Source organism: Myxocyprinus asiaticus, chromosome 7, assembly GCF_019703515.2.
Source record: "Myxocyprinus asiaticus isolate MX2 ecotype Aquarium Trade chromosome 7, UBuf_Myxa_2, whole genome shotgun sequence".
Lineage (NCBI taxonomy): Eukaryota > Metazoa > Chordata > Actinopteri > Cypriniformes > Catostomidae > Myxocyprinus > Myxocyprinus asiaticus.
The window spans coordinates 25,211,562-25,283,650 of NC_059350.1; the positions used below are offsets into that span (position 1 = coordinate 25,211,562).

Sequence of the window (72,089 nt, forward strand, 5' to 3'; positions counted from 1 at the left end):
TAAACAAAAAAGAAAGGGGATCTGGATGGAGCATAGCCCCTTAACAGAAAAATATCAGATTGCAGAGACTGAGTGTAATATGTCACCTGTATGGGGAGAGGTACCGACATGGACTTTTCCTGAGGTGTTAGAAAAGATAAGGGATTGGGAGGAAATGGGCATGATAACATCTAATGTAAAAAAGCATGTTCAGGGAAAATGTTATGAAAGTCTACAAATATATACAGATGGATCAAAAGATCCAACCACAGGAATTACAGGAATAGGAGTGTATATTCCAGTAGTAAGTGTAGAAATGTCAAAAAGATTAACAGCTAATTTATCTATATATTCTGTAGAGATAACTGCCATCATAATAGGTTTAACATGGGTAAAGGAAATAAGACCTGACAGAGTAGTTATATGTTCTGATTCAGCATCAGTATTAACATCATTATCTAAACGAAGATCATCCAGAGAAGATTTGATAAATGAAATATTCATGCTCTTGTATCGTATTCAAAGGAAAGGAGGGTCAGTCGGATTCTGTTGGGTACCAGCACATAAAGGGATTAATGGAAATGAAGCTGCTGATGATTTAGCGAAGAAGGCTTTAAAAAGAAATGAAGAGGATATTAGAGTACCACTAGGTAAGGGGGAAATAAAATCTATTATTAAGAAACAATATTAAGAAAGAGTGGCAAGAAATATGGGATAAGGACAAGAAGGGAAGACATTTATATAAAATAAAAAAACAGGTAGAAATGAATAGAAATATATGTGGCAGAAACAGAAAGGAAGAGGTTATAATAACTAGATTAAGGCTTGGTCATACAGGATTGAAATCTTCATTGGCTTTAATAGGAATCCAAGGAAATGAATTATGCGAATATTGTAGAGAAAAAGAAACTGTAGAGCATGTCATATTTGGTTGTAGAAGGTATATACAGGAGAGAAGGGAAATAATACAATATTTAAACAATAATGGATATAAAGATAGGGAGTTGGAGTATCTATTAGGAATAGAGGTTAATAGAGATAGGTTAGGATACAGGGTTTTAATACAATACATGTACAGTACAGGTTTGAGTGATAGAATTTAAATATATCAAAGAACAGATTTGTGTTGTAATGCGTCAGTCTGGATCCAGAGGGACTCAGGGTGGAAGCTGGAGGAGCTGAACACGCAGTGCCAGCTGACACCTGGGTCCCGATGGATCTAAACTTGAGGTAAACGAGTTTTTATTTTTATTTTATTTTAAGGGATTAAGAGAAAGGCATGGAATACGATGCATTAAACTGAAAAGTAGGTGACGGCATGTGCTCATAACACCAGTCCGCCATTAAAATAGAAGAAGAAGATACGTGCCTGGTGCTCTGTTTTGTTCATTGTTTTCCATATCCTCGTTACATAACAAGTGGCGACGAGGATGCCAGGATGGCTCTGCTCTCTCTACAACCTCCAGTAGCATTCCTGGAATGCTCAGGTGAACCAAAAATTTCCTTTGATGCGTGGGAAAAACTATTTCAAAACTACTTGCTTGCTATCGGTGGTGATGAGTTTTCTGCCGAGAGAAAGAGAGCTTTGCTAATACACTGCTTGGGAACAGAAGGGCAACATGTCTACAATACATTGCCTCGTACTGCTAATACATACGATGGATCATTACAAGCATTGAAACAGTTCTTCTCCCCTAAATTGAACGTGGTCTCAGAGAGATATCGCTTCTATCAGACAAGAAAATTAAAGTCAAGGTTGGGGAGGAAGTGTCTAAGGACACTGAAATTGATAATGGTATCCAGGGTAGTGTAATCAGTCCTACACTGTTCAATGTCATGATAAATTACATTTTCTCAGATCATGAAGGATGTATCAAATCTGAATTATATGCAGATGATGGAGCTATATGGATAAGGGGAAGAAATGTGAAATACGTAATAGGAAAATTAAGAGAAGCAATAAAGAAAGTGGGAAATTGGTCATATAAATGCGGGTTTAAGCTGTCAATGAGTAAGTCCTGCTATATGATATTTACAAATAAGCAAAAGAATGATGTTGAGAAGCTGACACTATATGGGAAGCCAGTGGAGAGGGTGTCTGAGTTTAAGTACTTAGGACTATGACTAGATGAGAAATAAACCTGAAAATTGCATATTAAACATATAGAATCAAAATGCAAGAAAGTAATACATTTACTAAGAGCAGTGGCTGGATATGATTGGGGGGCTGATAAGCAGTCACTAATTGATATATACAGAGCTATTATGAGATCGACAATTGATTATGGATGTATAGTCTATGGAGCAGCAGCTAAAACAATACTACTAAATATAGACAGATTACAGTATAGAGCTCTACGGCTATGTATAGGAGCTATAAAGTCAACCCCCATTAATGCTGTCCTAATAGAAGCAGGTGAAATACCATTGGAGTTATCACTTACATACTGGATTAGGTTAAAAGGAAGTGGAGAGGAAAACCCCACAAAAATAACAATTCAGAACTGCTGGGAATATGACAAATTTAAGAGAAGTGGATTTGGATGGACATCGAAAGGAAGAGCTAGGGAATATGGCTATAGAGTTCACTAGGACTTCCCCAATTAGTAATATTCCACCATGGCTTTATCCAGCAACATAAGTAGATATTAATATATTAGAGAAGAAAATTGAATGGCAAATGAATGAAGTGGGTAACAAAGCAAGTTTATATGTAAGAAATAAGTATTTCAACTACCTTAAAATTTACACAGATGGGTCAAAGAATAAGCAAGGGAGTGTGGGAATCGGTGTATACGTTCCTGAGTTTAAAATATCCATAGCTAAAAGACTTTCTGATTATTTATCAGTGTACACAGCAGAATTAGTGGCAGTTATAACAGGATTACAATGGGTTGAAGAGACTAACCGGACAGGGTGGTAATATGCTTTGATTCAGTCTCTATTTTGGGAAGCATCCAATCAAGGAAAAGTGATAGAGAAGATCTTATTATAGAACTATTTCAAAATGAGTTTAGGATCCATAGAGATGGTATTGATGTGCAGTTTTGTTGGGTGCCAGCTCATGAGGGTCTGAAAGGAAATGAGGGTGCTGACTTGCTTGCAAAAAAAGCCTTACAGAAGGAAATTGCAATATCAATTACATTAGGAAAAGGAGAAGGAAAAGCCCTGATTAAGAATAAAGGTATGGAGATTTGGCAGGAAAAGTGGGATGAAGATCTGAAAGGAAGGAGATATTATAAAATTAAAAAATCAGTTAAAATAAAGATCTATAAAGAAAAGAACAGAAGAGAGGAAATAATAATAACAAGACTCAGACTAGATCACTCAGGATTAAATAGTACACTGGCTGTTCTAGGGAAAAGAAAAAGTAATAAATGTGCTAACTGTGGAGATAAAGAAAATGTAGATCACGTCATCATGCATTGTTCCATATATGAACCTGACAGAAGAAACTTACATGACAAAGTAAGAGAAACAGGACAGGCGAGGGGTCTAAAAGGGGTATTGGGAACAGAAGGGGAGGAAGAAGGGGTAAGAAAGATCAGGAGGGCACTTTTTACCTTTTTAAAATGCACTAGATTGAATAATAGACTATGAGCTAAGTGACATGGTGATACACACTCTTGTACAGTAGGTGGTGGTATTCACCTTTAAAAGTTGTTTGCAATCCACCAAAAAAGGAAGAGAAGAAGAAGAGATATCTCTTCAGGCAATGTGCTCAGGCCGTGGGTGAGTCTACTGACCATTATGTCTCAGCTTTTCGTGAACTGGTTATAATGTGCTTTTGGGGATATTGAGCATGAGATGATCTGTGATCAGATTGTTGGAAAAACATGCATGCCTGGAATTTGCAAGAGACTGTTACTAGAGCCTGATTTAACCCTTGAAAAGACGCCCGCTATTGCAAGACAAATTGAAGCGGCAGTAGCAGATGCTAAAGTCATTGCGGAAGGAGAAATAAAACAAGTAGCAGCAATTCAAAAGCAAGATAAGATGCAGATGCCAAGAAATAAACAAAAGTTTAAGCTGAAGGAGGAAAAACAAAGGAAAGGACAACCGATGTGTTACCGCTGTGGCTCTGCAAACCACATGGCGAATGACAAGTGCTGCCCTGCTAAAGAATGTAAATGTAGAACTTGTGGAAAACTCTGGCATTTCTCAAAGGTGTGCAAGTCAGCATCAAAATCAATGAATGAAGTATGTTTACCGGCTGTGACGTTCCTCTGTGTGAATAACTGCAGCACAGATGATGGAGCTCTTACAGCCACTTTCACTTTAATTACATCTACGGCTCCTATACAGACATTCACCTTTATGATGAAGACCATCCTGCAGCAGGTTGGCCGCAGTCCGGAGCAGCATCGCCAGCTCTTACGGTCAATGGAGTTGGAGATGACCGGCCGCCCGTTTGCCTTCACCCAACGGCTCTAAGACACCTGCCGGAGATGGCTGCTGGCGGGGGATCACGACGTCGAGGAAATAATCGATCAGGTGGTATTGGAGCAGCTCGTCCATCGGCTACCGCAAGGAACAGCGGAATGGGTCCAGTGCCACCGCCCGGCATCGCTGGAGGAGGCTGTTCGATTGGCGGTGGACCATATGGCAGCGTACTAGAGGGAAGAAGAGCTCTCCCACTCTCTCTCCCCTCCCCCTGTGTTTTCCCCGTTCTCTTCCCCCTCCCCTCTTCTCTCTCACTCTGCTCTCTCCCCAGAGCCTGTTCCTGCACCAGGGAGGTGCGGAGTCCTGCCACTGAAGCCAGTTCCCCGCGCCCGGGGTGTTGCATCGCCCACAACAGCAACAGTGCCCCGCCGCTCTCCCCCTCAGGTGGAAGTGTCCACCGACGCAGGTATTGGTATGGTGCCTGGGCTGGATTGCTGGAGTTGTGGGGATCCGGGACACTTCCGGGATCAATGCCTTGTGATGGAGCTGGGAACGGTGGTTCGGATCCCTGACACTCCGCAGGCTGCCCCCGATCGGGCCAGAGCATACCAGATACCGGTAAGTGTCAAGGGGGGTACTCACCAAGCATTGTGTATACGGGTTATAATCAAACCACTATCCACCAATGCATGGTTCAACATGAGGCTTTGGGCACAGCTAAAATGGTGAGGGTGAAGTGTGTGCATGGGGATATTCACAACTACCCTGTGGTAACCCTTGTGATCAAATTTCGGGGAACAAAACATAGAGTGGAGGCCGCGGTTAGTTCCCGCCTCACCCATCTACTGATTTTGGGGACTAACTGGCCTGAATTTAGAAATGTATTAAAGGGTACATGCACGGATGGGTCCTGCACTAAAGCAATGAGATGTGAAATGTGCGATGCTCTGGCAGGGGAGGCGGAGCCAGGGCCGTCTTCGTCTGCTCCACATCAGGATGACGCGAGGGGGGGAGAGGCTGCAGCCCCTCCCATCCTCAGGGAATTTCCCGAAGAGGATTTCCCTTTGGAGCAGTTGCAAGACGAAACCCTCAAGCACGCCTTTGACCAAGTGAGAATGATCGATGGTCAACAACTCTAGCTGAATGTCACCCTTTCATATCCTTATTTTGTAATTAGTGATGCAGGATGCTCAGACAAAGGAAGATACAACCCAGCTCTTAATACCGTGGAGCCGTCGGGAAATGGTGTTCCAGGCGGCTCATTATAATCCCATGGTGGGTCTTCTAGGGGAAAGAAAAACACTAAACCACCTAATAGCCCGTTTTTATTGGCCGGGCATTGTCGACAATGTCCGCAGGTGGTGTGCGGCATGCCGCGAATGCCAGCTGGTGAATCCACCGGCCACGCGAAAAGCGCCATTGTGCCCTCTTCCACTGATCGAGGTCCCCTTCGAGAAAATTGGAAAGGACCTCGTCAGGCCATTAGAGCGGTCAGCACGTGGACATCGCTTTGTATTGGTCCTAGTGGACTATGCAACGCAATATCCGGAAGCAGTGCCTCTGCGCAGCATCTCAGCACGTAGTGTTGCAGAGGCACTCTTCAAAATAATCTCCCGGGTGGGGATTCCGAAAGAAATCCTCACTGATCAGGGCACAACTTTTATTTTACGGACACTATGCGAGCTTATGAATTATTGGGCATTAAATCAATCCACACCAGCGTTTACCATCCACAAACAGATGGCCTGGTGAAGCAATTTAATAAAACCCTTAAAAACATGATTCGTTTGTGGTCACGTGATGCGATGCAAGAAGCAGACATGTGAGCGACAAGCTCTGCGCACTTTGCAAATTTTTTAATTATTTTCATGTTATAATCTGGTGAAATTTGATACACCCAGTTACGCATTTGCTCTTTAAGGCAAAACATGGCAAATAAGTCAAAATCCTCGGGCTCTTGAGTCATTAAAAGACACTTACATGTTCAGGATGAAAGCCCCGACAGGCCTACAGACCGGGGATTTGATTTGGATAGCGTGGCGGGAGAGGTGATCCAGCGTCAGCTGACCAACATGTCGGTGATGTTGATGAAGTTTCTTGCTGACTTTAATACGTCGATCGATTATGGCGATGGAAATAAAATTCTCTGAGTTAGTTACAAGAGTGACTGATGTTGAGAGATGATTTTCTGGAGTCTTCAGAGAGGGAATTAACCGCTAATCCGCCCACGACCAAAGTTGATTTGGAACATCTCCTTGAAAAGCTTGAAGATCTTGAGAATAGAAGCCGCAGGAATAACGTTAGAATTGTTGGAATTCCTGAGCATGAGGAGGGCAAAGATATGGTGAAATTCCTAGACGAGCTTTTCCCGAGTCTGCTCGACATAACAGGCCATAAACTGGAAATCGAGCGAGCTCACAGAGTCCCAGCTCACAGATTTGCTGAGGGAGATGGGCCCCGATCAATCCTGGCCAGATTTCTGAGATCATCCGATAAAGATCTTGTGTTGCACCAGGCGAGGAGCAAAGGGAAGCTTTCTTGGAAGAACCATAATATTTTCTTGTTCCCGGACTTTGCGAGTTCGACGAGAGAAACGTGATTGGTTCAAGGAATATAAGAAACTCTTACATCAGCGAAAGATCACTTTTGCTCTGATGTTTCCGGCCAAACTGAGAATAGAAACGAAGGACGGTCGCAAAGTATTTACATGTCCCAATCATTCAATGTCTTTTATTGAATCAATGGGTGTGTAAACAATTGGGTGTTTCTCATGTGAGTGGGTCGACTCGCTGTACTTACTCTGGCTTTTGAGGAAGCTGGGCGTCATTTTGGTTTCTTTTTTCTTTTTGTGTTGGCTCCGCCGAGCGGCTGGAGTTTGTTTTGTGAATAACACTTTTCCTTAAAGAAACTTTTGCATTGACAAAAGATTACTTTTGCATTGAAGTTCCCGGCCAGTTTGAGAGTGGACACTACGGATAACTGCAAAATATCTACATGCTCACACAAAGGATGTCTTTTATAAAGTTGACGGATTGTGTAAGTCATGGTATATACTTTTATGCGGCCTCCGAGTGAATTGACTCGACCATCCGGGGAACCGGGATGCCGGTTTTGTTTCTATTTGTATTGGTTCCGTCTAGCGGCTGGAGCTTGTTCTATTGAATAACTCTCCTTTAGAACAGCTGTGGATTAATCTGTTCGTTCATCGTGCTTATTCCTCCTGCTGGCTGGAGTTTGTTTTGTTGAGTATTTTTACGGGACATTAAAATGATTACGTCATCCGCTGAACTCATAACAGCCGGCTCACTGAACATTCGTTTATCTGTCCGAGGAATCTGAACAGTTTTATATAAGATGGAATTTGTTTTGTGGAAGATCACACCTTTGACAGTTCTGTGAATGAATCTACACATTCTTTGAGTTCATTCTTCTTATTGGCTGGGGTTTATTTTACAAAGTATTTTCTGTTATGTAATTTTGCGTCACAAATTTGTGAGGCAAAATTGAGCAATCCGATGGCAAAGTTGTCGTGGGGGCTCGTGGGCGTTCATGGACCTTTAGAGTTTAGAGGGTTGTCGCCGGTTGGCGCTTTCGTGCACGGGGTTAATGCACACGTTTTTCTTTTTTCTGTTTGTTTTGGTCGGGGGAAAGTTCGGGGTTTGATTGTTTCACTAATGGGGAATGTGGTCTGTATAATTTTGTTTTTGACACACAATTTATTTTTTCTTCTATATCAAAATGTAAAAGGTTAATATGAGTGTACTATCTCTCTCCACATGGAATGTGAATGGGTTGGGGCACCCCCATAAAAAGAAGGAAGGTTATTACTTTTCTTAAATGTAAGAAATATGATATAGTGTTTCTTCAAGAAACGCATCTTTCCCTGCAGGAAGCTGAAAAATTTGGGAAGATATGGGGTGGACATGTTTTTTTAGTGCTGGCTCAAGTAAGAGCAAGGGAGTCATTATATTGATGAATAAACATCTACAATTCAAATGTCTCAAACAGGCTAAAGATAAATTAGGGAGAGTCATTATTGTTTTAGCTGAAATTCAAGGGCAAAGGTTGAATTTGGCTAATATTTACGCACCTAACGCTGATGATCAGAGCTTTTTTATAGATCTTGAAGGGATGCTGCAAACCTCTGGCTCCCCTCATGATATAATATTGGGAGGAGACTTTAATCTTTTGATGGACTCAGTCCTTGATCATAGTGAAGCAAATGTGTGTAAACCCCCTAGAGCAACATTGACGCTTCACAGGATGTGTAAAAATCTTGGTCTTACAGATATTTGGAGACTTTTGAACCTATCTGGTAGGGACTATATATTTTTTTCATTAGTCCATAAGATTTATTCTAGAATAGATTTTTTTTTATATCCAAATATATTTATTTTATTTATTTAATCCCTCATTTCATCTGTTGTTGATTGCTCAGTTGGAAACATTTTAGTCTTGGATCACGCCCTGGTGAGTTTAGAGGTGTTGCCATATACAGAGAAAAAGAAATCATATAGTTGCCGCCTTAATGTGTCCCTTTTGCAAAATCCTGATTTCCGACAAATGTTAAAGACTGAAATCAATGTTTATATAGAGACCAACTGGTCCTCATTATCCTCTGTGGGCGTGGCTTGGGAGGCACTTAAGGCAGTTCTTAGGGGTCGGATCATACAGTATGCCTCATTCACCAAAAAATCCAAAGCACAAGAACTCGTGGAGTTGGAAGGAAATAGTGCCGAGGCAGAGCCGAAGCGCCGTATGTCATCTGATGGCCTCAGAGAATTGACCTGATTGAAATATAGATATAATACTCTTTTGTTGCGGAAAGTGGAGTTTTGGTTGTTCAGGGCAAGACAGTCATACTTTGAGTCGGGGGACAAAGCAGGAAAACTTTTGGCTAGATATATAAAGCAGAGAGTGTCTTTTTCTACCATTCCCTCTGTGAAATCTGCAGGTGGTGAAATATTTACCACGGCCATTGATATTAATAATGCTTTTAAAGAATTCTACTTTGATCTCTATAGTTCCACGTCTTCATCTACTGATGAAGATATTAGGAACTTTGTGGAACCATTAGATCTTCCTAAACTGACGACTAAGCAAATAAATTCTCTTGATTCTGAGATAAACTTGGAGGAGCTTGATGAGGTAATTAAGGCCTTGCCTACAGGCAAGGCTCCGGGGCCTGACGGCTTTTCCTCTGAGTATTTCAAATCTTATGCTACAGAACTGGCTCCACTTTTGTTAGAAGTTTATACGGAATCATTAAAGAATGGAAAGCTTCCTCCAACCATGACGCAAGCCCGGATCAGTCTGATTCTTAAAAAGGACAAAGATCCAAGCGAGTGTAAAAGTTACCGCCCAATTTCCCTGATCCAGTTAGATGTAAAAATTTTGTCAAAAATTCTGGCTAATCGATTAAGTAAAGTTATGATAACACTTATACATATAGATCAGGTGGGGTTTATTCGAGGCTGTAGCTCTTCTGATAATATTAGGCCCTCCTTCCCCATTATTGTTCTGTCTTGCCCTGGAACCATTAGCAGCCGCGATAAGAAAGGAGGATGATTTTCCAGGGGTGATTGTGGGAAGTGTGGTGCAAAAGCTTCTGCTTTACCCAGATGATATTTTATTATTCGTCTCCGACCCTACTAGATCTATGCCTTGCCTCCACAGAATTATTAACTCCTTTTCCAAGTTCTCAGGATACAAAGTCAGTTGGTCTAAATCCGAAGCTTTGGCTTTGACAGCGTACTGTCCAGTAACGGCCTTCCAGCCGGGTGCCTTCCAGTGGCCCAAACAGGGAATTAAGTTTTTGGGAATTTTATTTTTTTCCCTATTAGTCATTGACATTGAGAATTGGCACATAAAGAGTTGGGTCCTAACGAGTATCATGATCGCCAGACAGGTTATTTTAAGGGGTTGGAGGTCGGTTGGAGCACCCTCATTTCATGAGTGGTGGTCAGAGATGGGGAGGGTGGCGGCCTTTGAGGAAGGGATGTATAGAAGGCTGGGAAATATGGGGTTATTTGATAGGAAATGGGGCAGATATTTGGCCTTTTTGGAAGGCTTTCGGGGAGGGGTAGTGGAGAGGGATCTTTAGTTTTAAATATGTGTGTGCAATTTGATTGTTTTTTGAAAATATGCTTTTTTTTTTTCTTTTTTTGTATGTGCGTGTTTATTTTTTAATTTTTTTATTTTTTATTTTTTATTTATGACCACTGGGATGTGTTTGTGTCAGGTGGGGGTGTTCGGGGGGAAGGGTTTAATTGTACATAATTTGATTCCGCATTTTCTGTGATGTTTATTTATTTTGTTGAATGGTATCAATAAAAATTGTTAATAACAAAAACAAAGATACAAATACACGGTGCTTTCGGAAATGATTACCATGAAACTACTTGGCATTGCACTTATTCAGTCATATTGTAGTGTCAGCTACAGAAATGTATTAATGAAAACATTATGTTCAAATTATTTTATTGCTGTTATGTGAAAATGTACAGTTTGGCTCTACTGATTATCCAAAGAAATATAAAAAATATATATATTATACAAAAAATATATATAATATAAAAAATAATAATAATACAAAATAAAAAAAATCTGTCCAAATTTCAGATTCATAAATGCAAATTTACAGTTAAAAACCCATTGACAGTAGCCTGTTAGAGACTCAAAATAAAAAAGCTATCAAGACTTAATTATTAAGGCTTTATAAAGTTTTTATTTTAATTTTATTCTAAATGTACTTTATATTTTGTGTTTATAGGTACTGTTTATATGTAGTTTTATACATAACTCATTTGTAATGCCAATGTTTATAATCATACAAATTGTATAATTTTGAGTTTATTGAATAAAAAATAAATAAATGAGGAAGTATTATTTTGAGTATTGCGAATCACCCCATAAAGTCCAATCATAGAAGTTTTAAAAACATCCCCCTCCCCTTTTTAACTTCCTGGCTGCATGCTTTCCAGTAAAGAGTTGGCTGCATTTCCTCTTGTGCTACGCAAATTCTCATAAGGGAAGTCAGTTGTTACATCGGCCATACTACCATCAAAATATTGGCTAAAGGTAATGCAAAATTAAATATTATTGATATGAATTCTAAAAAACAATGTTTCCACACTTTTAAAACATGCGGACAAATAACACTCTAGGCCTACACATGTTACACATTCAACACATGTTGAGTGAATGTGTGTTTTGTTTTTATGACATTTGTTGAAGTGTAACAAGGTGTTTCTGTTCTGTGTGTCTTGTATCCACAGACTTCTGATCATTTCTTCATAAAACATGATTTGTGAAGCACATTTGCCAAGGGTTATTCGCCTAAGATTCATTTTGACATTTGGACTCATTTTAATTCTGTCATTTACCAAGCCGGATACTGGTCAGTGTGTTTTTGGTTTAATTATAGACTATTAGATACAGTATTAATGTATTGCCTTTAAAGAGTTTGTAAAGTACACCTACATTTTTCTTTTCATATTATGCACTGGTAACACTTTACAATAAGTTTTCATTTGTTAACAGTAGTTAACAACATTAGTTAACAGGAACTAACAATGAACAATACTTTTACAGCATTTATAAATAATTTCAACATATAGTTATAAAGTTTTAAAATCAAATGTTGTATATGTTAACATTAGTAAATGCACTATGAACTACAATGAACAATTATATTTGTATTAACTATTATTAACAAAGATGAATAAATGCTGTAAAAAATATTAGTTCATTGTTAGTTCATGATACCTAATGCATTAAATCATGTTAATGAATGAAACCTTATTGTAAAGTTTTACCTATTTATTTATTGTCATTAGCCTTCATAATAATCCTGTCAGCAATTATAATATATAAATTGCTTGAACTTTCTAAGCTGTAAGTAAATTTCTTTTTCCCAGTAGAGTTATCAGATGAAGGGAATGACATTTGTGTTGGCTATGAGGTAATGAGTACTACACAAGACAACTGTAGTACATTTATGTTTAATAGTTACTGAATTGGTTTAATTGAATTTTTCCTCCAGGACATGCATTGTGCAGACATTTATATTAGGAAGTCTGATGGGAGTATGGATTTTCACTTTAAACACTCATTCAAAGACGTGGACAATCAGACGAACCTTTACTTAAAACTTCCTCCCAGTAAGGCATTTATTTTTTGCACTGCTTTCCCCCCCTCCATTGGTTAAATGCTCTTTGTATTCGTTTCATGTGAATCCTGTTTTTTTTAATCTCACGTCTTTCTCCTCTACCCTCTAAAGCCCTCCATTATTTCAACTTTGACAACATCACCTGTATCCTGGACATGAAAGATCAACTCAACTGTTCTTGGAATATAACTGGTCTCCCTAAAAATGCACAGTACTCGGCTTAGTAAGTATGGATTTATTTTATCATGATCATAATTATGTTAAAGCTATCTTAATTAAACAATTCCACTCAACCTTCTTTCTACTTCAAATTGTATAGCTTTCTGAAAATCAATAATATCCTTCTTTGTCTTCATTTATCAGTGTAGTCCAAGAAAATTCAAACCATCAGTTGAATTGTTCTCATAATGTGGCAAATGAGGCTGTTGAATGCCATGGCCATAATGCTTTTAAACATTTAGAACATGTGGTTGTTAAAGTAAATGTTTCAATACCAAAGCACTGGTATGTTGTTGGAAAAGAGATACATAAAGGAAATATAGGTAAGAAATTCTCTTTGCATATATGAAGTTCCTACTTAATGTATGAATAGGTATTGTAACAATGCAAATATACACTCACTGAGCACTTTATGAGGAACACTATGGTCCTAATAAAGTGCCCGATGTGGTCCTCTGCAGTTGTAGCCCATTCACCTCAAGGTTCGATGTGTTGTGCATTCTGAGATGCTATTCTGCTCACTACAATTGTACAGAGTGGTTATCTGAGTTACCGTAACCTTTCTGTCAGATCAAAACCAGTCTGGCCATTCTCCTTTGACCTTTCTCATCAACAAGCAGGGTTGGGAGGGTTACTTTTGAAATGTATTCCACTACAGATTACAGAATACATGCTGTAAAATGTAATTTGTAACGTATTCTGTTAGATTACTCAAGGTCAGTAACATATTCTAAATAATTTGGATTACTTCTTCAGCACTGGTAGATTTTTTCACTTGTTTTGACTATAAAAACTCTGCCAGTACAGTAAGACAAAATACACATGTTAAAAATACATTATCTGAAAAACCTAAATATCTTATGCAGTGTTGTTTCTAAAACAAGATCAATCAAACTGATCTTGTTTTAAGGATTTTTAGATATTTTTACAGGAAAACAATACAAAAATTATCAAGAATACGATTTTTGCCCTAATATCAAAGGTCTTACTAGAAAAAAGAAATTATGATCCAACATGAATTTTTTTGATAAAGAAAATATGATCATGCCTGGTAACGTGCATGTAAAATGGCTAGAAATAGCATTTTAGCTTAGCATAAAGCTGACAATTTACGCAAGGTTTATTTCTATTTTTTGTGCTTCAAACTTACCTCAAACTTACTTCTCTGTCTGCACGTATGAATGTAACACATCATAAGAAAGTGTTTCACTGCTGTTCAAATGCACTTTGGATCGCATCATTTATATGTATAAATGTTTTCCATCTGAAAGGACTAAATATTAAATGAAACAAATGACAATAAAATGCAAAGTAATCTCTTCAGTAATCAAAATACTTTTTGAATGTAACTGTATTTATAAATACCAATGATTTAAATTGTAACTGTAGTGGAATACAGTTACTTATATTTTGTATTTTAAATACGTATTCCCGTTACTTGTATTTCGTTACTCCCCAACCCTGTCAACAAGGCATTTCCATCTGTAGAATTGCCGCTTACTGGATGTTTTTTTGTTTTTGGCACCATTCTGAGTAAACTCTTTTGTGCGTGAAAATCACAGGAGATCAGCAGTTACAGAAATACTCAAACCAGCCTGTCTGGCACCAACAATCATACCACGATCGAAATCACTGAGATCACATGTTTTTTCCCCCATTCTGATAGTTGATGTGAACATTAACTGAAGCTCCTGACCCATATCTGCATCACTTTATGCATTGCACTGCTGCCACACAATTGGCTGATTAGATAATCGCATTAATAAGTAGGTGTACAGGTGTACCTAATAAAGTGCTAAGCAAGTGTATATTAAGAAGCAGAATATATTAATGAGGAAAGTATTAAGTGTGACTGTTAATTCTACTGCTACAAATACTTACTGTATACTGCAGTCAAACTAAACGATATGAAGCCATTTGACAATGGAAATGTTTGGTTTTTCTTTTCAGTAAAGCTTGACCCCCCAAATAACATCAACATTTCAAACCGGTTAAATGAGCTGGAAATAAATTGGACAATTCCTGAGGCTGAAATGTACAGTAAAAATACTGAATGTTATAAGTATGAGTTGCAGATCAACGATGAGGTATGGACATTAATTAATTAATATTTACTTAATATTTACTTTTACTTTATGCACAGCTGTAAAACTTCATAATAAACATTTTGTCTCAAGGTGGTTCCTTTGTCAGAAGGACAGTTATCATATAGTAAGAAAGATATAGACCTGACAAGAAAGTATGCTATTAAGATGAGGGTGATTCTATCTAAGCACTGCTTTGATGCCATTTATTGGAGTGACTGGAGCAATGTACTGGGTAAGTAAATCTTTGTTATATTAATGATTATGTGTATCAGTACAAGTAATACGTTTTTTGTTGTCTGTTTTTAAATCAGAGGTTGGTCCATTTGAAAAGGTGTACCAGGTGAATCCATGGGTGATAATAGCATTTGTCCTTCCTATGCTCCTTTTGTCTTTCCTGTTGATCTGCAAGTGCCAAAGGTACAGTATGCTAAACCAATTATGTTCTTGTATTATTAATTATTGTTAGAGCTGTCAATCGATTAAAACATCTAATTGAATTATTTACATGATACACTGATTAATTAATCAAATTAATCATAAATAATCACATTTATCAGTATTTGTAGAGATAAAGCTGACTACTTCTAAAAGAAGGTAATTCAAAGACATTGCATTATTGTGACAGACATGTAAATTGAATCGACATTACAGAAAGTGGTTTATAAGTCAGTGTATTGTTGTTTTATTTGTATATAATCTAACATAAGCCTGTCATTGGCCTACAGTCCACAGCAATCCATTTTGCACTCAAGTTTATCAGTCTATCCAAGGTAGACTTGGGCTGTTCACGCAGAACACATTCTCAGATTTGTTGAGCTATTTTTTGATTGTTGGTTTATGTACATATGTGTCAGACAGATGTCTTTGGCCCAGACTGATTGCACAGTGAATTCAGCAAGGTCAAAAGTTCTGCTGCTGAAATTGGTCTGTGCTTTCTGAAATTCATACCACTGCCCCTAGTGGCTGAAGCTGGAAGTGTTGTTGAACCTATGGCACATGTAAGGTTTAGTTTTTGGTAGACTCAGCCTCAGACGGCATGCCCACGGACCGCCCACAGTACGTTCTCTAACCATCTGATGCTTATAGCCCACAACTGGCAAACACTTTCTCGATCAACTCAGCGCAAACCTGACTGGCTGGTTCGATGGAACTTAAGCGAGTAGACGCACAGAGGACATTTTATCAGTCCGCCTGGAAGCCGAGTTGTGTTCACAAGGTTCATTGTTGATAGAATGAGCGCTTTTGAGGAAGAAATAATCACAGAATTTGCCCAAGTGTGCCAGGTTATTGACATCAAATCTTTTAAAGATATTCAGAGTTTCGTTTGAGGCATGTAGCAAAAAAAGTGGATATCCACTTGCCATAGGTGAATTACAGACCAGGCCAATGAGCATATTGACCAGGGTCCCTCGACTACGACTGTTTGTATATGCTTAAATATGTGGGCCCCACAGCTTATACAAGAGCCCCTCAAAAGGGCCCTGTGACTATGAGGGTCCCCAGCCCTCATAAAGGACCCTTTTGCCTTCCTGTTTCTGATTAAATTTTTTGAGCCACTCTTTAATCTTATAACGCCTGGTGAAAGTTTCCATGCTCTTCTGGAAGTAGAAGACCTTGTAAAATAATTCCCAAAATAGCTACCTTCAAATTTTGATGCACTCATTTTTATGTGTAAGTAAAAGTAAAATTAACAATAATGTTTATCTTGTTACTGATATTTCAAAATGTGTATTTATTGAATTCAAGCAATATGTGCTTAAAATGTATTTTATAGAAAAATACGTTTAAACAGGTTTTAAAAAAAATAAATTCTGACTATTTCATATGTTGGGCTTTATATGGTTAAGCTTTATTCTTTGTATAAAAGGGCTGTTGAACAAAAACATTTATTACACTATTTATTGCATGTTTGCTGTACATTACAAAAAAATAACTTGGCTTAGGTGGTTGGGAAAAAGAAAATACTGAGCCCTAAAAGAAAACTGGCCCGAGCCCTTGCTAGTCATAATCTGCCCCTGCCACGAGCAGAGCTGCATTTTCTGCTCTATTTACTTAGTTATGTCTGTGACTCTTTACACTTTTCTCCCATGCGTTTTCAGTGCAATCGCTCGCAGAGACTCGCGCGCCATTAAATAAATAATTTTTCTCCCATGTCGGTCTTTTATTATGGTATGGTACATCTCAGATAACCCCACCCCTAAACACCCCGACTGTGATTGGTTCCTTTACATGTAAGTTAGGTGGCTTTTCCTATCTAAATGGGCGGTTCTTGGCCATTTGAAGCGGCTATAGACCTCAGACCTATGCCACAGTAATAGGTCTAGCTATGCAAGACAAACTTTTTGTGTGAAATGTCCACAGAGTGGTGCCAAAAGTGATTTGTATTTTAAATTGTAGGCGATGTACTACTGTCAACATAATGCATATTTTATTAACCCAGCGCAATAACCCAAACCCTAACCCTATACCTAACTGTCAATGGAGTACAAATTTAATTTTAGAACGAAAATGCAACCTTGAATTGCACTCACTGTTGTTTATATGAAAACGATTACTTCTTGGTTTCAGTGGGACCAGAGTCCCTGTCTCTGAGTAATTCAGCAGAATGGGATTGATTTTAAGGTACATTAACATTTCAAATCAAATCAAATCACTTTTATTGTCACACAACCATATACACAAGTGCAATAGTGTGTGAAATCCTTGGGTGCCGTTCCGAGCAACATAGCAGTCGTGACAGTGATGAGACATATACCAATCTACAATAAACATCAAATTTACACAACACAATTTAAAATCTAATATACACATAATTACACACAACACAATATACAAATAATAACATACAATGTACATTATACAATACACACAATATAGAATACACATTATACAATTTAAAAAAATAGTATATATAAAATGTACAGTAGGTTGTATTGTACTTCATTGACATCCAGGCTGTCAGTTGATAGTCAGTTGCCAGTGTGTTGTTAAGAGAATATAATTTATGACAGTCCAGTGTGAGATAATAAAATTAATAAAGTGCAGTGCTGATGTATATTGATTGTGTGAGATCAAGAGTTTAAAAGTCTGATTGCTTGGGGGAAGAAGCTGTCATGAAGTCGGCTGGTGCGGGTCCTGATGCTGCGATACTGCCTGCCTGATGGTAGCAGTGAGAGCAGCCCATGGCTCGGGTGGCTGGAGTCTCTGATGATCCTCTGAGCTTTTTTCACACACCGCCTGGTGTATATGTCCTGGATGGAGGGAAGCTCACCTACGATGATGTGTCTGGCAGTTCGCACCACACTTTGCAGGGCTTTGCGGTTGTGGGTGGTGCTATTGCCGTACCAGGCGGAGATGCAGCCAGTCAGGATGCTCTCTACAGTGCTGGTGTAGAACTGTGTGAGGATGTGGCGGTTCATTCCAAACTTCCTCAGCCGTCTTAGGAAGAAGAGGCGCTGATGAGCCTTCTTCACAACGGCCTCACTGTGGACGGACCATGTGAGTTCCTCAGTGATGTGGACACCCAGGAACTTGAAGCTGCTGACTCTCTTCACTGGTGCTCCATTGATGGTGATGGCTGTGTTCTCTGTCTTTACTCCTGAAGTCCACCACAAGCTACTTTGTCTTGCTGACGTTGAAGGAGAGGTTGTGCTCCTGACACCAGCATGTCAGAGTGAGCACCTCCTCTCTGTAGGCTGTTTCATCATTGTCAGTGATCAGACCTACCACCGTCGTATCATCAGCAAACTTAATGATGGCATTGGCGCTATGTGTTGCCACACAGTCATGTGTGTACAGGGAATACAGGAGTGGGATAAGAACACAGCCCTGCGGGGCTCCAGTGTTGAGGGTCAGTGATGAGGAGATGTTACTGCCCATTCTAATCACCTGGTGTCTGCTTGACAGGAAGTCCAGGAACCAGCTGCACAGTGAGCTGTTTAAGCTCAGAGCCCGGAGTTTCTCATCAAGCTTGGAGGGCACTATGGTGTTGAATGCTGAGCTGTAGTCTACAAACAGCATTCTCATATAAGAGTTCCTTTTTTCCAAGTGGGAGAGAGCAGTATGTATTGTAGATGCAATGGCATCATCAGTGGAGTGGTTGTTGCGGTAAGCAAACTGCAATGGGTCCAGTGATGGAGGCAGCACAGAGCAGATGTAATCTCTGATTAGTCTCTCAAAGCATTTGCTGATGAAGGGGGTCAGAGCAACAGGACACCAGTCATTTAAGCAAGTGATTTTGGATTGCTTTGGTACAGGCACAATGGTGGACATTTTAAAGCATGTGTGGACTACAGACAAAGAGAGGGAAAGGTTGAAAATATCCGTAAAAACACCAGCCAGTTGGTTCGCACACGCTCTGATGACGCGGCCCAAAATGCAGTCTGGACCCGCGGCTTTGTGGATATTCACCCATCGGAAGGATCGGGTTACATCCGCTACAGAGACGGAGAGTGAACTAACCTCTGTAGTTTCGGCCGCAAGAGTTCTCTCTGCGAGGGCTGTGTTATTTCCCTTGAACCGTGTATAAAAATTATTTAGCTCATCCGGGAGAGAGGCAGCGGTGTTCAGAGTTTTTATTCCCTTTAAAGTCCGTGATGATATTAATTCCTTGCCACATGCTTCTAGAGTTGGTGGTGTTAAACTGTCCTTCAATCTTGTTCCTGTACTGGCATTTTGCTGCTCTGATTTTTTGGAGGGCATAACTGGCTTGTTATGTTGATCATAAAACATACACCACCACCTCTGCTTTTACCTGAGAGGTCTTTTGCTCTGTCTGCTCAGTGCACGGAGAACCCCACGGGTTCAATGGCTGAGTCTGGAATCTCCGAAGACATCCAAGTTTCTGTAAGGCAGATAATGCAGCAGTCCCTCGTCTCTCGTTGGAAAGAGATCTGCGCTTTCAGCTCGCAGAGCTTGTTGTCCAGAGACTGAACATTTGCCAGTAGAATACTGGGTAGCGGGGGTCGATTTTCGTGACATCTTACTCTGATGAGAACACCGCCTCTGTTTCCCCTTTTCCCTCTGCATTTTCGCGGCCAGGCTGCCCAGACAAAGGGCTCCGCTGGCGTGTTTGTAAACAGCGGGTCGGCACTGAGGAATTTGAAGTCCGGTTTACGGTGTGTAATTGCAGAACCAATGTCCAAAAGTGTTTGTCTGTCATAGACAATAAGGCAAACAACATCCAAGACAAAAAACATAAGAATTGTAAACAAAACAAACAAAAAACTACAATGTTGTTTCGGAGCTCGCAACGCAGCAGCCATACTCGGCGCCATCTTGAGTCCAGTTTGGAACTGACATGTCGATTTCCCATGTCGATCATGTTGCTTTGTCCGCTGTGGCACATCAAGCTGTGGTAAAAAGTGTCTCAAGACCCCTGGATTATTTTCCATTCTGTTGTGCTCCATCTTGTTTTTTTTAATGCAAGAACAAATCCTGTGAGAGAGAGAGACTATCACTAATCAACAAGTAAGTTGTACAGTGTACTTAATTACACTGATGGGAAATATTTATGCACTCGAATGCTATATTTAGACAAAATGCTGCAATTTTAATGACAGAAAACATGAGAGAAAATGTGCACTGATTATCATTGATCTTTCCCTGGGCCACTTCTGTCAAGTATAGCGTCCGTGTAACATAGCAACAGCTGATGTTAGGGCTCTCACATAACTCATGTGAAAGTGTCTGTCAGAACACAATTCTGTTCCTTTAAATACAGGACGATTCCATATTATATGGAACATTTTTTGTTGGACGACTAGTCTTCATGACCCATCCCTAATTTTGAGTATGTAATCAGTGGGGTGTGCAAAGAAAACTGCAGCTCCACATTAATCTTCAATGCTGGTTCTGTATTCTTCATTGTTGAATGCCAGTTTGCAAAATGCTTTCTGTTTGTTAGTGCCACCATACTGTACAGTATAAGCTACACACACACACACACACTCCCCAATGAACTTTGGTTTGTCATCAGGTGAATGTTGCCGGTGTTAATTGTTCTAAAAAAATACATTATATTTCCTTGTTCAAAATCTTGTTTGAACTGAATATTGTGTTTACTGTGAAAGGGCCTTTATGCTGTATACTTCACAAGTGAGAATGTGAAATATTCTTCAAAGTGTCTTTATGAAGTGATTGATGTTGATGTGCATAGCTATGACAGTAAAATTTTTAGGGGTGTTTAGACAACCAGTTTTTACAGCACCAACACATGCTGTGCTTTCCTGTGCAAAAAGACAATAGCTGTTTCTCAATGTCCTTTATTTTTGTGTTCTTACATTCTTGTGGACATTTGATGTCATCATCACCCACTTCCAAAAAAAGAAAATAGTTAAGAGGTTAAATTTACATATTGCAGCACATCTCAAAACTGGCATAGATGTGTTTTATGTCCTCAAGTCTTCTGAGTTCGCTCTTTCAAGTTAGTTAGACAAGACTGATTTTCACAAGAACGAAAGAGAGCACATTCTTAGCACTGAGAAACACCCAATGTGTGAATTCACTCTATTTTTGGGATCTCTTAGACCGCAACACTCACTGCTCTGACAATTTTGTTGCACAGCTCACTTGACAGCTGCTAGTGCACTTGTACAACCCAAAAAGCTTGACTGGCAAATACCCACTCTTCTTAAGAAAAGGGCTTTAAAAAGTGAGAACAGAAAAATAGCCAGAAAGGGAAAGTGACACTAAACCTCTCAACCTCTATAAGTGCAACACACCCATTTTGAGCTGTTGAGCTAACTTTTGTTGTTAAGCATTTTGCATGAGACACACACTTTCAGACTCTGTCTCATGCCACCCTAATGGAAATGTTATAAATGTTTAGTCAAATAACATAATAACAAAGTGAAAATAGCACATCATAACTTGTGCTGCAGGTAAATATCTCAGAACTATCACAGGCAAAGTCCAGGCAACCACAAACCATGAGATTCATCCGCGTAGAAGAGCAGTGCCGAAACACAACTGATGTAAAATGTTTCCCCGGAAGTTGCTTGTAAATTTTAGTTTAAACCACAGATGACGCCAGAGAGCCTAAAGTTCCGTAGTGCAGCTTTAAGGATAGTTCTGGTATCAAATATGTGTGTGTCATTTATTTCCCCCATGTCATCAAAATCTTACTCTAACCAGGTAATCAAAGTTGGCAACTGTAAATAAACAAGGTGTGTCCCAAACGGCACACTTCTGCACTATTCTATGTCATTTTAAAGTGTAAGTAGTGCGATTAGTATGTTAACACTGAAAATGCAACAAATATAAGTGTACTATGAGTACCCGGATGATGCACTTCTTCAACCGTCAAAATGGAATGAGGAATGCTGGACAGTGGCCAGCGAACACATTTTTATTTGCTGTTTACACAGTCTAGTGCGGTCACAGAGACCGGTTAGATACCTCAGGTCACTTATTTCAGGAATATATTTCAGGGAGTAGAAACATTTTCTGCATAACATTCCATAAAAAAAATCACTTACAGCATCTTTAAGTAAGATGAGTGTTTTACACACTATTTGATCACAGTTTTCATAATATTTTTTTGCATTCAGTTTTTTAAAGAGAATCTGTCTCCATTTTCTTCTCTGAGAAAACACCACTGTCTCCCATGTGTCATCTGAAGTTTAATGTGCCATTGTCTTTTTCAGCATTCTGAACCTAGAAATGTGAAAAGAGTCTATTGCCTCAGCTTGCTTCATTGGCTGTAAAGTGGTTGTGTACAGTGCAGTGCAGCAAAAAACAGCAGTGTAACATTTTGTCATGCTACACCACTATATTTTTGGGTTTGTTGCTCGTTACTGGAAAGCTACTCTATTTTTAAAACATTGAGTTTAGATTGCATTTTTGACAGTGAAAACTGAGCTTTTCGAATACTCTTTCCCAAGTCGATTCATTTGAAAACAGCGTCTTCTCGTTGTAGTGTGGACAGGGGATTCAGAGTTTCAGACCGTACATGGAACGGTGATTTTTCGCATGCGTAGTAAGAGGATTTAAGAGTTTCCATACATTTCAGAGTGGATGAGAAACTTTACTCTTTAAACTCTTTAAAACGTTTCGAAAACATTTTCAAATGTACTGTATCCGGATTAATTTGGAGGTAGCCTTAGTTAAGTTATTAGCGTTGCATATACATTTTGTTATTTACTCCCCAACACTGCCTGTTTTATTTAAGGCTCAAGTAATATCAGTTTCAAAACAAGATAGTGGAGACTGACAAATGGACGAACCATTCAGACATATACTTGTGGAAATGTCTTGTTTCAATCTTGTTAGAACTAAAGTTGCAACTTTTGTCTGTCCTTGCTCTTATTGAACTGATAAATGACAACATTCCTTGGCTTGTATTCAGCTATATTTGAAGGCTTTTGTATTGTTAATTTTACAGGCTCACGGAAAAGCTTTTTCCTCCCATCCCAAGCCCATCTGTGAATGTGAAAAAACTTCTTGAGAAAGACAACTTCTGCCAGGTAAAATTACCAGACTTTATTTCAACACACCCATACTCTTAACACATGAAAAGTGAAGTATTAATGTTCTATTCTTTTTTTTTTTTTTTTTCAGCACATTACACACATTTGTGTGGAGTATGACAAAGTCACCACAGTGTATGGAACTGAGGAGAGGAATGGTTAGATCATGACATAAAGATCTTAAAATAATCCCAGTATACAGATTTGTAAATACATGGAAAGGATTTGGGAAGACTCTGGAATTCTGTTTTCATTGGCTATCTTTACATGTACTCCAACTGTCTTTTATTGTACAACAAAAGTTTTACTGATGGTCAGAAACACTTCCAAACAGAAGCCTGGTTTCTTCTTTTCAGCCATGTTTTTGGCCCTGTGCATAAACATAACTTGTCATCTGTTTGCAGTACATGCGCACTTTGGTCAGAGTGGAAATGTGATTTAAGCATATAAAGTACATACCTGTAAAGTGCAATTAAAACTGCAGTACGCCATATACAGTATTTTACTGTGATTATTGTTACTCTAATTATGAGCATAATTGTAATAACAGTATTTTGTTTATATGTGCTCTAACTCCATTACAGTACTTGCTTAATCGCATTACAGGGGTGCATGTAAAAATAGCCACTGAGGAAAATTAGGGAGCTGAACTTAAAATGTTCTTTGGTGACTTTTTATGAACATAATATGTACATGTGTTTATAAATGTGAGAAATCCAGAGCTAGAGGTCAAACAATTCTTATGTGGTTTTGTAGCTATTTAAGTAACATTCGATTCATGTCATAACATTCACAGTTGAATCATTTTACCTGTATGTTTAAACTCAAATCCAGTCTGTGCTTGTAAATGTATTATGCTTAAGAAATATTGAGCATATAGTACCTATATGAGTGTATGTAGCTTTTCAATTGGCTTTGTTTTCTAAAGCTATTTTGCTTGCTCCTTAAAATTGAATATTTCTAAAGATCTAAAGAGCCTCAAAATCTTGTGTTTGAAATCCTGGCTGTTTTATATAACTGAGGCAAATCACAGAAATTACCAGCCGGATGAACTGCGATGCACCTAATTGATCTCTGCCTGCATCACCTCGGTCTAATGATGGACTACACTCTTGAATACATAGACTATCAATTAATTGCCAACAAAACGCTTCATCAGCCAATTAACAAGGACAATGCATCTATGTGAACTTCTGCAGTTAATCCAGGATGGACTTCAAAGACAATAGTCATTAATCTTATAGTTATTACAAAATCTTTGTTTAAACACTGACCCTTAACACTTACTTAAATAATTTTAAACCATGACTTGCACTATACATAAGTAATATTGACATTATATTAATGATGTTAGCCAGAGGGGAACTGGCCCCCACAGTGAGCCTTGTTTCTCCCAAGGTTATTTTTCTCCATTAACCAACATCTTATGGAGTTTTGTGTCCCTTGCCACAGGGTTTATAAATAAAAAAATTTATTCAAGTATTTTTAAACAATTAACAGTCGTATTTTATCAAACTACACAATGATGACTAAGACATTATAGATATTACAGTTTCATTTTCTGTTAATGCATGATCTTCTGTGAAGCTGCTTTGAAACGATGCGTGTTGTGAAAGGCACTATACAAATAAAAATGACTTGACCATAGATTTGCTGGATATTTTGTGGCTTCCAGTTTTTTTTATTTATTTTTTTATTTCTAACGAGTTAAATGTCGTTATGTTGTTGTTGTCGTTAGTCTAGACGTTGCTAACAAAGGTTTTGTTGACCCATGGCCATGGAAACCCTGTAAATTAACAGTTTTTTCATTGTGCAGTAAACAATCACAATGCTGCAAGCAATTTCTGTGCCACTAGTGCTACCAAATGGAATAGTAGGAATTCGGGATATGGAATTTCTAGGGCTGATACCAATAACCAATCATTTTACTTTTTGCCTTTTAACCACAGATGGCTGGGATCTCATTGACTAACGTGTGGGGCACAATCATATTCTTTTGTCATTTACAAAGCCTAAGGCTGTTTTAGAGAAAAATGTGATTTCTAAACACTTGGTGACATTTTAAGTGTTATTCAAAAAAAGACATTGCTTAATGTTCTCTCTTTGCACTTCCAAACAAACAAGTGATAGCCAGTGATAAAGAATTTTACCAATCAGAAATTAGCTAAATTAATTCTGATACATGTTATGGCAATCTACGTCTAATCACAGCTAACCATGTTGAAATAAAATGAAATTATAAATTCCTAATCTAAGTACTGATTACCATTGGCCCATGTGTGCCAACCATGTTGAGTGGTTCAAACATCATCTGCAGCCTGAAACTGAACTTTTGATAGGACATTTGGATTGAATCCAAGTGCATTCATAGGAAAGCTATAGGATGCTCCCTATTTAGTGAATGACAACCTCCAGTGTGCTCTCTGTCTGCACTGTCTCAGAACAGTTCGAAATGCATCTTATTAAAGCCTCTGGAAGCAACATTTTTCAGATTTTGGATGAACCCATTGATTCTCAATGTGATAATGCACAGTAAACAAAGGATTTCTAAGGACAAAATGCATTAGAGTACACATTAGTGTACATTGTGTTTAGTACCGTGGCGTTTCGCGATAAATCACTCAAATTTTTCAAAAATGGCATATCAGATGAAAATGACTCTTATCTTTTGACAGGTTTCAATGTAAAACCTAATTAGGTTTCTTACCAGATGTATTTTTGTTGCCGTTTTTCCCAAAGACAAACTTTGTGGTGATCAGCACCATGTTGTTTTCATATTTTTATTTCCATTTTAAAACATTAGATGAAAAATATTTGCTTCAGATGAGCAAAAGTAATCTGATGCAAACTCTTAAGAGAACAAATTGAAAACCAAATGGAAATCTCTGATCAAGGACACTGGCTCCATTTTTATCAAGATCTTTACTACAATTCTTGTATACATGCCGCCATATGCATGCATAACTGCACAGATTGTGGTATCTCCATGAGTTTGTTAGTGGTTCTGATTAATTCATAAATAATTATAAGATTCTAAAAAAGACCCTGTAAAACATTAGCAAGAGGAAATTGTCACTCTTAACAAATTACAAATAATGCCAACAGTCACATTTAACTTTCACAATCAATAAAACCATACAATTTTTTTTTTTTGTGAAAATTTCTATTTCAATTTATTTCAAATTCATGTCCTTTCTGGAGCAAGAATGCTTAATACTGTACATTAGTCAAGTTATATATATAACTAAAACAAGGCTTAAACAGTTCCACAGTATCAAGCATTCTCTCTGAGATGACATGAGTATTAAACAGTAAATGTCTTGTGTCTTCTCCACAGCTTTGGGATAAAGAGTGTAAAGTGCTTGATTTGTCCCTCATGCTCAGTGTGGTGGGATGAACAACTGCAGAAACAAAAAAAAAAATTTCCATCGAGTGAATGTAGTGCATTTCCAATGCAATTTGAAGTGACAAAACAACTTAAATGTCTAAAAGCAGTAAATAAAGTACTAAAATGGTGGATTACAGTGTGAACAAGTAAAAAAAAAAATAACGTGATCTATTGTATTGGGTGACATTACCTTTGGTTTAGTGTGTCTAGTGTAAAGAATGCCCTCTTCAACAGCATGTGTGTCCAGCATTTCTTTAGTCTGGCTGTCTGAACTGAGGGTGTCCATTAAGCTGGTGGTGCATACTGAGTAAGTGTTATAACCGCTATCCACCTGCACAGAGAATGAAAGTTTAAGCCCAAGTCTGTAAAACACACTGCTTTGTTGAATTTGATTGAAACCTATGGTAATATCACCATACTCCACGAACAAATGGAATATGAAAAAATTTAAATATTAAAGGGTTAGTCCACCCAAACATTATAATTATGTCATCATTTACTCACCCTCATGACTTTCCCATATAACATAAAAGGAGACGCTAAAATGATATTCTCAGTAACCGTTCACTTTCATTGTATGGACAAAAGATGCAATAAAAGTAAATAGTGACAGAGTAACATTCTGGCTAACATTTCCTTTTTTGTTCCACGAAAGTCATAGATCTAGTACCAGTGAATGATGACAAAATTTTATTTTGGGTGGACTATCCCTTTTAAAAAAAACTTTTTACTGCAAATAGTCAGTGATAGAGCTGATAGAGCAGTAAAACCAGCAGCTGCTACTGCCCACTCAAGTTTTGTGGCCATTTTATGTCATCTACACACGTTGGGCTACAATTTACAGACAACTCTTCATGTAGTCATTTAATGTTTGAAAGCTACTTCAAAATGTCTGATCAGCAGCTGGTACACTGTTCACCTGACAGTACGCATACTAACCTGCATGCTAACATCATATGGTGTGATGCTCCCTTCTGCCAGCAGGGATACAAACATGTGCGTACTCTCAGCATTAGGCACGCTGCCAGTCCGAGAGGTGCTCAGTCTAACTGGTGACACTGTGTCCTCTACAGGAACCCAACCACAGGCCTCCTCTCTGCTCCTGCTAGTGACCACCTCCTCCTCTTCACTTTCCCTCCTGTCAGTCTCAATATTTCCTCCCATGTCCTTCAACACCAGTTCATCTTCATCCATTTGCTCCGAAACATCCAGGGAGGCCTCACACTCACTCCCCCCATATTGAAGTCCATCTTGCTGGCCATGCGGTCCTGTTGAATTAGTGTCTAGGTCCATGGTGGGTAAAGGTTCATTGTGATGGATGTTTTCCTTGTCCTGGAAGGTGGGGTGGAGGATAGGGGAAATGTGAGTAGGCGAGGCCCAGATGCAGGCTTTGTTTCTGGTTCGAGATTGAAGGGGGGAGCAGCTGCGAATAGGGGAACAGCCCTCCACAAATGGGCTTTCTCCACATCGATTCACATCCATGTTCGAGCTGCCCAAAGGAACACCATCGGGAGACAGAAACGTCAGTCTTTTTCGCTCGCCTATAAAGACAGAATCTTTTACAAACACATCCTTTTTTCTCATCTCACATACACAAAATATCTATATACCGGGTCATATACAGAGGTCAATCAATTGAGGATTTTAGGCCGATATTTTTTTACATTTACAGGTGCATCTCAATAAATTAGAATGTCGTGGAAAAGTTCATTTATTTCAGTAATTCAACTCAAATTGTGAAACTCGTGTATTAAATAAATTCAATGCACACAGACTGAAGTAGTTTAAGTCTTTGGTTCTTTTAATTGTGATAATTTTGGCTCACATTTAACAAAAACCCACCAATTCACTATCTCAAAAAATTAGAATACATCATAAGACCAATAAAAAAAACATTTTTAGTGAATTGTTGGCCTTCTGGAAAGTATGTTCATTTACTGTATATGTACTCAATACTTGGTAGGGGCTCCTTTTGCTTTAATTACTGCCTCAATTTGGCGTGGCATGGAGGTGATCAGTTTGTGGCACTGCTGAGGTGGTATGGAAGCCCAGGTTTCTTTGACAGTGGCCTTCAGCTCATCTGCATTTTTTGGTCTCTTGTTTCTCATTTTCCTCTTGACAATACCCCATAGATTCTCTATGGGGTTCAGGTCTGGTGAGTTTGCTGGCCAGTCAAGCACACCAACACCATGGTCATTTAACCAACTTTTGGTGCTTTTGGCAGTGTGGGCAGGTGCCAAATCCTGCTGGAAAATGAAATCAGCATCTTTAAAAAGCTGGTCAGCAGAAGGAAGCATGAAGTGCTCCAAAATTTCTTGGTAAACGGGTGCAGTGACTTTGGTTTTCAAAAAACACAATGGACCAACACCAGCAGATGACATTGCACCCCAAATCATCACAGACTGTGGAAACTTAACACTGGACTTCAAGCAACTTTGGCTATGAGCTTCTCCACCCTTCCTCCAGACTCTAGGACCTTGGTTTCCAAATGAAATACAAAACTTGCTCTCATCTGAAAAGAGGACTTTGGAACACTGGGCAACAGTCCAGTTCTTCTTCTCCTTAGCCCAGGTAAGATGCCTCTGACGTTGTCTGTGGTTCAGGAGTGGCTTAACAAGAGGAATACGACAACTGTAGCCAAATTCCTTGACATGTCTGTGTGTGGTGGCTCTTGATGCCTTGACCCCAGCCTCAGTCCATTCCCTGTGAAGTTCACCCAAATTCTTGAATCGATTTTGCTTGACAATCATAAGGCTGCGGTTCTCTTGGTTGGTTGTGCATCTTTTTCTTCCACACTTTTTCCTTCCACTCAACTTTCTGTTAACATGCTTGGATACAGCACTCTGTGAACAGCCAGCTTCTTTGGCAATGAATGTTTGTGGCTTACCCTCCTTGTGAAGGGTGTCAATGATTGTCTTCTGGACAACTGTCAGATCAGCAGTCTTCCCCATGATTGTGTAGCCTAGTGAACCAAACTGAGAGACCATTATGAAGGCTCAGGAAACCTTTGCAGGTGTTTTGAGTTGATTAGCTGATTGGCATGTCACCATATTCTAATTTTTTGAGATAGTGAATTGGTGGGTTTTTGTTAAATGTGAGCCAAAATCATCACAATTAAAAGAACCAAAGACTTAAACTACTTCAGTCTGTGTGCATTGAATTTATTTAATACACGAGTTTCACAATTTGAGTTGAATTACTGAAATAAATGAACTTTTCCACGACATTCTAATTTATTGAGATGCACCTGTATTTATAGAATGAGAAAAACATTTTTTACAGTCTTTTCTTGCTAAAGTGGGCACAGACATAAAGGCTACAAGAGTCCAGATAAACAAAATCCCATATGCAGTTTATTGTCCAACTAAAATTCCAATAATCACCAGAAAAAAACAAAATTAAGATCTGGTGCACAATGTGGGACTTTTAAATATAAACAAGCCCGGAATATACGTACTTATTTCAGGACTCTTATTATAAAATGAATTCACCAGATTAAGGATTATATATACACATTTTACCAGAGGTTTTTTATTATTATTATTCACAAGATATGAAGACACAATGCATGTGCTGACAGGGCACTTTTCTACAGTATATAGTCTAATTTTTCTTTGCATACCCTTGCTGAAATTTAGAACACTTGATATATCTAATCAAAATAACAAAATATGCATTGAAGTGAGGATAAAAATATGGATGAATATTGTCAATTATGAAAGAATTAGATGCAGCAAATCCCAACGAGGTGTCAGGGAATGTTTCTTATTTCACCTCTAGAGGCTGCTGTTATACAGTACAACCAAACCGTTTTAAAATCTTGTGTATACTTAGTTTTTCTTCATTCCGGATCACACCCGGTCGACCGCGTTTCCTTTCAAAGTATGCTCTTTTGACTGCAAAAAATACGAACGTGTTTGATGCATGCGTGCTATGACTTCATTGTGATACTAGGCTCTTTTTAGATGCCAAATGCCTTGCCTTGAAAGTAGACGAGAGTAGGCGGTTGCAGTCAAGAGTGGAAGTAAAATAAGTGCTGTTAAATCGAACAGTTCTCACTTCTCGTAGTGATTCAGCTGCCACAAGATCAAAGGAAGGTATACAGAATATTCATTCATAATTTATACACACAAAAACATGATTTCAGAGTTTAAAAATCAAACGTAAAAAAAATAAAAATAAAAAAAAAATGTAAAAGAAATTGTCACGGTTGTCTTTGTAGCCAGTCAGTTCAGTGGCAGCCATCTTTGGAACACTCCTTGAAATCAAGCTATTTGCAGTCATGAAAAACGGTTAGCAGGGCTTGACATTAAGGATCGTCATGTGCTTATCCTTCGGACAAGTAAACAGGTCATTCACTTAAAAAAAAAAAGAAAAAAAAAAAAAAGTTACTTTTCAACTAAAAGGGACATTTTTTCAGCTGTGATTGAAATATTATTTATAATATAAGCAATATTCTCATCAATATTCTTATTCAGCCACTTGTCTCCCAGCAAGACGTGATACAATCATGTACCAACTTACATTTACATTGTTGTTCTTGGCAAATCAAATAACAGGTAATTGAAAGGACAGTTCAACCAGAAATAAAAATTCTGTCATGATTACTCGACCTCATGTTGTTCCAAGCCCACAGAAGTGAGAAATTTAAAGGAAATACAAAAGGCAGAATGTTAGTCCCAGTCACCATTCACTTTCACTCATCTTTTTCCATACAATTAAAGTGAATGGTGATTGGGGCTAGCATTCCATGGATGACAGACGAATGTCATATGGGTTTGCAATACATTAGGTAAGCTGTGACAGTATTTAAATTTTTGGGTAAACAATCCTTTAAGAGTTCAAGTCAGTGCTCACCGGACTACAGTTGACAATACACTGAAAGTTAGCATATGAAATCCTGAAAGAGGGGACCTGCTAAGTAAGTTATATGTGTGGTGGTGGCGTAGTGGGCTAAAGGTGGTAATCCCCACAGCCACCACCATTGTGTCCTTGAGCAAGGCACTTAACTCCAGTTTGCTCCGGGGGTATTGTCCCTGTAATAAGTGCACTGTAAGTTGCTTTGGATAAAAGCGTCTGCTAAATGCATAAATGTAAATATATATCACACACACACTACTGGTCAAAAGTTTTGAAACACTTGACTGAAATGTTTCTCATGATCTTAAAAATATTTTGATGTGAAGGTGTATGCTTAAATGTTTGAAATTAGTTTTGTAGACAAAAATATAATTGTGCCAACATATTAATTTATTTCATTATAAACCTAAAATTTTATTTTATAAAAACATTTTTGAAATTGATGACTTGGACCAAATAATAAAGAAAAGCACCAATAAGTGCCCAACATAGATGGGAACTCCTTCATTACTGTTTATAAAGCATCCCAGGGTGATACCTCAAGAAGTTGGTTGAGAAAATGTCAAGAGTACATGTCTGCAAATTCTAGGCAAAGGGTGACTACTTTGAAGATGCTAAAATAATAGTTTTTATTTATTTTGGATTTTGTTTACTCACAACATAATTCCCATAGTTCCATTTATGTTACTCCATAGTTTTGATGACTTCACTATTATTCTAAAATGTGAAAAAAAAAAAAAAAATAATAATAATAAAGAATAAGTCTTTCAAAACTTTTGACCGGTAGAGAGTGTGTGTGTGTGTGTGTGTGTATATATATATATATATATATTACATTATATTATACATATACATTGGCGGCCAAAACTTGGGAATAATGTACAGATTTTGCTCTTATGGAAAGAAATTGGTACTTTTATTCACCAAAGTGGCATTCAACTGATCACAACGTATAGTCAGGACATTTATAACATGAAAAATTACTATTGCAATTTAAAAAAAAAAAAAAAAAAAAAAAAAAAAATTCAGAACTTCTTAAACTACTTCAAAGAGTTCTTATCAAAAAATCTTCCAAGTGCAGCAATGACAGCTTTGCAGATCCTTGGCATTCTAGCTGTTAGTTTGTCCAGATACTCAGGTGACATTTCACCCCACGCTTCCTGTAGCACTTGCCATATATGTGGCTGCCTTGTCGGGCACTTCTCACTTACCTTACAGTCTAGCTAATCCCACAAAAGCTCAATGGGGTTAAGATCCATAACACTCTTTTCCAATTATCTGTTGTCCAATGTCTGTGTTTCTTTGCCCACTCTAAACTTTTTCTTTTACTGTTTCATAAGTGGCCTTTTCTTTGCAATTCTTCCCATAAGGCCTGCACCCCTGAGTCTTTACTGAAGATGAAGTGGGTAGAATTCAATGAAGCTGCCAGCTGAGGACATGTGAGGTGTCTATTTCTCAAACTAAAGACTCTGATGTACTTATCCTCTTGTTTAGTTGTGCATCTGGCCTTCCACATCTCTTTCTGTCCTTGTTAAAGAGATTCATCAAAAAGGGACTTATACAGGACACCTTCATGTGCCTATCTGGATTAAAACGTTTTTCAACACGGCTTTAACTGTTATCATGCATCGCACCTCTTTTAAAAGATGCGATGTCAAGCTATAACACTAAAAAGGAGACCCCATTGTGTTTCATTCAGCTGCGCTGTCTTGCTGTTGTGCTGTTTTGAAGGCGTCCTGGGCCGTTTTTACACCCATCTCTGCTATTATTAATTGTTGGTCGTTTGTAAACATGGACTAGATGGACGTCTTTCATCATATCGATACATTTCCGCACAACACCGATGATGTGTGCAGCGTTTTAAGGACAGTATAAGTACAATTTTAAAAACCATGTCTCATTCTGCAACTGCCAGTGACTGGGAGAAATGCATGCAGTCCTGTGTGTTAACAAACCTAGAAAATGTGAGATGTTGCTCTGGTGAAGACCAGCGTCTCTGCTTTGGCTTGTTGAAGCACCCAACATCACCGTGGATTGTATTACGCTTGCGTATTCAGAACATTTTAATGTGGATTGTGTGTGTTTTCAGCTCATATAAGCGGTATTGCTTGTGAACCAGTCACAATATGATTCAAGCTTAGCAAAGGAACTGTTATTGAAAGATGGAGCAGTTAAAGTTGGACTGAAATTAATCAATTCCATTCACAAATGTCATGACTGTTTGATAGTTTATGCTGTGCTTGAGCGAAAAGTTTGATACATAAAGATTAAATGTGTTGGGTGTGCATTATGTTTCAACCCTGAAGTTTGGTTTTATAATGTTGTGTGGAGTTTATTAATTTTCTTCAGATTGAGTTTCAAAAAATGGCTGATTTCGAGGGGCTGCACGATGTTAGCCAATAACAAAAGTGGCCGTTTACAGTGAAGTCTTAATGGGCTAGACAGCTTAAAACTGAGCATTTCAGACAGAGGGCCAGAGACAGGGTGGAAAATTATTATGTAAGACTAAATTATGACTGTTCTGGCACAAGAAAACTTTACTAACATAAGTGGACTTCAAGGAAGATTAAAAAAAACAAAACAAAAAACAAAAGGATTTCATGACCCCTTTAAACTGTGTCATCAGCAAGTTGTTTCCCATAGTGCTTGTAGATTGCGCAGCTCGGAAAAAGCAGCTGCGCAGCCTTGCTCTCTGGGAAGATTTTTTGACATATGCAGTGATGACACATCACAGCAAGTCCAACGCATTTCTAACTGGCATGCATCTGCTGTTGATCACCTTGATTGGTTCTGCACAGAACTTGCTTATCTCAAACGAGCTGACACTTTACAGTCAACGGCAGGCACATGCGCCGATGATGTGCACAGCTGAGGACTATCAGTGTTTTGAGAAAATCTGGACCGCACACGGACAGTCCGCATAGACTATGTGTGATGCAAATTTCATCATCAGCACACATTGCACTTTCCGATCAGCAACACGGACAACAGAAGTACACTACAGTAGAACACGGAGGAATTAATAAAAATAACCATAATGGTTCCAAAATTAAGAACCTATCACCACTGATATATTAGCCTACATCTAGTCATATATCTAGTATAGTCACAAGTCTTGCATGAAGCTGTAAGGCTAGGTGCCAAGAGAACTGTAATCCAGCACATGCCCACATGGAAAAACGAAAGACTTCCGGGAAAAACAACACTCAAACTCTCTCACAAGTAGGATCTGCACCTGAGAAAACAAAGGCATCACTGTGTGAAAAACCCAGTTTACCCCCACAAACTCCAGCTGTTCTCTCTCCCTTGTCTCCCCCACAAGGTCCACACACACACACACACAAGATGTATATGTGAAAATGTAACAAACAAATTCCATGAAAACAAAGAATGCAACTGTATGTGTTTGATAACATTTAAGAGGTCTCTGTGCGACTGGTATAATGGTCTCTTTCCCATGTTGATAAAACTAATGGTAACAAAGTTATAAGGTCCTTGCCAAATACTCCATAATCCTGGAGGTCTATCCCCCTCCTTGACCTACAATTTAAATTATCTCCTGTATGTTAACAAGGTTAAACCCCAGGATATCAAGAACCCATTCACCCCCAAATTCTCATTGTTCAAAGGATAAGACCATTTGGTACACAATGTTTATTCTGTCTGGGTATTTAAGGAAAGTTGGCAAGAAGCTTGGGGAATCTGTAAGCAGATCTCCCATGCTGTACCGCTGCATGTAGTTTTGTCAGGTATGTTTCTTTGACTTGTCTTTTATTTTTAGAAATGTTTATTTATTCTGATCATATGTGAAATAGGCTTTGATTGATTTTGTAACTTACGTTTTAAATCCTACCTGGCAAATAAATTGTAATTATTTGATTTATTCTGAATTCCTCCTAAATCATTTATCACCGGTAGATTCGAGGGATGCCTTTTGTTACCACAAACTTGTGTCCAGGATAATGATCATTACTGGAGCTTATGAATAGGAGGAAACCATGTAAGACTACCAGTCACTCCTTATCACCGTCTTAGCAAGTTGTATGAAACGTGACTAAAAACTATCATCTGGTTATGAGCAAGCAGTAGGCGGCGGAACCAGATGGTATAAGTAATCCCTGCAACCTCTGACTATGAACGGGCTGGCGTTTTGTGTCCGTGAGATCTATGCAATTAATCTGCCGGCATATGACTCTAAGCGACAATCGGGACCCCAATGAAATGATAATGAAAATTAAGATAATTCAGAGCATTCAATAACTTAAAAAGATCAAATTAAAAGATTGATCAGAAGTTAATTAGAGCTGTAATCAAAATTAGAGGTCAATTTAAATTGGAGTCAGATTAATATAAAATTGGAGTCAGATAAAGTGAATAACGGAATCAATTTGTAAAGTGTAAATTAACAATAACTGCTTTACTTCAGCGCTCAGAAAAGACAGAACAACAAAGAGACCTTCATGGGGCCATTCTATTGGAATCTGACATCGGATCAAATAGTTTTTTTTTTTTTTTTAAACCCTTTTTACAAAGTGTTTTAATCAAAACTAGCCACTGACACAGGCACCATCTTACACTTCTTACCTGATACAGGTGTCACAGAATGCTGAAGTCTAATGGGAGACAGAGTAGGAGATTTAAAAGCAGGTGATGATCTCTCTGAAAACATGGGACTGCCAACACTGCCCAGACTATGTGCTCGCCGCTGACCTTGGATAGGACTTGATGAAAACTGGCCCTGAGGATTAAGGGTAGAAACATAACATTTAAAAATATTATATGCAATGATCCCTTGATTCAGATTTTTTGTGCGAACAAGGACATGTAATTTAAGTCTAGGAAACTGGCCCTGATCCAAAATGATTTGGTACATACAGACAATGGTGTCCCCGTTGGAATGCCACACTGAAGAGGAGAGACTATAACTGATGACAATATCTCTTGACTGCCGGGAGGAATATTATGAGAATCTCTGTCCGGGCTAGGAGGGCTTGAGGACTCAGAGCCGCTGTCATGGCCATCAAGAAACAGCTTTCGCCGCAAAGAAGAGGAGCTAAGGCTCTCCTGTACCTGCTCAGTTAACTCCTCTGTCCTATAGTAATCAACTGGTAAAATAGAAAGTACATTCAGAAATTAATATCAATAAGTGCCCAATCGAGGAAACATGCTATTTGCCACATTGAAATCACCTGTAGGCAAGGTCTATGTACAGTACATAAGGTATATGTGTGCTGTGACTGGTTACCATTTCTTTAAGTTTTTACCATTTTAATCTCCTTTTTGCCTTGACTAGCTTATTTTGTATGTCCCTGCAGTGTGACAAAAGTACAAATATGCCTTGCAGTCTAGCTCATAAAAACTGCAGGCATAATAATCAAAATGCTATTTAAAATAGTTTTATAGGGAGTATACCATGTCACACAGCAAGACTTCAACTTCTCAAAAGGATTTTATATCTTATATCTAAATTTGTTGTGGCCGAATTTGGAAATTTCTTACAAAATGGTTACAATTCATCAAGAATCAAATAGTTACCCAGAACATTTTCAAGATTGAAGTCCACAGGTAGAGACAGGACTGTCTGACAAATGGCTATAACACACACAACAAAGGAAGACCCATTATTCTAAATGTACATAATTAAATACAGTGTATGTAAATACTAGGGATGTGCACAAGTAATCGATTAATCGAGTACTCGTTCACCTTTAAATATTCAACTAGTTAAAACAGTACTTGAATATTGCAATTTGATTTTCCTTCGTGCCTTTGCCTGCCATGGGCAACATTGAAACTGCTTCTCTCACCTAAATCTTGCCATTAGTTCCCCAAAAAATACAATTGTGCCATTATTTAAAGTGACTGTACTGCTTCGGAAGAACTGGAAAGAAAGTTTGAATTATTTTTATTTTTTTTATCTTGATGTTGTTTATGCATAGTACTATTTTTCATTAGAAAAACAGGTTCAGAAGTTTAAGATTTAACTTAAATTCTAAATTTGAAGTAATCGATTATTCAGTTTTTTTTTGTGTGTGTTAGAATAATCGACTACAAAATTACTCAATACCCATCTCTAGTAAATGCATGCATGTACATAAATGTAACAGTTGGGGATCATTTAAGAAACGCCTTGTGTAGAATTACTGAACAAACCATTGATTTTCTTTGTTGATTGAAGCTCCTCTGTAACCAGTGGGGACAAAGAACCTAAAACAAGAACAGATTTTATTAATATCTCAAACATCACTTTTGTTGTAATAAACTACCATCAAAAGATTCAGAACAATTCTCTCTTTGAATGCATCATGACTTACTTTTCTGATACGGCAGCTTTACTGATTGTTTAGCAGTTGGGGGTCCCCATGGAGAGGGAACAATGGCACCTTTAGTGAAAAACTGCAAAAGAGAAGCGAAATCAGTCAAGTATTTTTCACTTCAGTAAAATAAATAAAAAATCCACAGGGGTAATTTAAGTGAAATTACAGGTAAAGCAGTTTTACCTGTTCAATAGCATGCTGTCGTTTTTCCTCGATCTCAGCATCAGCCCTTGTTGTATTAAAACAAACTTGATTTACATACAATATTGACTCTATATTTACACGTAAAACACTACAGCTAAACATACCTGGCTTGGCTCAGAAATACAGCCTGACGGTGAATATCCTCTGGGCCTATTTCCACAGGAAGTAAATTTGCCATTTCATCAATGGACCATTTGAACTTTGCTGGTGTCTGGAAAATATAATGAACATAGAAATGAAATTTCTTCATTTCTCTTTATATTCCTCAAATGCACAGTCAGATACTCACTGCTGAAGAGCTCATGGAGCTCTTGAACACAGATGGGCTTGGCACCAGAGATTCATGCAGGCTATGGTAGTCGTTTGGGCTCTCAAACGGGTTCGAGATAGCTGGTCTTCCCGGAGTTTCGGGTGTTATATGAATCTCTGCTACATCTACCATCTTGAACGGTGTCAAGCCAACCAGCCTACGCTTTAGTACTTCAAACAAACGAACGTTTGGAGATTATTGAAAGGGTCAAAACATCAGTGAGGAAACATCCAGCTTGGTTATATGTCTGCTGCTCGTTATTAATGATCAAAAGACTTAACATGCGTGATTAAATAATATATTTTATTAATCATATATACTTACAACTCAACAAACGCAACAGCGATCTCTGAATGGATCCAACGTCTGATTTAATTTTCGCACAGGATGCGCTAACCAATCAAAATTCTGCTGTCCGTGCAAAACAACCAATCAAATTACAAGAGCAGCCAGCAAGTCGTCTCTACGTAACTTCCTTTAAAACGTTTAAAAACTTTATTTACAGGGTTACCGCCACAACAAGCAGGGGCGTGAATTAATTGAAACCGTTGTTTTGTATTGTTTCGTGCGAAACTCGCAAACTTGTACCCAGTTTTTTTGCGCGAATGGTGAGAAAACATCAGGAACTAAGTAGATACATGTGTCTGTGGTATCTGGTCGGAAGATAGAGTTTTGTTATTGTCATTAGATAGCTTTAGCAGGATAGCATCATGGCCAGTCCCGCTAGCGCAAACATGAATGCTGTCCGCGAGACTATGGATGGTAAGTAAAAAAAAAAAAAAAAAAAATGATATAAGAACACCTTTAAACAAAACGGTTCTTGTTTACATGTGTTTAGAGCGAAGAAACACTCTTATACAGTGTGTTGTTTTGAAGCATATCAGTCTGTCAATGGGTGAAAGGCTGTGTGACAAATTTAAAGGCATGTTACATACAATAACACTAATTTAGCTTTTTTTTGTATTTTTGTTATTGCGTGTGGTTTGTAAGTGCATCATTGCATGGTTCATTATTAGATACCCAATAATTAAACCGGTTGTCATTTTAATTGGGCAGTTGTGTCATTATGACATATTCATACATTTCAGTTCTCCTGGAGATATCAAGGCTTCTGAATACTGGATTGGACATGGAGTCTTTGTCCATATGTGTCCGCCTCTGTGAGCAGGGGATCAATCCTGAGGCTCTGTCATCAGTTATTAAAGAACTAAGAAGAGCATCTGAGTCATTAAAGGTAACCGAGGTACATTAACAAATACGTTTTTTTGTTGTTGTTATTGTTGTTTCATAAGTATCCTGGTAAATTAGGTGAAGTCTGCCAAACTATCCATCATGTTTTTTGTGTTGTTAAATCAAAAAATCCTTGTTATGATTGAGTAACTTGGTCATTTGAAGTGGACCTGGGGCTGGATTCACGAAACATTCTTAAAGGTGCAATATGTAACATTTTTTATGTAATATTCACATTTTTTTTGCCAATGTGTGAACGGCTTGTAACACAACTTAAAAAATGAGCCCTTCCCAGACTTCCTAGGTTGCCTATTAAAGCCTGTAGACTGATTTTCATGCGAAGGGAGCGGGTCGCTTTTGCCGGGAAAATCCAAAGGATGTGACATTTATGAGTGCTCCCGAGAGCCTTGCCTCAGACAGTAGCTTCTCTTCCGCTATTCATCAGCATCAACAGTCTGCAACACTAGGTAACATTATCTTAGATATGGAATCCAGCAAATATCCAGCTCCAGCACAACACCGACTCCTACATAAACTCAGAGTGAGCCAAAAAAACTAAAACAACAACAAAAAAAACATTTATCTACTGAATCCTGTCTGGCTAAGCGGAAACGTGATCGTGGTCGAGCGAAAACTAGAGTGAACATCGGCAGGGCATTTGATTCCTGGAGGGACGTTCGTTCGGTTTTGGGGATCAAAACTGACCCTGAATCGGCATTCTTCTTATTGGACAGGTAAGCTTTCATAACCACAAAGCATGTGAAATATAGTGCCGTAAGGATTGATCTGTGTAAATGTAGCTAACTTGACCTTGCCTGCTAATGCTGACGAATTGGAAGTTACCTTGCTTCGTAACTTTCAAATAATTTCAATGATCTTCTCTTTATACTAAATGTCAGGTTAATGTCAATGTTAATCTGTAATTATTTAGCAAGGTAAACTACAATAATACATGAAATGAATGCTAGACAATGTTCAGGATAATGCAAAAAGCTCCATTCATTAGTGTAATGTAACTTGGTTATACAGAAAATATATACATTCTATTATTATAAAACAATAGCGCATCGATATATCAAAATGACAGTTGTGATGGAATCACATCAATACTGAATTGTCAACATATTTATAATGTACAGTCTGTTTTATAAACAGCTACTGTCATCATCCACCAAAGTTAGCTAACAGCTATTGATAAAGCTGGCTAGCTAGACATAGGTTATTGTATAAATGCAGTCAGTGTATGCAAAGAAAAGTGATTACTTAAAACTACAGTCTCGCAGAGTCAGACCTATATCCACACTTTGTTTTAGCCCTGTTCCAGCACTGGAGAGTCAAATATAATATGCGTTCTCAAAGTTTGTAGTAAAACAATCATAACTGTGTAATTTTAATTATGCTACCTCATCTGTCAGCATGATGTCGGTGAATCACTTTGTATGTTACGTTATTGTTTTGGTCGATAAAACTTGTGTCCCTATGGAGTGTGTGCGCGAGCACGAGCAACAGGAAGCTGGCTGCAGTTCATTTAACGGCCACAGGTGTCATTAATAACAAGGGTTTCTGAATCTTAAATACTGCAACTTTAAGAAGAAAAATCTTCTTAATTACCATTTTCTTAATTTCTAACAAGGAAAAAATTAAGAATATTATGCATTTCTGAAAAACAATTCTTAAAATTCTTATCTTTTTTTTTCTTAAGGTTGTTGTTAAGATTGTTTGCTCTTTCTATTTTCAGCTTTAAAACCATTTCAATGTTTTCATCAACAATGAATTTTGTAGCATAATAAATGTAACATAATTATTCAAAAGCTGAGACTGTCCTCTGCCACCCTTTCCCATGCCCGCCTCTTTCCGACGTGATATATTAAATTTCCTTAACGAGAACCTCCAGCTCTTGTCTACTGAAATTTTTGTTTCGTTTCGTTTCGTTTCTTCCAGTTATCAAATGGTTACCAGCAAGTAAATTCTCCTGTGATGTTTAATGTCATTAAACTAACACTCATGCACTTTACATAATTTTTTTTTTTTTATCATGAGGTGCTTGCTATTTAAAAAAAGGTTAATAGATACAGTAGATCAAGTTATCGTTATGATTAACGAACCAGTCGTATTGAATTTGTTGGAAGAGACAAGGCAATCTCATGGGCAGGCTCATATAATCAGACAATGTCAAAGCCTGTCATTTTTAGGGATGCATTGATACCACTTTTTCTCTTCCGATTCCGATGTCGGAAATCTCAGTATCGGCCGATCCCGATCCGATACCATTGTTGTTTTTTTTGCATAATTGGTTTAGAATATCTTTACATTATTGTGTGGAACTAATTGGGTGTGCTCTTTAATATGTAAAGAAACACAAAACTCACTACACATTATTTCAATATAAATGTATAGCTTATTAAGAAACTTTATTGTTAACTAGTATACTGGATAATGTAGCAACAAAATTAACAGTAATTCCAGTATAAGTCATCAGTAGAATGTTGTATAAGTCATAATTTTTTATTTTTTTTGGCAAAATTATTCACATTTTAGTAAAAAAAAACAAAAAAAAAAAACACCTCCAGTGCCATTCTAAATGCATATTATAAGTGAACTGAACTTTTGAGCATCTACATCTGAGAAGTTGTTTGTGAGTAGCACTCAAATATTGCGCACCGCGTGAAGGCTAAAAATAGCCGCAGTGTGCATGTAAACAGAGCAGCGCCATTCACTGATGCACTGGAGCTGCGCATGCATTTTACTTATAAAACACAGCCTTTTGTGATTCACAGAGCTATTGCACGTCTTCAAGTAGTTTTGAATAAAATGCACGAGTCATATGAACTACTTTAATTGTGTTTTTATGGTTCCTTTATGTAATTTTTTTGAGCTTGACAGTAACAAACATGACTAACACACAGTATCGGATTTGGATCGGGCTTGTCGGACCGATACACGATCTGTCTAAAAGCTTCAGTATCGGAGCCGATACCGATCCAGGTGTCGGATCGGTGCATCCCTTGTCATTTTATTCATAAGAAATTTATTTTACACATTCTTAAGAAAATATTTTGGAATTGCACTTATGAACATTATTACGAACTTTTTATTTATCCTAAGAACTTTATTATTTTTCTTAAGAATATTTTCGTGAAACCAGGCCCAGATCACATATTGTGGATTCAGTTTATGTTTTACATAATTAAAACATAAATTGATTAAAGTCTTCTGATTTAAAAATGTTCTTAGGGAATCAAGGCAAATTTTTGTTTGATAGAGATAACTTATTCCTTTTTTGCCTTAATGGGATAGTTCACCCAAAAATTTAAATGATCTCATCATTTACTCACCCTCATACCATCCCAGATGTGTATTGGCACTTTTCCACTGCACGTTACAGTTCGACTCGACTCTGCTCACTTTACTTTTCTGAGCGTGCTTTTCCACTGCAGTTTAGTGCCACCTCAACGTGGGTGGGATTATAGGCTGATCGTTATACTGCCGTGACATCATCTTAAACGCGACACAAACGTTACTGACCATAAACAATAACATGACTGCAAGCTGTTAGCTACTAGCTCATTGTGCTGCATAAAGCAGTTGTTGCATGGTGATTTTACACAAGAGTAACAGTTAAATTGGCCTGGTTGTTTTAGAAGCAAGCTTTCCAGTAGCTGGTCAATTAAATAAAGTGAAGCTTTCAAGCAGAATGTAGAGTTAATGTAACAAAATGTACCATCCTCCATCATGGACTCCAACAACGGCAAGTTCAGGGCACTCTCCCTCCCATTGCTCGCTGGTTTATTGCCATAGATAGTGTCCATTTAGTCGAACCACTTCCACTTTCTTCTGTTTGAACCACTCCGTGGTCTTTGATGGTTCTCAAGTCACTTAAGTTTTCCCTACACTGTTGGTAGGTCCGGTGTTAGCCCTGTGTGGCCAACAGCTGAGACAGTTCCTGAAAGACTTTTTTCGTTTCGCGTTGTTTCATTCGTTGCTAACGAGAGGAATGTCTGCACCTCGTTTATTGACCATGGCATGGTTTTGCGTACAGCCATTTCTTTGTACAATTCGAAAGTCGTGTGAACAAATGATATTGCTGTTGCTGTTGCTAACTTTAAAACTAGCGGTTTGATGTCCCGTGTCGCAAATCCAGTGACGCTGATAGTGACGATTCTCTCTGACCAATCAGTGATCTGCAGGGTTTTGAAGTCACATTTAGTATCGGCTCGGCTCGCTTGGAACCTCGATCGAGGTGGTACTAAAAAAAGTATCAGGTACCAGGTACTATCCACAGTGGAAAACCCCCAAAAAGCGAGCAGAGTCAAGTCGAGCTGTACCGTGCTGTGGAAAAGCCCCATATGACTTTGTTCTGCAGAACACAATCAAAGATTTTCTGAAGAATATTTCAGCTCTGTAGGTCCATACAATGCAAGTGAATGGTGATCAGGCCTTTGAAGCTCCAAAAGCACATAAAGGCAGCATAAAAGGAATCCATATGACTCCAGTGGTTAAATAAATTTCTGCAGAAGTGATATGATAGGTGTGGGTGAAAAAAAACAGATCAATATTCAAGTTCTTTTGTACTATAAATCTCCACTTTCACATTTCACTTTGTGGATATTGCCACCTAATGGACAGTAGGAGAATTTATAGTAAAAAGGACTTAAATATTGATCTGTTTCTCACCCACACTATCATATCGCATCACCGTATGGATTACTGCCTTTTATATGCTTTTTGGACCTTCAAATTTCTGGTCACCATTCACTTGCATTGTATGGACCCACAGAGATGAGATATTCTTCTAAAAATCTTCATTTGTGTTCAGCAGAAGAAAGTCAGACACATCTGGGATGGCATGAGTAAATGAGAGAATTTGTAGTTTTGAGTGAATTATCCCTTTAAGAACACTTAAGCAAGTAAAATTCCTCTGTGCCTTGATTGGCTCACTTTTGCACTGTCCCCCTGTCATCATTAACTCTGGATTTACTGTAACTGTGGGTCATGTAAAAATGAAATTCCAAATTACTACGGTTCAAAGATATCCAATGAAATTTATTTTACATGTTTATTTTGCAGGTCAAATATTTTTCACATGCAAGATTGTGGAATTGTGCCCTAGCCATTGCACAACTGCATAAACAGATGCTCATTATGTTGATGTTGGGTGAAATCCAGTAAACTGGGCAATTGTGTGCCTTTTCCATTTGAGTTGACTGTAAAAAGTGGCCCAATTTACCAGAATTCACACTACTACTTTCATATAAACTCTAGTGAACAAATATTGTCATTAACTGGCCACTTTGTTTTATTTTTTAGGCTTCTGAAAACAGCACTAGTCAAGGATAACCAGCCTAAATGTCCTCACTGATAGAGACACCCCTGTCTGAGAAGAATGAATATGGCATGATACACTGAACAGAAGCATATTAATATGCTTAATGTATAAAAGCAGTAGGTTTTAAACCTGCATTTGATCTACTTTCATGTGCCTAAATATGTACAACTGGACTTTAAGTGTGCTGTTTCCCTATCATTTTAGCCCAATTGATATTGTTATATACCAATAACTATAATGTATTTCAGTGATAAAAGCAATTTTGTAAGCAGTTATGCTCCTTCAAATCTACAAAATAGATATTGTCTTTCAGTTTTAGTTTTTTGTGTGGTCCATATGCAACATGCCCTTTTATTGATGTGGCCTCTGTGTGTCTAATCACACGTTTCATTTTATTTGTAAAGTAAATTGTTTCTAACATTTTCAACACTGAGTTCTGCAAATGTTGAGAGCTCATTTAACCCTAACCACCCTAACCCAATATATAATTTATTTCCATGTGTATTTGTGTCTTTAAACCACATGATGGCGACAACGGTGCATTTGTTATATCAGGGATTGTTCCTCTTGTTTTGGATTGTTTCATAGCATTAGCATTTCACCCTTTGAGATTTATTCATTTCTTATAAACATTTATAATAAATGTCATGTTCAGCAACTCGGTTTGTAACTTCAGAGCAACAAGCCCATTTAGTATGGCTGTTTGTGAAGATTGTCAGGTTTCTTCTCTCCTCTCCATGGTTGCCTTTTTGCACAGGTCTGAACATAGTTTTGGGCTCTGTTCTCTGGGAATATTTAAGGTCACGTTTGGTAAATGAGCTGTGGATCTTAGATCAGGCCAAAAGGCAGTTTACCTGGCATGAGCTTGATTAACATCCTGCTGCGCTGAGAGGGTGAGGTGGCTATGTCCTTGTCTCCTGCAGACTTGAGGCCTAATGTTTCACTCCTGCAGTGAGAATGCATTTATGTGTATGTAATCACCTCCACCTTATGCACTTTTAGTTGAACAGGACAAATCTTTTAAGCAAGATTCTTTGAAGCCATGCATTGTTTTACAGAGTGTTTTGATGTTAATAACTGAAATATTTGTTGATTTTGTGAAATAAACAATCTTCGCATTGGAAGTTCTACAAATGGGTCAGGAGAGACCATCTTCAAGCTTCCATGGAATCACCTTTAACAAAGACACAAACACCAATAGCATGTGGAGAATTATTGCGACCGCTTGTTGGAATGACAGGTGTTATCAACTAAAGCGGACCAGGCATGTCTCTTCACGAGGCAAGGTAATGATGCATGAAAAAGGGGGTAGTTTATTTCTCACTGTGAATTAGTATCATAAAGGTTGCTGGAGTGACAGTGATATCACTCATCCATACTATCAAATAATTTTGTTAGCTTTGTTTGATTGACCATCAGTCTTTAAACAATACGCATCTCTGCACATTCTGTTTATGATAAATATTTAATAATGGATTTTATTTTTTTGTGAGAAAAGAGCACCAACACAAAATTAGTGGTTTTACAAAGTGTTTGCAGAGTAAGTGAGCCAACAATGACTTGAGGATGGAAGTTATGGAACCAAATACACTATTTAGTATTCTGAGTTTGATGTGTAATTATCATATACCCATCCTCTAATTCATACATTAATTGCTTTAATTAGCAAAGCAATTAAAAAACAATGCTAAGCTCTGTAATAGCATCCACCTTCAGTAACTGTTTATGTAAATGCCCCTGTGTTTGCTGTAGGTTAATGAAATGTTTGTTATTAAATGGGAATTCTGTGTGTTCAAGTATGTAATTATCAATTGATTTGCTTTAAATTTAATAATTGTGTTTTAACCTTCTAAGTGATGCATGCAATGCAACAGGGTTCTTTGTTCACAGGTATGTGATGAACAACTGGTATTAATCTAAAGCTTATGGAAATTAGAAAACCCTTGTACAAGGTTAATTGGAAGTTTAAAATGTATAATTGTAGGCTGCAATCCCATTATTTTATAACACAATTCCTTAAAAACTCTTAATGATAAAGTCTATGACCTTTTTTTTTAATTTTATTTTAATTTTTTTTTTAAGATTTGGTCTTAGGCCTTCTTCAATCAGCACTGGTTACAAGTTTTACTCGATTAAACTCATCAGTTGTTTGGTTATTGACATTTGACCATTCAAGTTTTGATTCTTTTTTTTTTTTTAATTTTTTATATATATATATATATACACCTGTTTTCTCCATTGTAATTCCATGTACACTGCCTGACTCAAAAAACAAACAAACAAACAAAAAAAAAAAAAATCGAATATTTCATTTGACTGCCTTTAGCTTTGATTACGGCACACATTAGTCACTGCATTGTTTCGACAACCTTTATTTCTGTACAGTTGCATTAATTTTTGGAAGATCTTGTATTGATGATGGGAGAGTCGAACCACGTAAAGTCTTCTCCAGCACATCCTAAAGACTTTTAATGGGGTTAAAGTCAGGACTCTGTGGTGGCCAATTCGTGTGTGAAAATGATTCCTCATGCTCCCTGAACCACTCTCGCAATTGAGCCTGATTAATCTTGGTATTGTCATCCTGGAATATGCCCGTGCCGTCAGGGAAGAAAAAATCCAGGATAACATGGTCATTCAGGTAGTCAGCTGACTTCATTTTATTGCTGCATCTCCTTGCTGAGCCTAGACTGACCAATAGAAGCAACCCCAGATCATAACACTGCCTCCAGAGGCTTGTAAAGTGGGCACTTTGCATGATGGTTGCATCGCTTCATGCGCTTTCCTTCTTACCCTATTCCCATCGCTTTGGAATAGGGTAAATCTGGACTCATCAGACCACATTACCTTTTTCAATTGATCCACAGTCCAGTCTATATGCTGCAATAGACTCAAATTGAAGTCATTTTTTTCCCTATTAGCCTCACTAACAAGTGGCTTTTGTGTAGCCACACAGCTGTTTAGTCCCAATCCTGTAAATTCTCATCACATTGTGTGTGTGAGTGTGTGGGCAGGTTTAAGTGGTTTACGAGGACTTTTTTTTTTTAGGTTATAAACTGGTAATTACAAGGGTATTATGCTATAAATGTGGTTTATGAGGACATTTCTGGTGTCCTCAATTTAAATTGCTTAAAAAAACATACTAAACTATGTTTTATTGAAAATGTAAAAATGCAGAAAGTTTTTTGTGAGGGTTAGGTTTAGGGGTAGGTTTAGGGTAAGAGGATAGAATCTATAGTTTGTACAGTATAAAAATCATTATGTCTATGGAGAGTCCTCATAATGATAGCTGCACCAACATGTGTGTGTGTGGAAATGTACTTACTTTTACAGTTAAACATAGCCGTGAGTTCTACTGTCGATCATTTATGATGTGACTTTACCTAGCATTTGAGTGATCTCTGATCATGATCATTCATGATTTTTGACATGGTTGTTCAAATGATAAACTACACACTGCATCAGTTAGTGTTAAAATAATTGTTGCCAGCTGAAACATATTAATCCCTGCAATGATAATCCAATCATAGGCTCTTAAGTATCTGCTTATTTAAATCCAAATGTTGATTTTATTTTATTTATTTTTTTGACCAGGCAGTGTATGTTGGTTTAAATTAGGATTGTTTTTGTGAATTCTCTAAAGTTAAACTCCAATATCATCATAGTTTTGTAACAGCTGTTGAGAAAGCAAGGGAACATCATAAAACCACACTGAGATACATTAAGGCAAGTATCAACTATGGCCTATTATCAAAGTTTTTAAAAGTTTTAAACTGAAGTTATTCAACAGTTCCAATCGTTGAATCTGATTGAATGTGCAGTATTTCAAGAGTGCTGATATACAACAGCACTGGGACACTTTACTATTTGTATAACTCAGAATCGTCGTATTCATGGCTTTCCAAATAGTTGTGGGGATTTTGAACTATTGTTCATGTTGATTTCATTTAACGATTCATTCAGTGACCATTTCTGGAGACTGCATATTTATGCAAGTAGGTGGCAACAAATGAGTGTCTTTTGTGTTATGAGTGAGCCATTCAGTCTCAATTGATTAGTTAAAAAACACAGTTGTTCTCCCCTGAAACAGTGCAAGTAAATGAGAATGATTTGTTCACTTAAAAGATTTGTTCAAAAACACTGATTCGTTTATGCACATATCGCCACTAGTTTAAAAACCATATGAGTGTAATGGGTGGAGTTGTGCTTGATGCTTTAGCTTCTTTTACAACTATTTTCGCTGGTGGAGAAGAAATACAATGTTAACTGGCCAATTTTATTCTAAATGTAAATTATTTAATTTGATTTACTTGTTGGACTGTTGTATAAAAGTACTGTTGTATTCGACCTGCGGCCTCGTGCGGAACAACAGCACACTTGCCTGTGTGATATTGCTTAATAATGTTGAAATGTGTTCTTAAGACAAGGGTGTTTTTGTTTTTCATGAGTGTTAGGTAAGGATGTTGTCACATGTGTTTTATATGTTAGGCCAGTGGTTCTCAAAGTGTGGGGCACATCCCGGAACTGCCCTGTTTTCAAATCTCATTCAGTTTCACACACTTAAAAAATGTGTGCAAGAACCAATGTGGACAATTTCTTTTCCTCCACCTATTTCTCCTTGAGCCTTGTTTATACTTTCACCTGGCACGAGAAAGATATAACTGTAGGCAGAGCTCCAAAAAGAGACGAGAGCTCCAAACCGCCAGCAAAGATATAGGGAGCCCCAAACCTAACCCTTTCCCTAACCTTAACTGTCAGTGGAAGTAACGCCCCCTTTTGGAGTTGGTGCAACCCCCTTTTGGAGTAGCCCCTCCCCTTATGGAGTAACCCTGTCCTCTTGTGGAGATCCCGCCCACATTTGTAGATCTCCGGCCTGCAGCTATACCTACTTGCCTGACAGTGCAGCGCTTCCTCTGTGCATGCGGCTCTTGAAAAGATTTGATGCTGTGTCCGGATATCCATACTTTCCTTGTCTATAGTATGCCAAAAACAGTATACCAATGGAGTAGTTTGACCGAATCCTCAGTATTCATAAAACAGTAATCAAGAAATACCTGGATGATTCTCCTGGCAGTGGATGCCAGTGAACCGCGAGTTGTACGGCCCTTTTCAACTGTGCTATATGTACCAAGAGAACTGTGCCTTCTGCTTAAAGGTGTACTCAGTAACTTTTTGTCTTTGTGTCTTCTTGGACTTACACTGACACCTAGTGCAGAGATGCCCAAACTAGGATGGCCTTTGATTTGGCCCGCCTTGAAGTATATGACAAGAGTGAAAAAAAAAATGCTGTTGACGCAGCTTTTCATTGCATTAATTTCTCAGATTGCAGAGTAATGTTTTTTTTGTTTTGTTTTGTTTTTTTGTACAATGAAATTATAAAGGAGGGGAATCAAGGCAACTTTAATATTTTAATATAAAACAGTTTGCAGAGCCTGAAATTCGGCATGGGATTGCGGCTATTGTGCACAATTTATTTTGTATTTATAAAAAAAAAAAATGGATCCCCTTTTCTCCCAATTTGGAATGCCCAATTCCCACTACTTAGTAGGTCCTTGTGGTGGCGTGGTTACTCACCTCAATCCAGGTGGCGGAGGACAAGTCTCAGTTGCCTCCGCTTCTGAGACTGTAAATCTGCGCATCTTATCACGTGGCTCGTTGTGCATGACACTGCGGAGACTCCCAGCATGTGGAGGCTCATGCTACCCTCCGCGATCCACGCACAACTTACCCCATTGAGAGCGAGAATCACTAATCACGAGCACGAGGAGATTACCCCATGTGACTTTACCCTCCCTAGCAACCGGGCCAATTTGGTTGCTTAGGAGACCTGGCTGGAGTCACTCAGCACACCCTGGATTCGAATTCGCGACTCCAGGGGTGGTAGTCAGCGTCAATACTCGCTGAGCTACCCAGGCCCTCTATTGTGCACAATTTTAATAATTCTCGCAATTTCCACGTTCATAATGCAGGAAATTCCCGTGCACTTTTATTCACTTTACAGTACAGCAGCAAATTAGTCTCTATATTAGTAAATCAAAAGATAAAGATGATCAAATCAATAAACTTGTTTTTGTATCAAACTGTAATCCCAGAAGCTGCGCATATAAATCTGCTCTGTTTCTCCCTCTCTCACCCTCGTGCAGCTGTCAGCAGTGTCAGAAGTGTGAGAGCACAAAGTGAAAAAGTGCTTTGTTGCATAGATACTGAACATAAGATGTTACAGATGTATAAACCTTTCTAAACCTGTTAATTTGACATGCAAATGGTGTTATACCACGTCTCCGTAAGCGAGCGACACAATAAAACGATATCATTCCTGTTTATAATCAACAAAGCTGTTAACATTGCAAGTGCGTGACGGCGAACGCCTTTCATATCTTGGTGCTCCCTCATTTTTCATAATGCAGCACATTTGCAACAAAGGCAGAACTAGCAAAAATACTTTGTGCAATGTACCAGCTGCATGATGAAGAGAGATGCTTAAACACCTGTTCCATCTCTCATCTCCATCTCTAGTTGCATCCAAGGTTGGAAAATAACAGAGGCTCTGGGCTAAAAAATACCCCTGCAATCTGATATAGTTCCAAATTAATATATCCATCGTGTTCTTCATTTGAATTTTCACTGAACATTATTTGTTTCATGCCATCCATTGTGCAGATATTGCCGAGTCAGTGGAGGATGCTCGCACCATAAACGTGCACAGACGGGCACTCCACTTCTCATGCTTTGCATCAGTTCAGTGTCATGCTCACGTGCTAAAATGATCAAATGCTACAATGTAGTTAATAATAATATTAACAAAAATAATATCTGGATGTGTTAAATAGCCTTGATGTTAAATAAAACGTTATTAATGATATAATAATAATTTGTATCATTTTCAAGAATAAATTCCAGCCCCTGAGTTTGTTATAATGCAATGTTCTATTTTGGCCCACGGCCCTCAATCAAGATAGGTAAAAACCTAGATAGGCCCTCCATAGGAAAAAGTTTGGGCACCTCTGACCTAGCGGCTTGGATGCAGCATCATTTAAAATCAATAGTTTTCTGTTTCAGAAGCCTTTGTAGAAATTTGTCAGCCATGATTATTTTAATCAATAAGTGAAAGTGTGGTGTTACACAAACAGGACGGTTACTGAGATTAAGCCAGTAGTATTTGGCTGGTCATGTGATTCTAACATGGCCACATGGCCCAATGTGCAGACCCTCTCCATGTATTTATATTTATCCAACATACCCTACCTCTTTGGCCATACAATCCCTCACATCTGTATATAACATATTTGTATTTGTACATACGTGTGTGTGTGTATATATATATATATATATATATATCGTGTATTTATATATTTATATTTTCTATTCACTATCTTTATTCTTTTTTTACTATTATCTCTGTCTTGCAGTTGTATTGTTTGTGCACTGGAAGCTTCTGTCATCAAGACAAATTCCTTGTTTGTGTAAGCATACTTGGCAATAAAGCTCATTCTGATGTAGAATAAAACAGCTTTTATTAGGTTACTGATATGACTGGAGTCTTCATTTTTATGTGAGTGGTCATGGTTTCCTATATATATTGCAAAATTATAGTTTTAATGATGAAAAAATTACTGAGTGCACCTTTAAATGGTGCTTGTTTAACAAAACTAGAGTGGAGTATATTCGTGGTTGTTATTACGTCATATATTGGGGTCACGGGTCAGTACCAACGTCCTCGGATGAAGTATGGATGCAAACCTAAAGAACGTACTGTTTTATTGGCCGAGTAGTGTGTCCGTCATCAAATACAGTCCATTCTTTGACAGTACACAATTTCGGACGCAGGGTGAGAAACGCTCATTATGCAGCTGACCCTTCGCTAAGCCCCGCCTTCAAATAGTTTCTGACCAATCCTTTCTAAGCAACTGTTGCCATCCGCCATTTCGCTGACAAACTTTTTTTTCAATGCTAGTCTATGGGAGTGTGGTGTGTTTTAGCAGTTTTAAGCGGAATTTTAAAGAAATGGTCCAAAGAATGTAAGAAACGCCATTGCTGGGCCCTTTGCAATAGACATGAGGTACCTAGAGAGGGTACATGCAGTGTTTGTTCTTCGTTTTAAAAATTCTCGAGTATTCCTGCTCTAGTCCGCGCGTTGCCTACTCTCCCCTATATAGACATGAAGCGCCGCATAGAGCCTGATTTACTGTACGTAGAGACAGATGCGGTTATTTTAACAATAGTAGCGGAGACCCCGCTACAGATACTGGCATCTTTAGCTTAAACACACTGTAGAAAACAAATACGAAGCAAAGTGAAACTATCTTCATCTGATATGTGATGCAGATGGCTCAGCTAAGCCAGGTTTGTGTCAGGACGTTTTTCTATCTAAATGTAGCTTTATTAATTAGCATGTTAGGAGCTTTAAAAAAAAAAAAAAATTAAACAGATTTTTGTGTAAATTAATCAGAGATGTCATCATGGCATGGATGTCAAGGAAAGCCTATTTATACTTAAATTAAGCAAACAGTATTTTAATTCTTCACTGTTATGTATTTTTTATTTTATTTTATTTTTTTTCTTTCTTGTAGATTCTCACTTTAAAGAAAATATAAAAATGGTCAATTCAGACTCTTACATTTTTATACATTTTCTCTTAGGGGACACCCTTGAACCCCTATACATATTATTTATTTGTCAAAAGGCCTCCTATGTCCCATAAACATACTACTGTATATATTCTGAATGTAAGAATATTTAAACACAAAAACTGGACTGCTGTCATTCAGCTTCAAAATGAACTGTTGATCTTATCTTTTTAATATTCATATCCAAGTGCCCTCGACTGATGAAGTCTTGATGAAATATTTTAATCCTTTGGTAGATGATCCCTCAGACCCCACTACTTTGGCTGTCTCTGGGCCCCCAATGTCCTCATCCCTGCCCAGTTTTGAAGAGACAATTTTAGGATTTGTTTTTTTTATCTCTTTACAAAGGAGTATTGCTGCCAGCATGGCAAGTTATAAAAACTATTCAAAAATATATATTATATAATTTCATAGCCATATGACAACTGACACCACGCAAGCTACGTAGTATTATTCGGACCTTTGCTGGGAAGAAACTGTAGATACCGGATCTTTTGGAACTTTAATTGAACACCCCTGAGCTAGGGGTTGTCTCCACAGGTGTAACCGATCTCTGAAACTCTTTAATTGCTCTCACAGCGATTTTAATTGGCAGATAGTGTACTCAGCCTCCTTTGCAGATGTCATCGGGTGTATATACGACTACACACAGTGTTCAGATGTTACCAAGAATAGTTTCAAAATAAGATAACTTCAACAAACTATGTTTTTCTTTTGGAGGGAAAAAACTAAAAACATTTAGAGTCTACTGTCTACATGCTATCACATTTAATAATTTCACAAGATATTCAGAAAAACAAGTAGTGAATGTTGGCTTTTTATCAAATGCGCTCTGTTGGTGTTCAGAGACTTAACACACATATTAGTCTGATAAGCTTCACACATGGCTCTGCATGTTTTCTACCATAAAAGCCAAGTCCATTGGTTTGCATGACTTAAACAAGAACTGAATACCAATAGAGCAGAGGTGCCCGAACATTTTCCTACGGAGGGACAAAAATCAATCTTGATTGAGGGCCGTGGGCCAAAAGAGAACATTGCATTATAACAAACTCAGCGGCTGGAATTTATTTCTGAAAATGATGGGGGACAATGCATAACGTGCATTGTTACCAAAATTTTGTTTTTTCTCATTCACATATTTCCAAATATTTTTGCTATTAAATTAATAGCCCACAAAACAAATGCACAGACACAGTAGATGTAAATGACAGCATTTCTCCGGATTCTGGATAAGGAGCTTATATATATATATATATATATATATATATATATATATATATATATATATATAAAACTTAGCAACTCCTTCAATCCAATTGAATAAAACAATGAACATTAGTTAAGAGATATGAAGTGGTTAATGTTCTGTAAAATTATTATTGTATCATTAATAATGTTTTATTTAACATCAAGGCTATTTAACACATCTAGATATTATTTTTATTAATATTATTATTAACTACATTGTAGCTTTTGATAATTTTAGCGTGTGAGCATGACACCGAACTGATGCAAAGCATGAGAATTGGAGTGCCCGTCTGTGTGCGTTTATGGTGCGAGCATCTTCCACTGACTCGGCAATATCTGCACAATGGATGGCACGAAACAAATAATGTTCAGCGAAAATTCAAATGAAGAACGCGATGGATATATTCATTTGGAACTATATCAGACTGCAGGGGGATTTTTTAGCCCAGAGCCTCAGTTATTTTCCGACCCTGGATGCAACTAGAGATGGAGATGAGAGATGGAACAGGTGTTTAAGCATCTCTCTTCATCATGCAGCTGGTACATTGCACAAAGTATTTTTGCTAGTTCTGCCTTTGTTGCAAATGTGCTGCATTATGAAAAATGAGGGCGCACCAAGATATGAAAGGCGTTTGCCGTCACTCACTTGCAGTGTTAACAGCTTTGTTGATTATAAACAGGAACGATAGATTATCGTGTTGCTCGCTTACGGAGACGTGGTATAACACCATTTGCATGTCGAATTAACAAGTTTAGAAAGGTTTATATATCTGTAACATCTTAAGTTCAGTATCTATGCGACAAAGCACTTTTTCACTTTGCACGCTCACACTTCTGACACTGCTGACAGCTGCACCAGTGCGAGAGAGGGAGAGACAAAAAAATCAAGACATTGTTTTGATACAAAAACAAGTTTATTGATTTGATTTGTTCATATGTATCTTTTGGTTTACTAATATAGAGACTAATTTGCAGCTGCAATGTAAAGTGAATAAAAGTGTGCGGGAATTTCCCACATTATGAATGTGGAAATTGCGGGAATTATTAAAATTGTGCGCAATAGCCGCAATCCCGTGCCAAATTTCAGGCTCTGCTGTTTTATATTGAAATATTTCTGTGTGGGTGCCTCGTGCCGCCCCCCCGCAAGATGACACCCAGGGCAACTGCCCATGTCGCCCATGCCTAAATCCACCACTGGTCACTAACATTAGCCAGACACGCAGCACTCGTTGAGATTGATCAGGTTCATTGTAAGCACATGATAATCAAACACACCCTCTCGGCTAGCTTCTGAGGAAGCTGATGCCGGTCCCCTCCCCTTCCTAAATCTAGTGAGAATTGGATACAGAGCACAGCTTAATTAGTGTGACATGTACACACTCAGGTGTGAAGCTTCTCGTAATTTTCTCCCGCAGGCGGGAAATCTGGATTAAGCGGCCTCTGAGATGGTGATGCTTTAAGTTTTCTCGCTTAAGCCTTACAAAAAAAAAAAGGTGCTCAACATGTTCACCACCAGTGCCGTTCTTTCCAGAGCTGCATGAACAGCTTATTATGACTTGACGTTTTCCCTATTCAGTGAGAGTTCAGGTCTCTGGCCCTGTCGCCTTGCTGTGCTTATTAAACAATCTTCTCGTTTCAAGAGTGTGCCATTTCCTTTGTAACGAAGGACAGTCCACTCTGGTTTTTTACTATGGCAGTATCCTGGCATGTTGCTAACCAATGTCACAACATAGAGATTTTAGGTGCTTCCACGTTACTTAATATCCATCTCGCTTTCCCCGCCATTGCGAGTCGGGAACGAGTTGTGTCATGACACAGGTCATTTCAATGTCTGTTTAAAAAAACAAAAAAACAAGGCGGTTGCCTCGAATCAACTGCATTATTTCCGCTGCCGTAGCAGTGCGGGACGCGCTGGTTCTCCACGATAGAAGCAATATCGTCGGACGATGCTCATAGCGGTTTTTAGAGTCACTATTTCCTAGTCACCAAAAAGGCCGGTGGCTTACGTCCTATTTTGGTTCCAAGACGCTTGAATCTGACACTCGCAAAGTTTATGTTCAAGATTACTCAGAAGCAAATTCTGTCCCTCGTACGTCCCATGGACTAGCTTGTCAATCGACCTGAAAGATACTGACTTTCATGTACACATAGCCCCTCACCACAGGCCATTCTTGAGATTCACCTTCGAGGGGACTGCTTACCAGTTTAAAGTTTTACCCTTCAGCCTCTCCCTAGCTCCTCGCACGTTCATGAAATGTGTCTATGCGGGGCTCGCTCCGTTGAGGCTGAGCGACATTCGCGCTCTGAATTACCACGAAGACTGTTTGCTTTAAAAAAATCAGAAGAACAAGCTTGCAACCACAGGGACCTGCTGCTTGCAAATTTGGAGCGTTTGGAAGTCGAAGAGCGTTCTGACGCCCAGTCACCAGATCTCATTCCTGAGTTAATCTAGAATCTTTCAAAACACTTTCAAGCTGGGAACTTTTTCAATGGTCACTAGGCCTCATGGCCTCTGCAGCAGCAGTCACCCTGCTGGAACTACTGCGGATGAGACCCCTTCAGTGCTGACTCAGATTGAAGGTGCCGCATCATTCATGGCGACACGGTCGCTTACGTCTTGTGGTATCACGCCACTGTCTAGCCGCGTTTACCATTTGGAAAACACCCACGTTCTATCAGATGGGCATGGCACTCAGCCAAGTAGAAAGATGCAAAGTTGTCACACCAGACACTTCAAACATGAGCTGGGGAGCCCTGTGTGTTGGACGTCAAAAAAAAAGAAAAAAAAAAGAAAGGCCTTATCGCCTCCGCAGCAGTGGTCATTCCGCTGGGACTACTGTGGATGAGACCTCTTCCATGCTGGCTCATATCGAAGGTGCCTCATCATTCATGGCAACATGGTCTCTTACGTCTTGTGGTATCACTTCACTGTCTAGCTGCATTAACCATTTGGAAAAGTCCCACATTCTACCAGATGTGCATGGCAGTCTGTCAGGTATCCAGACGCAAAATGGTCACAGACAGATGCTTTAAACATGGACTGGGGAGCCCTGTGCGATGGACGTCCGGCCTTTGGCACCTGGACATATGCACAGATGACCTGGCACATAAATTGTCTGGAACTACTACTGTATTTCTAGCATTGATGGCTTTCTGGCAAATGGGGTTTTCATGGGGTTTTCATGTCCTGATCTGAACCGACAACACAGCGGTTGTGACATACATAAATTGCCAAGAGGGAGTTTGATTGCACCCAATGATGAACTTAGGAAATTAGCTCCTTCTCAGGTGCTATAAAACATCTCCTATTGACACATGCAACACATGTTCCAGGTCACCTGAACCGTGGTGCAGATTTGCTCTCGCTAAAGGGCGTTATACAAGGAGAATGGAGACTTTGCCCTCTTACACTTCTGATGGTGCAGGATTTATTCAGGGAAGCCGAGATAGATCTATTTGGATCCCAGGAGACAACACATTGTCACCTGTGGTACTCCCTGACTCATGCTCAAGTATGCGTTCCCTCCCATCCACTTATTTCACCAAGAGATGTGGAAAATACGGGAGGACAAGGAAACCGTACTGCTAGTTGTGCTGGAATGGCACAACCGGCCATTTTTTCCAGAGTTAAAGGGATAGTACACCCATAAATGAAAATTCTCTCATCATTTACTCACCCTCATGCCATCCCAGATGTGTTTGACTTTCTTCTACTGTATACACAAACAAAGATTTATAGAAGAATGTCTCAGCTCTATAGGTCCTCACAGTGCAAGTAATTTGGGTACCAAAATGTTGAAGCTCGAAAAAGCACATAAAGGCAGCATAAAAGTAATCCATATGACTCAAGTGGTTACATCCATATCTTCAGAAGCAATATGATAGGTGTGAGTGAGAAATAGATCAATATTTAAGTCCTTTTTTATTATAAATTCTCCTCCCTGCCCAGTAGGTGGTTATATGCACAAAGAATGCAAATTGCCAAAAACAAAAGAAGAAGTATATGAAAGTGAAAGTGGGGATTGATCATAAAAAAGGACTTATATATGGATTAAATATTGGCTTGGATGCCCCCTCGTGGCCCCTTCACGTCTGGCCCCTGAACGGTGCCCGTCCATCCCATTGGGCAGTTTGTCAGTAGGCAGACATCCTTTGATTGTGAAATTCTTATGTGGCGCGAGGTAGCTGAGACCATCTCGCCCTGTTACTGTTCCAGTTTGGGATTTAGCACTTGTGTTAAAAGCACTCACAGACCTGCCATTTGTGCCAATGGATTCAGTGAATTGATGCGTACTGTCATTAAAGACTGCGCTGCTTCTTGCTTTGACTTTAGTAGATGTATGTAGAGTTTTTAGAAAATCGTTTATGAAATATGATACGCACAGCTTTATAAGGTTATTAATTACAGATATTATACACAGACCTGCACATACTGCCAAAACTGTGTAGTACGCACACACACACACACACACACACACATACACTTAGTTATATGTAGTTATATGTAGCATATAAGATAATATTATGCTCATGTACAGAAAGCAATGATAGACAATACACACACGCTTTACATATTACAAACACTCCCCAGAGCGGCAGCTTTCTAGCATTGTGAGTGGGGCCAAGCAGATTTCTTCTGCTCCAGTGGACATGTAACTTATTTAAACACAGCTTAAAAAAACAAATACTTACATTTTGGTCTGTTCCAAAAATTAAGCATTGAAATATAGTGCACAAGTGATATGGATGACTTTTATTGTGCTTTTATTTGCTTTTGGAGCTTGACATTCTCAATCATGATTCCTCATTTTTGTGTTTCATGATTTAAAAAGTCAAAGGCCTACTCATTTTAAATGAGGATGTTTAGGAAAAGTAATGTAAATATTTATGTGAGCTATTATATAGGCTATTACCAGTCTCCCTTACTATTTATTCTATTTTTGGATTTTTTACAAGTGTATAGGCATAATTAAAATGCTCTATGTATTTATGTAACAGAAAATATACAGCAAATAACAGAACAATGTAGTCCTAGTGACAAAAAGTTAATTCAGATTATTATTATTTTTGTGTAGAGTGTAACTTTTCATAATTCAGCAAAAAACTGAAAGAACGCATTTCATTGTATTTTTTAAAATAAAACTTTTCATGACATGAAGTTGAAAAAAAATGCGGTTAATATTTTAAAAGCAGTTTTTTTTTTTAAAATAAAAACCTTGAAACTAGGGCTGTGAATCCATGAAAATGTTTTAACTAATTAATCGCAAAGTTTTTGTGATTAATCGTGATTAATCATGGTACATGGAATATTAATACAAACATACAAATTATACAAATATAATCATAAATATTTACTTTATTCTTTTCCTCAAAGAACTTGCAAGAATCATTTATTTAAACATATTTATTCATATTTTTTTATACAGTTTTAAAATTCAACATTTAATCATTTATATGTTACAATGTAATATTTTTTTGTGGAAAGAGTTAAATTAGACACATTTTTACAGGTATAAATCTTTGATAAAAGTATATGTATACATGCAATAAAAATTAAAAACAATAAAAATTAGTGGACATGCTGTCATTTAAAGTTTGGCAAATTTCATGACCAAAAATAAAATTGAGAACCATTGTGCTAGGCTTTCACTTTATGCAATTCCTTAAGCCAAAATTTGTTTTATTTATTTTTGTATGATAGTACATTTTCCATTTGTTGTTCTACATATTTTTACAGTTTATTTTTTCAGTCTTCCACAAAATACATGAAATGTATTGAATAGATCTTAAGACTTAACCCTAACCCTATTTTGAACAAATCAGTGTCAACAGACAGCATCTTCCTATTGTGACAACTTGCCCGGCAAAAAGGTAAACGTGTGTTAAATGAAAAAAACATTTCTGGACAAAATGTTCCATTGCCTTTTTGTAATCAAATGCGTTTTGAGAAATTGACTTGAAATTGACTTAGATTAAGTAACCCTGTGAAATATGAACTGAAATAATAAAATTGGTACAACTAAATAGTGTAGGACTCCTCTTACACCTGGTATTACAACCCGATCTCACGAAAATTCATATATATTTTACGAGTTGGCAATTTCATATGATTTCATACGATTTCATTCATATGAATTTGTACGATTTCATCATGTGCAAATGCCCAGATGTGTAATGCGGAAATAAGCATGAGTTCCACATGCAAGGTGTCAAGGACATGCTTATTAATATTGTGCCCTTACACAAACCCCTTATCTAAACCTAACTGATCAGTAGAGTGTGTAAACATGACAGGAAGCTGTTGTGTGTGACAGAAGCAAGTAATTGTCGTGTATTAGATGTCCAGCGACATCATTGGCTGCAGTGAAAGTTGTACAAATTCATAGGAGTGCAGTCATACGATATCATACGAATTAGCCAAATTTTGAAAAGTCGTACGAATCCTTTTTGAGACTACGAATTTTGCTGTGAGAGTGTGTTGGGTATTAAGGTGCGTCTTGGGTGATCCGATCATATGTGGTCAGGCAAGACACGTCGCTGTTTACAATGATTTCATGACGACATACATCAATCACTATGTCGGTGTGCTACTGCATGATAATAAACTGCAAAAAAAAGTAATAAAAGACAAAGAAAGCACAAATAAAACCAGCACATTCTTTCTCCCAAATGCAGCTGAAATTCAATCTAAGTACAAACGCAACATTTTGAGCAGAATTATCCATTGTTTTAATGGAGTAAATGTATTAAAATGTATTAAATGGAGTAACTAATGTATTAACTGTAACTTCAGTTGTGTGTGCTTGTCATCTGTGTCCATGCATGTTGATATCAGAGCAGACACACTGAAGAAGATCAGTGAAGTTCTCGTGTTTGTGTATGTATTCATTATTTTCTTTTAAAGCTGCTCGTAAATGGCAACGTTTAAACTTGTTTTTGCACAGTGGTTGATTGACAGTTGAGGGGTTGCCTGCTGTCCGAGGCTTGGGACTTTATTGTTGGTGCTTTTAGTGTGTGAATAATATATCAAACACAACAATATCACCATCCACAGCAACCACATCAACAACAATAACAACTTGTTACACCAATTAAAGTAATGCAATTATTAATTTTCTATGTACTGTCATTGGCCATTGAATAAATTATGTAAATAGATGTACATCTTTTGATGTTTTGACTCAAAACCCATAATGATAATCCCCCTACGAGCCAGAAATTCCTTTACACCCTTAAATATTTTACATGGTCCTTCAAGCCGGAAATTATTATTGCAATGGACCAAGACCTACAGATTGACCATGTACAACTTCACCAACATTCTTCAAGACCAAACCTCCAATCTATCTCAAAGATTGAGATTAATGTTGCTGGTCCTAAGGATCATAGATCCACAAAATCCATAGCTCCAGTCCAGTGTTATTTAGACCAGGCCTCAGTGTTTACTCTGGAGTATCTGGGGTGTTTCACCCCAGCTATCCCAGACCTGAGAACCCAATGATGGAAGAGCTAGGTCAGCTGAAGGAGTTCTTCACTGAACTGGGTTAACATTGAATTAAATAACTCTGTCACTGTTACTAGCCACTTTGGCGGGTGACATTTTCAGGGTTTTTCTTGCATTGAAAATTCTGTGAGTGTTACGCAACTCGGAGCCGCAGCCGAAGCAAATTAAATTGTATTCATCCTGCGTTGAGCACTTTATAAGCACTAAATATGCCTCTCTTAACTTACACACGCATCTGTGCAGGGCATATCAGTATGCACAAGAGATAAGATCGCCAGAGCTCTGGGACAGCACAAAGCAAAACTTGCATGATTCAGTGGGGCTTCACTCGATATCGCAGTGGCTGGCGGTACAAAAATACTTATGTGACCCGTTTGAATTCTACAGAGAACGTTTTAGTATAAAGCTCTACATGGAGCAAGTCAAACCTCTCAAACTGCTAGACAGCCCCTACATTTTAAAAACAGCACTGCCGAGGTAAAGAGGAGACAAATACACATCATCAGTTTTTAAAATACACATAATCATCCTTACTAAAATGTTGTTGTTGTTTGTTTTTTTAGTGCAGTAACACTAACTGGTAACTTTTATAGATTCATATTAAATCTTTTAGGGCAAATCTATTAGACATTTTTAATACAACTGTGAATGTTGTAGTATAAGGTTTCTAAAGTTTATAGGCTATTATTTTTTTTTTATAACTTACAGTATACCATAGTTTATTTTGATTTTTTTAGAAAAGACTATTAACACTAACCTAAACACAGTAATGTGGAGCCATCCAGAGTCTTACCTTTGGTAATGGTGTTAGAACAATGTTAGAACAATGGTAAACTTTCACAGGAAAGTACAATTTAGAATGAAAGGTTAAAACTTCCATGAATTATGGACAAATCTCCTGTTCTATCCTACGACTGTTCTAACTGGCCATGTTTGCCTTCAGATATTCTAAAGGTGACTAAAATAATTAGGCTTGTGTCCTGCTAAATGAATATAATTTTCATTCAAATAAAATGTCCAAACAAATGCATGCAGTTACAGTCTCTGGTTACCTTTATCACTTTTTGTGAGGCAAGGGATTTTGGATAGTGAAAATTCTGAGTGGCTAGTGACCTTGGAAAACTACTAGCAACAGTGGCCAGTGAGGCCGGTGAGACCTTCTGCTCTGTTCCAACAGCCTAACCAAGTGTCCAATGTCTATCCAGTTGATTACTTTGGTCAAATTCCAGAGTAGCCTGTTGTTCCTACACTTTCCCCTATAGCTGGACAAACTCTAATCCAGCCCTTAGTTCCTGCCTCAGCCTGTGCTTCTGATAAATTAATCTCAGTTCAAACCCTACAGCCTAAGTTTGCTGCAGACTCAGAGTGTGTAGTTCCTAGTAATCTCTGTAGCCATTCTCAGGAGGCTAATTCTCTGACTAGTCCTAATCCGCATCAACCTCCTTCCACTCCTGTCCTGGCCTTGGCCCATATAGAGTCTCCTGCTGGTCACCTACAGAGTTTCCTCAGTCCTGTCCTGGCTGACCGGTCTTTGTCTTGTCCTCCCCAGCCCTTATCCTTCTCAGTTCCGGCCACTCAGTCTTCAGCCTTCTCAGTCCCTGCCATTCCGTCAGCCATTCCTTGGCCTCTTCAGTAGTCCTGGCCATTCAGCCTTAACCCTCGGCTTCCTCCGCAGTCCTGGCCACTCGGCTCTTGGCCTCTTTTTTTCCTGGCCACTTGGCCTCATATCTTGGCCTCCTCCTCAGTAGTCCCAGCTGCTCAGCCCTCAGCCTCCTCAACAGTCCTGGCCACTCAGCCCTCAGCCTCTTCCTCAGTAGTCCTGGCCGCTCAGCCCTTGACCTTCTCCTTGGTAGTGCCAGCCGCTCATTCCTTGGCCTCCTCCTCAGTAGTTCCAGTCATTTTGGCCTCAGCCCTCAACTTTCTCCGTAGTCCTGGCCACTCAGCCCTTGGCCTATTCTTTTGTAGTCCTGGCTGCTAATTCCTTGGCATCCTCAGTAGTCCTGGCCATTTGGCCTCAGCCCTCAGCCTGCTCCTCAGTTGTCTCGGATGCTTTGCCTTGGTAGTCCCGGCTGCTCATTTCTTGGCCTCCTCCTCAGTGCTCTTACCTGCTCTGCCTCCTCCTCAGTAGTCCCGGATGCTAGCCTCAACCCTTGGCCTTCTCAGAATTTCTAGCTGCTCAGCCACAGCCCTTGCTTTCTTCCTTTTAACTCCTGCTGGTGGAGAAAAGCCAGTAAAGCCTCCAACATGACCTTCACCTTCAGCCCTACTGGAGCCTCCTCTTCGCCTGTGGAGCCACCTCCTTTGCCTCTGCTCCCGCCGGAGCTACCTACTTTGCCTGTGGTCCAGCTGAAGCCCTCTTCTTCGCTTGTGGTCCTTTTCAGAGCCTGCGCCTCTGCCTGTGGTCCCGCCTCATCTTCTGCCTTTGCCCTCGCCTGTAGTCCCACCTCGGCCTCCTCCTTTGCCTTTGATCCTGTTGAAGCTGTGGTCTTTGACTCTGCTTGTGGTCCAGCCACAGCTTCCTCCTTTGCCTGTGCTCCCGCCAGAGTTGCCTCCTTTGCCTGTGGTCCAACTGGAGCCTGCACCTCTGCCTGTGGTCCCACCTCTTCTTCCCCCTCCACCCCTGCCTGTAGTCCCACCATGTCTACCTTTTTCACCTGTGGTTTCACCCTGGCCTCTGCCCTCACCTGTGGTCCCGCCTCGGCCTCCATAGTCCCTGCCGCTCAGTCTCAGCTCTTGGACTATTTAGTAGTCCTGGCCACTCAGCCTCATCTCTTGGCCTTCTCTTCAGTAATCCTGGCCACTCAGCCTCAGCCCTTGGCCTCCTCCTCAGTAGTCCCAGCTGATCACCCCTCAGCCTCCTCAGCAGTCCTGGCCGTTCAGCCCTCGGCCTCCTCAGCAGCCTGGCCGCTCAGCCCATGGCTTATTTCGTAGTCCTGGCCACTCAGCCCTTGTCCCACTCCTTGGTAGTCCTGGCTGCTAATTCCTTGACATCATCAGTAGTCTTGGCCATTTGGCCTCAGCCCTCTGTCTCCTCCTCAGTAGTCCTGGATGCTCCTCCTTGGTAGTACCGGCCGTTCATACCTTGGCCTCCTCCTTAGTGGTCTCGGCCTCTCGGCTCGGCCTCCTCCTCAGTATTCCCGGATGCTCGCCTAAACCCTTGGCCTCCTCAGTAGTCCTAGCTGCTCAGCTGCAGCCCTTGCATTCTTCCTTCACTCCTGCTGGTGGAGAGAAGCCAGCAAAGCCTCCAATATGACCTCCACCTGCAGCCCTACCGGATCCTCCTCTTCACCTGTGGAGCAGCCTCCTTCGCCTGTGTTCCTGCCAGAGCCACCTACTTTGCCTGTGGTCCAGCTGAAGCCCTCTCCTTTTCTTGTGGTCCCTCTGGAGCCTGCACCTCTGCCTGAAGTCCTGCCTTATCCTCCTTTTTTGCCTGTGGTCTCGCCCTGGCCTCTGTCCTCACCTGTGGTCCTGCCCTGGTTTCTGCCCTCGCCTATGGTCCTGCCTTGGCCTCCATCATAGCCTGTTGTCCCTCTGGAGTCATGGTCTCTGCATTATCCCTCACCTGTTCCCCTGCCTTGGCCTCCACCCTCACCTGTGGTCCTGTTAGAACTGTGGTTTTTGAGTCTGCCTGTGGTCTAGCCTCAGCTTCCTCCTTCACCTATGGTCCTTCTGGAGCCATGGCCTCCATCCCATCCCTCACCTGTGGTCCCTCTGGAGTTGTGGCCTCAGTCTCGTTCCTTGCCTTTGGTCCCTCTGAAATCATAGCCTCTGCCAAGTCCCTTGCCTGTTGTCCACTCTCGGCTTCCTCCCTCGGCTGTTGTTCTGCCAGAGCCATGTTCTCCATCCTTGCCATTGGTCCCGCCTTGGCCTCCGCCCTCTGCAGTAAAATCAGTGGAACTTTGGCATTCCTTTTTGCCTAATACATCACTGGAGTCAGTGCCTTTGCCATTAAGTTTTCCAAGCTAGGATGGCTATGTCCTGTTTACTGAAGTTCAGTTTTTTCAAATTAGTTGCCTCATTGCTCTCCCTCTAATGACTAGGTGCTATCTGTATAAATAGCACCTAGTCATTAGAGATTTTCATCAATTACAAATATGTATTCATATTTGGGGAGGCTATGTTGAAAAACCTAATGACTCTATATGTGCTATATGAAGCCCTGCCCACTACCACTAATGAGATGGCAGCCTTAAACGTGACTGTGTTTGAGCATGAGAGCAGCTCTATTATTCCTCTCCAGATCTCCAGCTTGGTGCTCTGAAAGTGTGTATAATATACCAACCACAACAACCACAGAAGTCATGCAATGATTCAGTCTCTATGTACTGGCATTGGTCATTGAAGAGATTTTATAAATGGATGTACATCTTATGGAGTTTTTACTGACACCCCATTGACATAATCCCCCTTTGAGCCAGAAATTCCTTTACACCTGTAAGGGGGAAGTCACCCACTGGCCCAAGGACGGTATCCAATGGCGTGGCTGAAGGTCTCCTACGTGTTCTGTCTTATCGTGCACGACATTAAATAATACTTTGATTATTTGATTTGAGTTCCATGTTTTATTAATCTTATCATTAATTATTTTCTTTATTTCATCTGACTCCAATTATGAAAAACCTCGTTGATGTATCTATGCTCTGAATTTTAGTAATTCTCTCTTCTAGACTGCATTTGTTACTTCAATGTTATTTGGGTCCTGTGCTGGTCAGACACAGGTCCTTTGACTACAAATTCATCAGTTTCAGATATTAGTAAGTTTTAGACTAAGTCCTTATAGGTTCTCGGCTTTATCCGTTTAGTCTTATTTGGCTAAGTTCTATAATAGATTCTCAGTTTACCGTTTAGCCCCAGTCAATTAAGTCCTGTTTTACAGGTTCTCGGTCCTACATTTAGTAATCCCATTTAATTCTACTTGGCTAAGTTCTATTATAGATTCTCGGTTTACCGTTTAGCCCCAGTCAATTAAGTCCTGTTTTACAGGTTCTCGGTCCTACATTTAGTATTCCCATTTAATTCTACTTGGCTAAGTTCTATAATAGATTCTCGGTTTACCGTTTAGCCCCAGTCAATTAAGTCCTGTTTTACAGGTTCTCGGTCCTACATTTAGTATTCCCATTTAATTCTACTTGGCTAAGTTCTATAATAGATTCTTGGTTTACCGTTTAGCCCCAGTCAATTAAGTCCTGTTTTACAGGTTCTCGGTCCTACATTTAGTATTCCCATTAAATTCTACTTGGCTAAGTTCTATTATAGATTCTCGGTTTACCGTTTAGCCCCAGTCAATTAAGTCCTGTTTTACAGGTTCTCGGTCCTACATTTAGTATTCCCATTTAATTCTACTTGGCTAAGTTCTATTATAGATTCTCGGTTTACCGTTTAGCCTCTTACATACTTAACTAATGGGTTACTTCTGAAGTAGCTTAATTAAACCAACTCTGACCATAGATTTGAAGTTAACAAGAAATATACTAGAAAACAGTTCTTCAGAATGTAATAACAATTTATTTACCAGGTAATTGTAATACATTCAAACAATTCAATTAAAATAATAAATCAAACTCAAAGCTATCAGTGAACCAAGCATAATAATACAATTAAAGTTGTATTCCATTCAAACATTTACCAAACATAAGAAATACAAATTGCAATTACCTGCTAGTGAAAAAACTACATGCAAACGACGAAGCATGGGAGATCTGAATTACAGATTCCTTCAAACATTTATCAATAATAAGAAATACCTGGTAGAGAAAAAACTACATGCAAACGACGAAGCATGGGAGATCTGATTTACAGATTCGCCGAGCTTCTCTGCCATCCTTCCTTAAGTACCAAACGATTCCATTGTTATTTCAGATGTGTGTGTTTGATGTTATTTAGGATTTGGTTAACAATTTAGGGAGTTGTAGTCAACCTTTGATTGAGTAGGTTGTTTGATGTTTATAAAGAATACACCTAATCTGCATACAGCATCTGGTCTCTGTGTGAGACTTGGGAGGGGCATGCCCCGGATAGAATACTGTATTTTATTAAGTTCTTAAATCTTACTTGTGATTTGACTTTGCTGAAAGGGAATGAGACCGTTTTACCAGTTGCACTGAGACCTCTTGAATGATACCAAACATATATGATCAGAAACCCTTTTACATTACAGAACAGGATAAGTCATAACATAGTTTTTAGTGTCCTTAAAGTGACCTAAGGTGAGAGAGAGAGAGCAGATGTGAGTGTGATTTGCGTTTTATGGTCCCCAATCAGTGGGGGTGTGTATTCTCAGGTGGAGATGCTCCTCTGTGTGAGAGTTTTATGACGTTGGTTCTCGCAGAGTTCTTTGACTTTCCCGGAAGTGATGCAGATAATTTTTGTGACAGTCTTACACACCCTTAAATATTTTACACCAAGCATGTGTTTTTTGTAGTACTGTTGGAATTAACATGTTAATTGCATGTGATTAATTAAAAAAGTTTAATGCGTTAATTTTCTTAATTGTGATTAACGCATTTTCTGTTAATGAAACATAAACCAGCATAAAAACTTGTTGGGAGGGTGGAAACTTTGTAATGTGTCCACAAGGACTCATTACACTGACACACACACCACAACAGTACTTCCCTGTCAGTGATAAAATGATGGAGAAAGGACCTCTTAGCACTATTATTTGATGTGCAAAACAAGCCCAGATGGGACTTGTGTTAGAAATCAAGTATTTTCAGCGCATTTTAATTACTAAAGAAACACGTCAAGTTTTAACTATCACTCCACTTTTCCAGTGGAGTTCAAAGTGGCGTTGGTGTTGGCGCTCTGACACGAATCATGAGCGCAGCTTCACAATTGCTGTAGGAAAGCGGATAGCCACAGTCTGCTGGCAGATTAATATTGTGGAGGATGAGAGTTTAAGAGATTTAATGCCCATTGCAATGAATACAAAACATCTTGGGACTATAGCAAACTTTACACTGTAAAGGTATTTGAAGTGGCAATTAGATGTATTTTCTCAAAGCAGGAATAAAAGCATTTAAACAGCAGTTGCAAATGCATAAATAATGTTATGAGATTAATATTTTATGTGTAAAATTATGAGATATATAGAGAATATAGAAATATGATATGAATGAAATAGGAATGAATATGGGGAATATTAATTAACCTATGGGGACTAATTCTTTCAATAAGTCAACCTCCCAATAAAACTTTGGGGAAAGTTTAAATTTAGATGAATTGGTGCTATTTCAGTGCATTCCTCCCTTTATACTGTGGAAGGCTTTGTTTGGAAAAGATGGAAATAAATGCATTTTGACAGGAAAATAAGTATATATGGTGTCAAATTTCACGGCTTCAAAACCTGTGATTAATCACAATTAACGACAAAAAAAACCAAAAATGCGATTAATCGCAATTACAAATTTTAATCGACTGACAGCCCTAATTTTTTGTGATATGATCACAAAATCTTTTGCACCGTTTACACCTGTATTTACATACTGTCCACTTGTGATCAGATCACCCAAAATGCGTCTTAATAAATGGGATCTAGCAGGCTATGTAACCTGTTATTAAGATTTATGTTTTTAAGATCAGATCCTCAAAGTAGAACTCAACATGACAATCACATGGTGAATCCTACCAGAACAAACATCACAAAATACATTACAACGTCTTAGTTGGTGTCAATCCTAGTCAAGTCACAAGGCTTTAACTCTAAGAGAAAAGCACTTTTCTTTCACATTTAATATCCTCTCATGTGGAATGTCAAAAAGCTCTTCGTCCGGCAGACTTGAACTCTTCCGGTTATCAAGCCTGTTACTAAGTTCATCAGAAGTGCATCAATTCCCATTAGCTCCAAATTAACGTGTGCGAGTCTCGTCACCTCATTGCCCATTAGATCAGCGGTGCCGTTTAAATGACACTTCGACTCTCATTAACCTCTGCACCGGCGTTGTGGACATTTACCACGCGTTCAAGCTTCCAGTATACATACAAAAGGGGCTGATAATAATAATGCCTGTGTTTTGACAGCGCTATTTATAATGATTAATGATCCTATGTTTTAGTTGATTACAGTGCTGCCGAGTCTCCATACTTGTTTCAATTAGTGTTGTGAAGGTCGATAAACTAACCCCTTACCCCTGCATAATCTTTTCCCATTAATAATCATGCAATCCTTTCTGCCCTTTTGTTCATTTGAATCACCAACACTGCTAAAGGAAAAGACATCTTCTAGTACTACTGCTAAATATATACAGTATGATGAGGATGATGTTACTGGTGTGCTCTTCCCAATGCTGAGACACATTAACCTGTTCCCTCAAGGGATTTCTCAATTGGGCTCTAGCATTTAATACATCGCTGTTTGTCTAATTAGAGTGGATGGAATGATATTTAGGCCTCATGAATTTTATCTGCTACCAAGCTCTTCTCTGCAGGCTTGAGTGGGTCATATACTGTATTACTGTCGACAGTACCAGAAGCAACCTGTCATTTTCTATCAGGCCCAGTCTGTTGTGCTGCACAAATAGCTTTAGATGCTCAATGCATGACTTATTTAAATTATGTTTAAGTGACACCATCTCTGTGGCCTGGAAAGTCCTGTCAGCTACAGTCCATAGTATTGTGCATAGATTACTGTAGGATGTGGTACTGTGATCCTTCTCACAGAGCTTTTCTTATATAGTTTATGTTGGACCAAGAAATGTGATGTTGGAAAGTGGTGAATTGTGCCTTATATTAAGATGTAATCTTGTAAGTACAACACTAGCCTCACAAGGTTCAGTTTAAACATTATTACATGCACTTTCAGAGGGTATGTATTACACATAACTGTGCTCTCTAGGTATTCAGTTTGTGCTGACAGGGCCCTTTCTTATTTATTTGATTTATATGGTCATGATTATATAAATTGTGATCCATACATTCAGATCGCTATGCAAGTAAATCATTGTTGATCAATTTTTATTTTTTATTTTTTGGTAAAATAGAAAGAAGGTACAAATACATTTATACAGGACATTTAAATTTGCCCACAAATGAGTCTAAAATTAGAGCAATGGTTCTAAGTTGCCCTCATTCACAAAAAACATGAACAAAACTACACATGGTAAAAATAAATACACTTGATGTCTAATGTAAGATCTGGGTCCTAAAGCAAAACCAGTGGAGAACCAATTAATTATATGAGATCAAAATTCCGTCAAAAGTATTACATTTACATTTACATTTACATTTATTCATTTGGTAGACGCTTTTATCCAAAGCGACTTACAAAAGAGGAAAACATAAGCGAATCATCTTAGGAGACAGTGGTATGAAAAGTGCTGTATTACAAAGTATCACTAGCATCATAATAGTATTCAAAACAGAATAAAGTGCAACAGAATTATTATTTTTTTTTTTATGACTGGTTAAGTGCTCATGGAAAAGATGTGTTTTTAGTCATTTTTTGAAGACAGAGAGTGAGTCAGCTTCACGGATGGCGTTGGGAAGGTCGTTCCACCAACGTGGTACAATGGAGCTGAAAGTCCGGGCAAGTGTTTTGGTGCCTCTTTGTGTTGGTACGAAAAGGCGACGTTCCTTAGCCGACCGCAAGCTTCTAGTGGGCGCGTAGCTCTGCATAAATGATTTTAGGTATGCTGGAGCAGACCCAGTGACTATTCTGTATGCCAGCATCAGAGCCTTGAATTTGATACATGCATCAACCGGCAGCCAGTGGAGAGAGACAAGGAGCAGTGTAACATGTGCTCTCTTTGGTTCATTAAAGACCAGACGTGCT

The 72,089-nt window shown here is 38.7% G+C and overlaps 3 protein-coding genes across 8 annotated transcripts; 2 read left to right on the forward strand and 1 right to left on the reverse strand.

Annotated features, from left to right (window-relative positions):
- The first annotated feature begins 4,833 nt into the window (after window positions 1–4,833).
- On the forward strand, window positions 4,834–24,953 carry LOC127443972 (interleukin-5 receptor subunit alpha-like). 5 transcript variants are annotated; one of them, XM_051703061.1, is made up of 11 exons: window positions 4,834–4,980; window positions 11,640–11,761; window positions 12,282–12,325; window positions 12,407–12,524; window positions 12,644–12,755; window positions 12,896–13,074; window positions 14,702–14,838; window positions 14,929–15,070; window positions 15,150–15,255; window positions 23,222–23,303; window positions 23,398–24,953. In XM_051703061.1, the coding sequence occupies exons 2-11, from the start codon at window positions 11,665–11,667 to the stop codon at window positions 23,467–23,469; spliced, it is 1,089 nt and encodes a 362-aa protein (XP_051559021.1). In that variant the 5' UTR covers window positions 4,834–4,980; window positions 11,640–11,664; the 3' UTR covers window positions 23,470–24,953. The 5 variants fall into 5 exon arrangements, with proteins under 5 accessions (XP_051559021.1, XP_051559023.1, XP_051559020.1 ...); XM_051703063.1 differs by having other exon boundaries at window positions 12,285–12,325; XM_051703060.1 differs by lacking the exon at window positions 4,834–4,980 and adding an exon at window positions 11,309–11,442.
- Window positions 24,954–26,238: 1,285 nt separating this feature from the next.
- LOC127443701 (protein aurora borealis-like) lies at window positions 26,239–38,759 on the reverse strand. The gene is made up of 12 exons (XM_051702506.1): window positions 38,710–38,759; window positions 38,365–38,555; window positions 38,180–38,286; window positions 38,055–38,100; window positions 37,869–37,950; window positions 37,708–37,761; window positions 37,090–37,146; window positions 36,430–36,659; window positions 36,139–36,292; window positions 27,634–28,235; window positions 26,885–27,025; window positions 26,239–26,707 (listed from the first exon to the last, which is right to left on the reverse strand). The coding sequence occupies exons 2-12, from the start codon at window positions 38,515–38,517 to the stop codon at window positions 26,687–26,689; spliced, it is 1,647 nt and encodes a 548-aa protein (XP_051558466.1). The 5' UTR covers window positions 38,518–38,555; window positions 38,710–38,759; the 3' UTR covers window positions 26,239–26,686.
- A 140-nt stretch (window positions 38,760–38,899) lies between these two features.
- mzt1 (mitotic spindle organizing protein 1) lies at window positions 38,900–46,737 on the forward strand. 2 transcript variants are annotated; one of them, XM_051702608.1, is made up of 3 exons: window positions 38,900–39,147; window positions 39,474–39,628; window positions 44,923–46,737. In XM_051702608.1, exons 1-3 carry the CDS (start codon window positions 39,096–39,098, stop codon window positions 44,950–44,952), a joined length of 237 nt encoding a protein of 78 aa, XP_051558568.1. In that variant the 5' UTR covers window positions 38,900–39,095; the 3' UTR covers window positions 44,953–46,737. The 2 variants fall into 2 exon arrangements, with proteins under 2 accessions (XP_051558568.1, XP_051558570.1); XM_051702610.1 differs by having other exon boundaries at window positions 39,474–39,619.
- Window positions 46,738–72,089: the final 25,352 nt, after the last annotated feature.

Coding starts and splice junctions, on each gene's coding strand:
- LOC127443972 (XM_051703061.1), top strand. CDS start 11,665: ATGATTTGTGAAGCACATTTGCCAAGGGTTATTCGCCTAAGATTCATT. Junction 13,075..14,701: donor GATACATAAAGGAAATATAG/GTAAGAAATTCT, acceptor TTTTCTTTTCAG/TAAAGCTTGACCCCCCAAAT. Junction 15,071..15,149: donor TGACTGGAGCAATGTACTGG/GTAAGTAAATCT, acceptor TTTTTAAATCAG/AGGTTGGTCCATTTGAAAAG.
- LOC127443701 (XM_051702506.1), bottom strand. CDS start 38,517: ATGGTAGATGTAGCAGAGATTCATATAACACCCGAAACTCCGGGAAGA. Junction 37,147..37,707: donor ATCAACAAAGAAAATCAATG/GTTTGTTCAGTA, acceptor TGTGTGTTATAG/CCATTTGTCAGACAGTCCTG. Junction 28,236..36,138: donor TTCTGTGACACCTGTATCAG/GTAAGAAGTGTA, acceptor CTGTCTTTATAG/GCGAGCGAAAAAGACTGACG.
- mzt1 (XM_051702608.1), top strand. CDS start 39,096: ATGGCCAGTCCCGCTAGCGCAAACATGAATGCTGTCCGCGAGACTATG. Junction 39,148..39,473: donor TGTCCGCGAGACTATGGATG/GTAAGTAAAAAA, acceptor CATACATTTCAG/TTCTCCTGGAGATATCAAGG. Junction 39,629..44,922: donor AGTCATTAAAGGTAACCGAG/GTACATTAACAA, acceptor TTTATTTTTTAG/GCTTCTGAAAACAGCACTAG.